The following is a 72,089-nucleotide window of genomic DNA, read 5'->3' as shown; positions in this document are numbered from 1 at the left end:
TAAAATATGCTTGCTTTTTGACATAGTAATTCCACTTTTGGGAATTGTTCCCAAGGACATAACTGAGGATGTGGGAAAAAATTGAGCTCCAAGAATATCTACTGGAGCATTCTTAGAAAAAGCAAAAGTTGGAAATCACCTGACACTCAGTTGGTTCAGCAAATTATAGTGCTTTCAAACAATGGACCACTGTGCTGTAGAAAAAAAAAAAAGCATTTATTGACATGGAAAAGTGATTATAATAGATTGGTAAATGAAAAAAGCACCTTCAAAAGCATCAGGAATTAATTTGCACATTGTGTGATAGGGAAGGAAACTTAAGGGGTTTTGCACCAAGATGTTAGTTTTGAATAAACTAGATTGGATGTGATTTTAATTTTTCTTTTGCTTGATTTCTTTTTTTATACACTTTTTTATATCATTTTTCACTTTTGTACAATATATGCATTTTCATCTTGATTATAGTCCCCATACAATTCCCACCCCCCTTGTTATGATCCTATTCCCTTCTCCCCCTGCTGCAGTATGTCCCTGGTATATAGTTGCTTGTTGATTTTGATTTTTACTTTATTATAACTAGGTTTTTTTCCTGGTCCCTTATTTAGGTTTTCTAAATTCCTGCTATGAGTGAGACCATCCAGTATTTTTCTTTTTCATTTTGGCTTATTTCGCTGAACATGATCCCTTCCAGCTCCATCCATGTTGCTGCAAATTGCATGAGTTTATCTCTTTTGAATGCTGAGTAATATTCCATTGTGTATATGTACCACATCTTCTTGATCCAGTCATCTATTCTTGGGCATTTGGGTTATTTCCATAGCTTAGCTATTGTAAATAGTGCTGCTATAAACATAGGGGTGCAGGTGCCCCTTTGAATTAATGTTTCTGTGTTCTTTGGGTAAATACCTAGGAGTGGAATTGCTGGATCATATGGAAGCTCTATCTTTAGCAGGTTGAGGCATCTCCACACAGCTTTCCATAGTGGTTGGACCAGTTTGCACTCCCACCAACAGTGCAGGAGAGTTCCTTTTTCTCCACATCCTTGCCAGCATTTGTTGTTAGAAAAATGTACAAAGAGCTGATGAGACTCAACAAAAACAAAGTAAATAATCCAGTCAAAAAAATGGGCAGAAGAGCTAAAAATTAACTTTTCCAAAGAGGAAATGCAACTGGCCAACAGGCATATAAAAAAATGTTCAACATCACTTGTAATCAGAGAAATGCCAGTCTTTTGTTTGATTTCTAATAGTAGACAAGAGTTGCTTTTTAAGTTTTAACTAACCTGTCAAATGAAAAATGAAATGTTTTGAGTCCAAATCTTACATTGTATGGCTCCCAGAGACCTAGTTACTGCCTGCCTTCTGCAGCTGACTGTGAATGACTTGTAATGTATGATTACAAGAAACCCAGGTGTTCATTTTCTCATTTATGAAATAGATAACAATTTTGATAAAACTTCCTCCATGAGGTTATGTGGATCAGATAAAATACTGAATTTGAAAGTGATTTGAAGCTTGTTCAAATGTCATTAAGAATTTATTATTAATTTACAAGAATAACTCACTTAATGCTGATGAACAGAGGGATAAATTACCATTGAGCGATCAAGATACATGGTTCATTTTAATATATAGTGTAGAGAATTAGTGTTACCAAGCATACTCAGATCAACACTTTGTCACCTTGTGAGGTAGATACTGAAAAGAAAATTGGTTAACAAACTGCCAATGTTGACTAACAAATTAGTGAAAATTTAGAATTCCTGATAGAAAATGATCAGTGTGAGGTAATGGTCAAGTTAGGATTTTCTAGCCCATATCTGTCAGCTCACTCATAGTAGAAATAAACATGCCATAAGGAAAATACTCATTTCACTAAAACCTCATACATGCCTTGACATGACGCTAATTACCTTATGAAAGAAAACTGGTTTATGTCAGGAAATATTAGAGATGGTACAAAAGATGATTCATTTTAAGAACTCTAAAATGTCATATATGTTTTTGCATGAAGAATAAGCAGAGGGTAAGAGATGGGAGGAACTAGTAGGGCAGGTTGATTGGATTGTGATGGAGTGTGACTAGAATTCTGATGGTGGTTGTGGCATTGTATATATAGTTCATGAAGGTGTGAAACTGTACTGCTCAAACTTATACAATGTTGTAAACCAATGGCAATCTCAATAAAAATAAATGAGTAAGTAAATTTCAAAAAAGACCTGTGGAGACTGGGTGGGGGAAGAATAAGTTAAAAAGCTTCAAATGAATAGCTAAAACACATTACTGCTTGTTTACTATTTCCCAAGAATTATGCTAAGTAACTTGCTTACATTATCTTTGTCAGTAGTTCTAAAAATCTGGGTTCCAGATCAGTCTCACTGGTATCATCTGGCAGCTTGCTAGAGATCACATCCTTGGGTTCTCTAACAGAATTTTTGCAGATTAAAAACTCTATAGATGGAGCTCATCAATCCACGGTTCAACTATCCCACCAGCTGATTCTTTTGTGTTCAGTTTGACAGCAGTTGATTTAAATTAGCTCTCCTTATAACTGTGAGGCTATTATCAACTATACTGATTGCATAACCAAGGAAACTAAAACTTATGGATTTTAGGCACGTGTCCAGGGGCACATCTTAAGTACCTGATCCAGGATACAGGGCATGAAACCATGTCTCTCAGTTTACAAAATCAGTAGATACTACCAATATTTAAGCTGAAAATTGATTGTTCTCCATTCTCTTCTCTTTCATCACCAACTTAAGTGGCAGCATGAGTTGTGTTGAAATGGAAAAGACTTAGAAAGGACAGGGCTCCAGAATTCCAAACATCATCCGGCCTTCATGGTCACTCTTGTTTCCTTCCACAAGCAATTCCTGAGTAAGAAACAGGCCCAGGTGTCTAGACCAGGTAAGGAGTGCTGACTTTGGCTCCATATACCACAGTCATTCTTTAGCTGAAGAACTGGCCTAAATTAATAGCTTGTGGCATCCTGAGTATCACAGCTAAAATTGGGCAGGAGTTGGAGGCAATCTCTTTATCCCATTTCCTTCTAAGTCCTCACTCAGAGTCTAGCTCCCACTCTTAATTGAAAGAGAAGACTGGTTGAAGGAAAAGGATATTTATTTTGAGAAAGTTCCCTGAGTGACTTGTACATATTTTCATATAATCATCATCTAGTGAGAAATATTAACTAAAGAAGAAATATTCAATTAATCTATAAGATTCTCCACATTTCTACGCTTTTATGCTGGACCATAAGAAATACCTTTTTTATACAATAATCTAGAAATAATTATATATAAAATTTTCCTGCCCCAATCAATTTCCTTTATAGAACTATGAAATTCACAAATCTCCCCATATTTGGCTATACAAATATACTTTGTATAGTTACTGTCTTCAAGAATTTCTAGGATTCTTTAAGAGACTCAAACATGTTTTTACAAATTCAATGCTTTTGGGCCTCCCTAGTGGTGCGGGGGATTGAGCACAGCACTATGAAGCTATCCACAGTGGGTTCAATCCCCAGCCCACCAGGGAGCTGCCCACATGGCACAGTATACCTCTCCTGTCTCGCCTGCTGCTCCCCTCAGCACTGTATTTCAGACAGTCTGCCTGTTCTGTTTCCCACTCTCCCTGGTGAATCCTTCCACCCCTGTACCTCTGGCCTGTACCCCAGTTCTTACATGCATAAAAAAATAAATCTCTAGAAAAAAAGCAAATTCAGTTTTTTTGCTGCTTGCTGAGGCACCTCATGAGTCAGACCCCCACAGTCAATGATTCAATGGGAATGTTTTTGCTGTGATGAACTGGAGTTTGTTCCCACAAACCTGGCTACTTTTTATTTGCCAGAGCATCATTGTGTTCCCATCCTGCTCTCAATCTTTAAGCTTTCAGAAATGTAGACGTTTCCTCCCTTTATATTATGCTGTGTTTTGGTCACTAAGTGAGGAGTGCAGTGAGAGTACTTTCAGTTCATATGCACAGCCCTTCCTCTCATGAGTACCTCTGGAATTGTTGCCTGGACATTTAACTGGGACTTGCAGGACTTGGTTGGGTTGCGGGAACCATGTTTCTTTCTCCTTTAAAACAAGTTATCCTTCAAAGCTCTCATGGTCCAAGTCTGTAGTCTGGTATGGTTCAGCTCCTCTTGGCCCTTTAAACAGACTAATACATCTGAATATAGGTGCTGTTTGTGGAAGATTTTTTCCCTCCTCCAGAAGGTTTTTTTTTTTTTCTTAAATAAAATATTTATTTATTTATGTATTTATGTATTTATGTATTTATGTATTTATGTATTTATTTATTTATTTATTTATTTATTTATTTATTTATTTATTTATTTATTTATACAAGAACTGGAGTACAGGGCAGATACGAGGGAGGGTGAGAGGATTCACCAGAGACAGAGTGGGGAGCAGAATAGGCAGACTGATGAAATACACTGCTGAGGGGAGAGTGGACACAACAGGATAGGTCTGCTGTGCCATGTGGGACCCTCGCTCGCCAGATGAAACTGGCGTGGCAGAGGCTGCGGACAGCTTCATAGCTGTCCAACTGCCTGTCCCAGAATATTTTTTAACCTCCAATACACAACAACTCCAATGCAGACCCAACTGAAAAGGTGTAGAATGAGCATGTGTAGCTTGGTGTGTCCAATGCCATTCCATCTGTGCTCTGCTAAGACATCACACTCGCATTTGTAGAGTTAAGAACTGTTTGTCTATTAACTATACAATGTTGTAAAGATTCATGTAAAATTTTCCTTAAGATAGGAGTATTTTTTTGTTTTTTCTTTTAGCAAGCATTTACTGAATGTCTTTTTGCAAGGTAATATCACTGAGTTACAAGCCAGTTATCAAAAGATGAATAAGGCATGGACCTTATTCTCAAAAAATTCAGAGACAATTAGAAAACTGTTTGGAAGACACCATGATAAGGCACTGGAATGTGTATTTAGTATTGCCTGGACACTCATTTTTTTGGAAGAACTTCTGTAGTTCAGAGCTCAGCTCAATTGTCATTTCTTGGGTGGAGCTCTAGACAAAGCCTGCTACCACTATCCCTTAACCTCTACTGTATCCTCCTGAGTTATTAGTTCTCAGTTATAGCTTGTATTCAAAGTCTATTATTTTTCTCATAGCATCTGAATTTATCATCCCCAGGTATTTGTATTATAAACTCTAGGAGGGAAGATGCTGTCATTCTTATGTACTGGTGAATACTGAGTGTTTATAAATGTGTTTTTCAGTAAAATCATGAGTGAAATAACATAGCCTCTTCAAGAAATTATAAAAGTTATACTCAATCTGGAGATGACTGTGCTACATTTTTAAATACTGAAGTGGGAAAAAAAGGGAGTAGGAGGGCACTTACGAGGGCATGTACACAGATAGAGCACCATGCAAATTTCTCCAGGAACTGCAGAGTTCCAGCATTTGGGGAGTGATGGGAAGGCTAGTTAGGCATCCAGAGTCATATTGTCATAGAGTAAGAGCTTTTGCAGGGACCGAAGTAGCTGCATTTATATTTCAGGAAAATCTAAAGTTATTTCTCAAACTGGGATTTGAAGCATATATTTTCTAGTGTATATCCACCACACAAAGCTGGAATTGCTTCCTGAGCTTGTAAGGAATGTAATAAAAATTTGACTCTAAGGGCCATTTTGGTCTTAAGGCACGTCTGCATCCAATATGACATTTGTGGATGTGTATTTCATCATGAGGTTTTCTTTTCTTTCTCCTCCTTCACAATGCATTAGTTCCACCTTTAGAGATGGACTTGTTATCACCTCTCACAATGTGAAATTTTCACAAGGGCATACTGCTGCTTGCTCTCCTCTTGAGGAACACAAATGGGGGTCAAGGTTAGGGGAGGAGTTCATTTTTCTTGAGAAAATGAAAACACACCACCAACTGAAGTTTTCCACACCTTGGTTTTTTTGAATTTGAATTATCTTCTTTACTTCTTCTAAGCTCAAAGAGTACAGGGCCATGCCATATTCATCTTTGTCTCGCCAGTTCCTAAAAGAGTGCTTTGCAAACTGGAACTCAATAAAAATATGTAAATGTCATTGCAGAGTTAAATTTTGCTTGTGGTAAATTTCTGTACCTGTATTCTTCCTGGTTCTGGCTAGTTTAATTGGCCTTTGATTGTGATAATGATCATAGTTTTATTGGCTCTGTGTAAACTGCCTCATCTTTAAAGTGAAATATATATATGTATATATATACATATATGTGTATATATAAATCTTGAGTGGCATTTAATTTACTTTGGAAAATCTCTCTTAGTTTTTCTACCCTGCACTGGGCAGCAGAAGTAGCATTACTTTCAAAAACAGCTGATCATAGTGTTTAATCATGGTTCTGTCATATACCAGTGATAAAAAATGGTAAATATTTGCATTACTTTGAGCCTTAGTTACCTCCTCTATAAAATGCAGACAATTATGCTGTTTTATTGATAGGGTTGCTGTGAATAGTAAAAGGAGTTAATAGATGAAGAAAGCTTCCATGGCATTCATGAGTGCTAGTTTCCAAATACAACTTTTTCTCCATAACCAAGAAAGCAAAACATCACCTGTGAGTGGTGTGTCAGACTTCATCCTGTGGTAACTGAAATTTGTGGATTTCTTGCTGACTTTCTGAAGTAATTTTGCTAAATTGTCCTAAAAAAGTTATCTCGATTATTTGCTTCATTCAACACTTCAGGGAAATATAAGCACACAAAATGTCAATGTTGGTAAGAAGGATAATGGTCCATAGAGAATGTAGCTCTCTCTGACTTGTAAGGACCAAGTGTGAGTTATTGCTTCCCAGTGGGTCAGAGAGAAAAACAAGCATTTTGCTTAGTCCTGAAGAAGTTGCAGTGTTTGTTTAATGATTACTACAGCTTGCTTTGTAATTATGATTGCATGGGCAATCCTGCACAATCCAGGGAACTTTCAGAAAGTAATGACAGTAATTTACAGCCATGTGGTTTTCTCTGGATGCTTAAGTACTTGGTCTGTGGCCTGTTTGCATGCTCCATTGCCTGCCTGATGGACCCATTCCCCACCTGCATTATTTTTCTCACTGTTGATGGGACGCTGTAGAATAAATACTGAGATTGTGTGAAAAACAAAGGAAAGAGAATATGTTGTGAGAGGGAGATTGAATCTAAGAAATCATGTCCACTGTGTTTTTAAATTTTCAAATCAAAGTAAATCATAATTTTCTTTTTTTTTTTGAAAAAGACAATGAAAATTAAAGTCAGCACAAAATAGATGTTTGGTTGATAGCTAAGGTTTTAAAATAATTTGGAAAATGACCTTGTGCTTTGGGTAAACTGTTTCCTTTTAAATGTACATTTTTAGGTAATTAAAAACTAATTTAAGTAACTTTCTGTGGTTTATGGCTAATTATTAGAGTGGTTTATTCATGATGACAAGCTCCTTTGTTAAAAAAATAAAAGCACATGCTTAAATAAAATTCAGATTTTTTTTTTTTTTGCAAGACAGGAATGATAAAGTAAAGGGAACACAGTAACTGAGCATTCAGTTTCTCACTATTGCTTTTGAAAGCGTGCCACATCCTGAAAGGAAATTCTGCTTAAGTGTGCCACGGTCTCCAAAAATAAAATGAAGATGTTGGTTAAATTCTTCAATAAGCCAGTCCCAAAGAATTTCCTTTGAAGTTGTTTTATATGCTTCTCTACTGAAAAATTTTAAGATAAGTTATAACTCTGCTTTGTGCTTTGAAAATAAATTCAGCACATTAATTGTATTTATGGGAGAAAGTAGTAAATGTCCCAGAATGAAAACACAGCCATAATTTACTTGGAGGGAACTGCTACTGCCCATAAACTTCTACTCGCCTCTCTTGGTTTATGATATCAGCCAGCCTCACAAATGAATCACTGCTCTATGCACCATCAGGTCCCTGTTCTATGTAAATCTCCACTGAATACTTATCAAATAGGATTATTACTTATTGCATATTTTCTTTGCTAATTTCCCAGAAGATTAAATATAGACTACATTTTACAGGAAGGGCCTTGATTTATACGAGCTACATCTCCTCTTGGATTCAGAAATAGTTGGGTGCCACTAGCAAAGTATGGAGTGGACATTATGTATCTCTTAGCATGAAGACTTGAGAGGTTAAATTAGGGAATCTTCAATCTGTGGGGAGAAAGAATAGGTACATGGCTTTAGTTCAGTACATGGCCATGTTTTTGCTACTAGATGTCTGTAACGCAAGAGGTGTATGTGATGCTTTGCCAGTGGTCCTGCTGAGTTCTAGGGGGGGAATAAGAAAGACAAAAAAAAAAAAAAGCTAACTTCATATACAAAATCTCTGTGACATGTTGGGGTAGCTTTTCTTTGAGGTCAGGATAATAGACACAATGGTAAAAGTGGAGGAAGGTAAACTCACTTTGACAAAAGGCATTTCTGGTTTGGATGAACTGAGGCACTAGACACTCCTGGGAAGGTGAACGGAGGTGCAGTGATAGCAGAGACTCTCAGCCTTGTCTCACCAGTACCGCAAGAAAGCTGGGATGTGAAGGGGTGGAGAGCCACAGTCTTGGGCCTCACCTCTGAGCCTTCCTTCTTCCTAGAGCACACGAAGCTTTTCCATGCAACACAGAATAGCTGAGGTGTCTGATCCTTACAAACTTGGAAAAAAATGTGATGTGACTGTAATAACTGAAAGTTTCCCTCACATTCCTTGGAGAGAAAACTCTGAGAGTATTTTCCCTTCAGGCAGGTGAGAACTGAGGAAATGGAGGTAATTTCTTTGTTTTCTTTAAAGTATTTCCCCTCTAATTTACACTTGCTGTCAAGATGAGTATACTACCTGTGAGTATACACCTATGTCAAAAGTATTCACTTTCCTAATGTCTTCAATGCTACCAGGCCTAGGAGATATGATAATACATACGATTACATGGGTTTTCACATCCAAAGAGAAAATAATACCTACAAAAATATTGAAAAGTACAATTGTATTCATATCTGTTTGGAGAGGGTGGAAGATAGAATAAGGACAGTGATATATTTAAAATGCTTTAAATATGCTAATATTTATTTCTGGTTTTTAAATAACTATGCAATTTGATTTCTCATGAAGTCATCTTAATTTTTCAGACACAGCCATGGGAATGAAGTTTTGTTTTTTTGCCCTCTATCCATTGTTTGCATCCAGTGGTGGTGAGAAACACTTGCCTCTAACTCACACTTTTATTTTTAAGTACTTGAGTAATTTTCACAATAGTTTGAATAGGTTAAAAATGTCAATCAATAAAAATTAAACCAAAAGCCTAAACCATGTAAATTATCTTTTGAAAGTGAGTAACAAAGAAGCATGCATACACACATGTATACACGTGTGCACAGCTAACATCTAACTCTGCTAACAAGTATTTGTCCCATTAACATGGTTCTCTAGTTAAAAAAAAAATGACAGTAAAGGAAGATTGACCTGTAAGAGGTGGTCAAAGGAAACTATAGAGATTTTAGAGCCTTAGGAACACTTTTTATGAAAATTAATGAAATATGCTCAACTCAGGAAGTTGTAGCCAAAGTTAATTTAAGAAAAGTAGAAAAAGTATCAAATATAAAGGTTGAAGTTCAAGAGAAAACTGTCAAAAAGATGTCTAAAGTCAGAATATGGTGATTTGAAAATAATTATGAAAATATAACTTTTGATAAGTTTGATAGGAAAATTTGAGAACACACAATGAAAATATAATTTAAGAAATGGAAGCAATTAAAAACTATTCATTAATTCTATGGAAGCTTTATGCAAGCAATTTAAAACCTATGTTAGATAATTTTTTTAAAGTTAACATAACTAAAGGAGAGCAAAATATCAGGATAGATTGATGGTATTTAAAGCCTTGAAATAGGGTTTGAAATCACTTCTTATTATTGGCACTAATGCAAATTAATATTACAGGGAAGACTTAATAACCTAAAGAACCACATAAGATAAAATATTCCTGATAATTAAAAAAAAAAAAGAAAAATCTCCAAACTCTGTCAGTGACCTTAGAGTGATCCTGATGTCAAATCTAATAAAAATATAAAATGTAAAAATGATACTATAGATATTGAAATTCTATTTATTGCTGATTTCATTTGTACTTGACAATCAATTGCCTCATTTATAAAATGTTATTGAAAGCTAAGCTTAATTAGTATATTTAAAATATAATTGAGATTTCAAAAATTTTCCAATATATACCTAATTGCAAAAAGTTTTACTCAAGTAAAATTACAAGTCAGAAAGGGATAGTTTATTGTTTAATTTTCTTACATCATTGTTCATTTTTGTACAGTAATTAGTTTCTTCCCTCAGGTGTAGTCTTGGTAATTCTCCCACCACCATGAACCATCATCATGGTCTCTGTGCTCTTCCTGCCCCTGTGTTGTCCCTTTGCTCTCCTCCTCCCTGCCGTATTCCTCAGATCCAAGGTCAGCTCGTACATTTTGTCTTTTTCTTGACCTTTTGTACCATTTCTCTATATTCCATATGTAAGTGAAACCATCTTATATTTATCTTTTTATTTCTGACTTATTTTGTTTAGCATTATCCCTTCCAGCTCCATCCATGTTGCTGCAAATGGCATGATTTTGTCTTTTCTGATCACTGAGTACTATTCTATTGTGTATATGTGCTACATCTTCTTGATCCACTCATCTCTTTTGGGGCATTTGGGTTGTTTCCATATCTTTTTTAAAACAATTTATTTATGAATACAAGAACTGGGGTACAGGCCAGAGGTATGGGGGTGAGAGGAATCACCAGAGACAGAGTGGGGAACAGAACAGGCAGAAGACCGAAACACATTGCTGAGGGGCACAAAGGGCGAGACAGGAGAGGTCTCATGGTGTCAGGTCTTGTAGCCATTTGAGTTGATTTTTGTGTATGGTATTAGATAGTAGTTTAAATTCATTGCACATTGAATTGCAGTCCAGTTTCCCCAACACCATTTACTGAACAGGCTATTCTTGTTGCAATGTATATTCTTTGTTCCTTTGTTGTAGATTAGTTGACCATATGTGTGTGATTTTATTTCTGGGCTTTGAATTCAATTTCCTTGGTCTGTGTGTCTGTTTTTGCTCTACTATCATGCTGTTCATCTTCAAATAATTAATTTTACTTCTTCTTTCTCTACTTGGATTCCTTGTGCATCTTTCTCTTGTCTAATTGCTCTAAGTAGGACTTACAGTACTATATTGAAAAACAGTGATGAGAGTGGACATCCTTGTCTTGTTTTAGTTCATAATGGGGAGGCCTTTAATTTTTCACCATTAAGAATGATATTATCTGTGAGTTTGTCATATATGACTTTTATTATGATTAGATATGTCTATTCTAATGAATTTTTGGAAAGCATTCGTCATAAATGGATATTGAACTTTATCAAATGCTTTATCTATTGATATGATCAAATGGTTTTTATCTTTCTTTTTGTTGGTCTGGTGAATTACATTAATTGATCTTCAAATATTGAACCATCCTTGTGTCCTTGGGATAAATCCCACTTGGTTGTGGTGTATCATCCTTTTGAAGTATCACTTTATCAATTTGCTAAGGTTTTATCAAGGATTTTTGCATCTGGGTTCATTAGGGAGATTGGTCTGTGGTTCTCTTTTTTGTGTTGTCCTTGTTTGATTTTGGTATTAGTGTAATGTTGGCCTTGTAAAATATATTTGGTAGTGTTCCTTCTTTCCTGATTTTTTCAAAGAGATTTTGTAGAATAGGCATTAGTTCATCTTTGAACATTTGATGGAACTCGTTTGTGAAACCATCTGGGGCTTTTGTTTTTTGGCAAGACTTTGATTACTGTTTGAATTTCATTGCTTCTTATTGGTTTAAGTTTTCCATTTCTTCTTTGTTCAGCTTTTGGGCGATTGTATAATTTTAAGAATTTTTCCATCTCATCTAGATTGTTGAACTTGTTTGCATATAAATGTTCATGGTAATCTCTAATTATGCTCTGGATTTCTACAGTGTCCATTGTAATTTCTTCTCTTTCATTTATGTACTGTTTATTTGAGTTTTCTCCCTTTTTTCCTTTATGAGCATAGCTAGAGATTTGTTCATTTTTTTAAGAACCAGTTAGAGGTTTGTCTATTTATTTTTTTGAAGAACAAACTTTTTTTTTAAGTTTATTTATTTATGCATACAAGAACTGGGGTATAGGCCAGAGGTGTAGGGGTGAGAGGATTCACCAGAGACAGAGTGGGGAACAGAAAAGGAGGAATAACTGAAATACACTGCTGAGGGGAACAGCAGGCAAGTCAGGAGAGGTCTGCTTACCATGTGGGTAGCTCCCTGGCTGGAGATCAAACTCATGCTGCAGTAGCTGCAATAGCCTCATAGGTTGTGTCCTAACCCCTTGCGCCACCAGGGAGGCCCCAAAACAAGCTTTTTTGATTCATTGATCTTTTGGATTGTCTTTTCTATTTCTTTTTCACTTATTTCTGCTTTAGTTTTTATTAGTTTCTTTCTTCTACTGACTTTTGGATCTATTGATGTTCATTTTCTAGTTTCTCAAAATGGGAGATTAGGTTGTTTCTTTGGGTTCTTCCTTTTTTCTTTTATTAAGAAATATTTAATTATTAATTTTTATTTATTTATGCATGCAAAAACTTTTGTGTAGGCCAGAGATGCCAGGAATGAGAGGACCCACGAGAGACAGGGTGGGGTACAGAACTGGCAGATCTACTGAAAAACACTGCTGAGGGGAGCAGTGGGCAAGACTGGAGAGGTCTGTTGTAGCATCGAACTCATGCCACAGTGGTTGGTGATAGCTTGATACCACTGAGACTTTAACACCTGTGTCACCAGGGAGGTCCCTCTTTCTTGTTTCTTGATATGGGTCTGTATTGTTATATATTTTCCTCTTAATACTGCTTTTGCTGTGCCCCATATATCCTGGAAGGTTGTGCCCTCATTGTCATTCATTTCAAGACATTTTTAATTTCTTTGATTTCTTCATTAATTCAATGATCTTTCAGTTGCATGTTGTTCAATTCTCATGTTATGGGGTAACTCCTTGTTTTTTTTTAAAGTTGATTTCTAATTTGATGCCTTTATGGTCAGAGAACATACTTGGTACAATTTCAGTATTCACATACTTGTTGATGTTTGTCTTATGATGCGTGGTAGATCCTGTGATGTTTGTCTTATGATGTGTGGTAGATCCTGAAGAATTATCTGTACTTGAGAAAAATATTCATTTGGTTTTTTGGGGGGGTGCAGTTTCCTATAGATATCTGTTAGTTCCAGGTGGTCTAGATCTTCATTTAGGGCTATTGTTTCCTTATTACTTTTTTTCTTATTGATCTGTCCATTCATGAGAATGGGGTGTTGAAATCTCCTACCACATCTGTATTTTCTCCAATGTCTGTTTTCAGAGATGATAGTAATTGTCTAATATATTTTGGTGCTCCCGAGGGAGGCCGTTTAAAAGCAAGCAAGGATTGAGTTAAAAATGGCCATACTGTGCAAGTATATTTCATGAAATTATGAAGATTTAAAAAAAAAAAAAACATAAGCACAGGAAAAAAAGAGCGTAACAGATGGAAGACATAAATTTCTGAATGAGAGATAACAGACAGAACCAATTCAATTGACTAAAATATATGAGACAAAACTATAGCCAGAACACATAGAAGAATATTGTTATGGCAAAAGAATAATTTCTATGAGCTAAAATCCAAGAACAAAGGGACTGAAAAATGCAAGAGAATCAGCTGTTAAATTTTTACATATTTAATAGCATACATCTAAAGTTGTGATTCTTTTTCTCTTGGTAATATATATCATTTAAACCAACGTTGCCTTAATTAAAAATAAAGAAAAATAACATACATTTGCCAGATCCATGTGGGCATATTAAACCAATCTAATGGGACACATATTTGCCAACAGTGTTAGAAGATGGCTGTGCACACACGTGTGTGTGTGCACCTTTTGTTTTTTTATTTTCAAATGTAGCTTATTTTCCTATATAACCATCATAAAAATTTAAAGCTACAATAAAATAAGTGATACCACAGAGAAACAAAATAACACAAATTAAAATTCTGAAATACCAAGAGATAAATCTTATGTAATATATATTTTTATTAAGGTAACATTGGTTTAAAATACCATATATAATGAGGGTTAACCTTCTTGGTTACTTTGGTACTCTCAGTTTTGTGGCCAGATTACTAAGGTTTGTTATGGTTTGGATTTTTTCTGTTCTTTTTCTTTTGTTTTTTTCTTTATATTCCACGTGAGAGTGAAATCATGCAGTATTTTTGTTTTCACCTTCTGATTAATTTCACTCAACATAATCCCCTTCAGTATCATCCATGCTAATGCAAATGGGAAAAATTCATCTCTTTTTATATCTGAGTGGTATTCTATTGTGCAAATATACCACATATTCTTTATATTCTTTATCTGCTCATCTGACTGTGGGTATTTATGTTGTTTTTATAACTCTCTAATTTAATTAGTGCTGCAGTGAACATAGGAATGCATATATTCCTTTGAATTAGTGTTTTGTACTTTTCAGATAGATACCTAGGAGTGAAATTGCTAGATTATATGGTAAATCATTTTAAATATTTTTATAAACCTCCACGCTGCTTTCCATAGGATCTGGACCAGACTATGTTGCCAAAAACATTGTATAAATATTCTTTTTCTCCAAATCTTTACCAGCACTTGTGTTTCTGGTATTTTTTGATATGAGACATTCTCAGACATGTGAGGTGTATATATATATATATATTTTTTTTTAAGATTTATTTTATTTATACAAGAACTGTGGCACAGGCCAGATGTGCAGGAGGCTAAGAAGATTCATCAGAGACAGAGCAGGGAACAGAACAGGCAGACTGACTAAATACATTGCTGTGGGGAGCAGCGGATGAGACAGGAGAGGTCTGCTCACGATGTGGGTTGCTCCAAGGCTGGTGGGGATCAAACAGGCACTGCAGAGACTGCGGACAGCTTCACAACGCTGAGCTAAACTGCTTGCACCACCAGGTGAGGCCCTGTGAGGTATATTTTTAATTTGCATTTCCCTGATGATAAAGATGGTGAGCATTATTTTTTTTCTTGTGTTTACTAACTATTTGTATGTCTTCTTTGGAGAAGTGTCTAGCTCTTCTACTCTTTTTTTGAATGGGTGTTTGTTTTCTTTTCGTTGAATTGTATGAGTTTTATGTAGCTCTTGGGTACAGCCTCTTGTAGGATACATGGTGTGCAAATATTTTCTTCTATTCATTTCAGTGTCTTCATTTTAATGTTTTTTTTGATGGTGCAGAAATCTTAAGGTTTGATATAATTCCATTTGTTTATTCTTTGCATTTCCTTTGCCATTGCAATTGAGTCCCCAAAGATATTACTGAAGAAAATGTATCAGAGTTTTTCTATGTATTTTTCTGTGTATTTTATGGTTTCAGGTCTTATATCTAAGTCTTTAATCAATATACAGATTCAATGCAATCTGTATTAAACTTTCAATGATATTCTTCATAAAACAGAATACACACTACTGAAAGTTATATGGAACGACAAATTCCTCTAGCAATGTATGTAATCCTGACAAAAATAAGAATGGTGATATCACACTCCCAGATTTCAAATGATATAAAAAACTATGATAACCAAAACAGCATGTTAGTAGTTTAAAAATAGACACAAAGATATATGAATAGAATTGAAAGCCCAGAAATAAACGCACAAAAATATGGACAGTCGACTTATGACAAAGGAGTCAAGAATATACAATAGAGAAAGGAAAGCCTCTTCAACAAATGGTATTGGGAAGAAAGCACATGACAGCCATGTGTAATAGAATGAAACTAGTCCACTTTCTTACTGTACACAAAATTTGACTCAAAATGAATAAAGAAATAAATCTCAAAATTTAAGAAATTTTTGAGAAGTATATAAACCTTTACTGAGAGACTAATGAGCAAAGCATACATTAAAAAGTTAAGGTAAGTGGGGCCTCCCTGGTTATGCAAGGGATTAAGCACCATACTATAAAGCAATCTGCAGCCTCTGCAGCATGAGTTCGATCCCCAACCAGCCAGAGAGAAACCCACATGGCGAGGCAGACCTCTCCTGTCTCATCTGCTGCGCCCCTCCACAGTGTATTTCAATCTGCCTGTTCTGTTCCCCACTGTCTCTGGTGGATCCTCTCACCCCCCCCCCCGTATCTTTGGCCTGTACCCCAGCTCTTGTATGTATAAATAAATAGATCTTTAAAAAAAAAAGTTAAGGTAAGAGACACATGGGCCTGATAAGGCCACCCCTGGTAAAAATGGAGAGCAAAGCCTAACCCATCCTGGAAACTCTGATGCCCCAAGAAAGCAGCAGAGGTACATGGACCTAGTTATGCCAACTTTGGACCAGTGTAGGGTAAGAGCCATGTCCATTGGAAGCCCTTACCCAAAGTAGCAAGAACCCCAAATGCAAAAAATAATGGGGAGATGAATAAGATAATAAATACACACACAAGACACAATAAAAACACAAATGAGTCCTCAGGGGAATACCAACCACAGAAAGAACAAATCTGAAAAACCCAATCACAAAAGTGTGGAAGAGCTAGTCTTTGATAGGCTACATCTATGTATTTTATCAAATAGAGTTCAAAATGGCCATGATAGAAAAACTCAAAGAAATAGGAGAAAACCCAGGAAAGCTGATGAAGAATGTACAACAAAACACACACACACACACACATATACACACATACAGGTGAATGTCCTTAAAAGCAAATTTAATAAACAAAAGATCAAAATGGGAACTCTAGCTAGGAAAACAATAGAAATGCAATTAACAAAAGATCAATGGAGAAGATGAAAGATTCCAGAGAAAGATATGGAAATAGAATGAACTAAATGGAAGACAGAATAAGTGACTTTGAAAACACAAATGCACAATTAAATCAGGTAGAAAATGAGAAATATAAATAAAAAAATGAAGAAACACTTTGAAATTATCATAATCCATGAGGAAAGGCCATATAATGGATATGCAATATAATGGATATTCCAAAGTGGCTGGAGAGAGAAAAGGGAACAGAGAAACTTTTTAAAGAAATAATTATGGAGAAGTTCCAGAAACTGGAGAAGGAAATAAACATATAAATTTGTGATGCTCAAAGACCACAATAATACCTGAACAAAATAAGAACTGCACTAAGAGACACAGTAGTAGTGAAATTTCCGAGGTTCAAAACAGAAAGAATACTGAAGTGGCTAGGGAGAAAATGTAGACATTTACAGGGCAATACACTTCAAAAAGGCTGAATACATATTTTTAGCAAGTGTATATGTAACATTCCCCAGGATCAACCGCATACTGCACGTATCAAAAAATTCATAAAGGTTGAAATAATATTAAGAATCTTCTTTAACCATAAGAATATCAAAGCTAGAAATCAATCAAAAAGAAAAGAGAGAAAAACTTTTACTTTGTGGAGACCGAAAAAAGCACTACTGAATGAATATAGGGGTTAATGAGGAAATCAAAGAAGAAATTTTAAAAAATGCTTGAAACAAAGGACAGTGAAGACAAAATATTGTAGAACTTAAGGAAAAGAACAGAATAAACACAAAGAGGAAAGTGTATAGCAATACAGACCAACATCAAGATAGAGGTGAAATAAATACTTTTATCTCTCACTCAAGGAATCAGAAAAAGAAGAATAAACTAAACCAAAAGCCTATAGAGAATGAAAATAATAAATATTAGAGCAGATATAAATGAAATAGAAAAATGACTGACCAACAGATTAACAAAGGTTAATTAAACCAAAGATCCGTTCTTTGGGGAAAAAAAAGAAATAGACAAGCATCTAGCTAGGATTACAAAGAAAAAATGGCAGAAAACTCAAATAATTAGGATCAGAAATCAAAGAAGGAAATTACAACAGACATAACAGAAATTCATGGGCAAAAAGAAATTACTATATACATTTATATGCTCATAAATTCTTTAACTTAGAAGAAAAGGACAAATTTTTAAAACCATACAATCATACAACACTGAATGGGAAGAAATAGAAAACCTGAATATACCAATCATAAGCATGGAAATTGAGGCCTCCCTGGTGGCCTATGGTTTAAGTCTCAGCACTATCACCTCTATGGTCTGAATTCAATCCCTGCCCAAGGAGCTAATCCACATATGGTGAAGCAGACCTCTCCTGTCTTGATGCTCCCTTAGCAGTGTATTTCAGTAAATCTGTCTGTTCTGCCCCTCACTCTTTCTCTGGTGAATCCTCCCATCCCCCCACCCCTTCTTGTATTTCTGGCCTACACTTCAGTTCTTCTAAATGCAAAAAGATGAAAAAAAATGAAATAAGCAAGGAAATTGAAACAGTGATCAAGTCTCCCAATAAACAGAGGGCCAGGACCAGACTACTTCACAAGTGATTCTACCAAGCCTTTGAATATGTGCTGATACTTATGCTACTCAAAATCTTTCAAAAATTCAAGAAAGAGGAAATACTTCTAAACACATTTATGAGGACAACATTACTCTAAGGACAAAATCAGACAATATACATAAATAGTAAATAAAAATATATCCCTATGCTTTGCTAAAAAGTACTGTGGGCTGCTGTGATGAAAGTTCCTGAAACTGATACATAGCCTGTGATTAGTTCATATATTGACAGTTATTACAATGCCCCATCCACGTAATCTAGTTGGCGGCAATAAATATAAGAATATTAAATCATAAAGAATTTGTATTTTAATAGGAAGACAGGGAGGACTCATTATAAAGTGATTTGATCACATAGTGGACCAATGGTAAAGTGATAATCAACTGCACAATAAAATTTTGATTCTTGTTATAGACTGATTGGAATTGTCACCCCAAATTCATTTGTGGAAGACCTAACCTGAGATACCTTAGGATGTGACTATATTTGGAGATTGGGCAGTAAAGAGGTAATTAAGTTGAAATTAGGTTATTAAGTTTGGGCTCCTAGCCAATCCGACTAATGTCCTCATAAGAAGAGACCAGAACATAAAAGAGTGGCACCAAGATGGTACTCAGAGAGGAAGGACCGTGAGAGGACACAGTGAGGTCACCATTTACAAGTCCAGGATGTAGACTTCAGAAGAAACCAAACTTGAAGATCTTTTGATTTCTGTCTTCTAGCTTCCAAAACTGTGAGAAAATCAATTTCTGTTACTTAAGCCATCTAGCTTATAGTTTTTGTTATGTCAATCCCAGCAAAACACTGTAATTTATAACTCAAAAAAAGGTCACAGACATAAATATACAACATATAATATAAATTTCTAGGAGGAAATAACAGAGAAAACATTTATGATCCAGAGTTAGGCACAGATTTCTTATATAAAATACTAAAAGCAAAATTCATGGAAGAAAAATTGACCTTATGGACTTTATCAAAATGAAGAATCTTAAAGACACTATTCAGAGAGCACAAAGGCCATAAGGGAAGAAAATACACTTATTTAATAAAGAAATTGGATCTAGACTAGACACATACCTCAAAACAATAATTAGAAAGCACCCAAACACAAATGGGTACATTTTGAAATGATACTTTATAGCATAGATGAATGACAAGCACATGAAAAGATGCTTAACAACAATAGTCCTGGGGGAAATGCAGTTAAAATAAATGTATATCATTATATATTTATTACAATGACTAAAGATGCAAAAGAATTCTAAACCTCAATAATACCAAGGATGCAAAGCAACTGGAATTTTCGTACATCGCTAGTGAGATCGTAAACATACAATCTTTTTGAAAAATAGTTCAATAATTTATTTTGAACCAAACATACATGGATCACATGGTTTAACATTCCCACTCCCAGGTATCAGTTTAAGATAATTAAAAACTTATGCTTATCCAAAAATCTCATGGTATTTACAGTAGTTTTATTATAATTCAAACTGAAAACTACTCAAATGCCCTTTTACCACAATGTTGTAAAATAAGATGTATATATCTGTGTGACTGAATACCACACAGCAATAAAAAAGATTCCTTCATCTAGTCAATACATGAGATGACTCTCAAGACATTATGCCAAGTGAAGGATTCTAGATTCAAAATTCTACATAGTATATGAGTATATTTACATTATTTTATGTAAGAGACAAAGCTATGAGTATAGAAAAAAGCTCTGCAGTTGCCAGAGTATTTAAGCCATGGATTGGCAAAAGGGATATGAGGGAATTTTGGGGGGCAAAATGAACTGTTTTGTATCTTGATTCTGCTAGTGGTATCATGACTTCATGTAATTATCAAAACTTGTGCACTAAAAACAAAATGTATTTTATTGCCTGAAAATAATATCACAATGAACCTGGCAGGATTTGAAGAAAGAACAGGATAATAATTAGATTTGCTTGGGGGACAAGGAACTTCTTTCTAAGCAATATACAAAGACTGCAGGTTTGAATACATAAAAATTTAAATTTTTGTACAACAAAATAATCAAATATAAATTCAAAACAATTTCATTACTTTGGAAGAATATTTGCATCTTATTTAACTGACAATAGGTGTGCTCTACGATATCTAAACTATTTCTACAAGAGCGAGAAAAATACGATTTACGTATTTGAAAACTGTCTTTAAACATGAATTTTAGTTCAGTATATAGTACAAGTTAAACAGGCTAACCTATACTGTTAGTCAGAAAACAATTAACAAGTGAGAGATTTTCAGAGTGTTAAATCAACACTCTTGAGGTTGACAAGCAAGTGTGCTCACTCCATGGGGGACGTGTTCAATGAGGGAATCTGTAGGGAAGCAATTTACAGTACCTATCAACAGTTTAAATACGCATATGATTGGCTTAGCAAGTCTACTGCTAAAATTCTATCTTACCAATATATTTTTAAAGGATAGTACCATACTTTTAATAAAAAAAATGTCAATTATCCAAATAACTGTCAAGAGAAAGGAATGTAAAAAAGAATAACATATGCAGCCAACTTAGAGATAAGATAAAGCAATATGTATTTACATGGAAATCTCTGCAAGCCACATTGTCAAGGGGAAATTAAACTACATTAATATATAAACTTTCATTTATGCAAAAACTTTAAAATGTGTGCATGCATTATCATATAAATTAAGTGAGGCTTGTCAGACTCAATTAGAGGTTCCCACTATCAATGGGGTTGAGGTGAATGAAGAGACTTGAGGTTTTACCGTATATGTTTTTACATTTTAATTGTTACATTGAAAAATAATTATAAATTATATAATTTGAACAAAGGGAACAGAAAATGGAAAATAAATTGTAAGGATATAGTGTGCAATGCTGCATAATGCCTGTATTTTGTAATGCTTTGCTTACAAAAACACATAATTCTTCAAATATTTTGATTTGTAATGATTCAGTTGTATCACTTAGAGCATCCCAAGTTATCACTAACATTGTCTGCTTCCAACATGGCATTATTTACAAACTTGAATAAGAAATTGCTTGCTTCTACAGAAATTGTTTCTGCTCCTTTCTCTTGAGACTTTTTATGAGCTAACGCAGGCATTCACGTTGGTATATGTGATAAATATAATATTATGTAACTAATGTTTGATAATGTCTGTATTACTCCAGGGGAAATTTAAAGCTATATTTGAGCTTGTGGGTTTTCTTTTTCCACCAGCGTGAAATAGAAGGGAATATGACATCCTCATATATAATAACTCCTTACAATATAGACAGCCCATCTTATAGAATTTGAAGCACTTCGCATGTCAGTATTTTTCTTCTTTAGTGTCAGTCACCCAGCAGTGCAAGCTTCCATCTGATGGGAAGATTTCACTATTAATCTCAACCACCTCCTTACTCTGCTCAGAAATGTTCCGCTGTCAATCAGCCATTACATCTTCTTATTTTCTTAAAGGATGATGTTATTAAACAACCTGCCTTAGGCCACAGAAGATATCAGTTTTAAACCCTAGATAGAACTACCAATTCCTAGTTCAGTACTTGTGTCAGCAAGTCTTGCTACCTTAAAAGAATCTTTTTCTTTTGCAGATCAAGTTCAGATTTGCTACTGAAAGTATGATGCTTTAAAGTTTTAGAGAAAGTTCTTACTTACCTGTTTTATAAGAGTTATTGAGTTAGGGTTTTTCTTTTTCTTTTTTCTTTTCTTTCTTTCTTTTTTTTTTTTTTCCCCAGCCTAGGAGTCAAAAGAACTAGGTACTAAACCCAGAATATTGAGCTCAAGAGTGGTACCTAGCTTACTGGGGCTGTTCACAAATTTCATTCACAAATTTTGACTCTCTCTCCTCCTCTCCAAGCATGCAGAGGGATTGCTTGACTGCACCCAATTGCGTTATGCTTTAGTCTCTGACATGTGAAGAAAATCATGTGTTATCTCCAGGGAGCAGCGTTAAGAGCTAGGGGGCACCTTGCTGTGTCTTTCCCCATTAGACTGACGGGCACTTTAACAGATAGCGGCTGTCCCAGCACCCTAGGTTTCTTAGTAAAAATAACATGAGGCAGAGCCTTGCATGTGATAATGTAAGAGATAGGCAGGGGGGGGGGGGGAACAAACTTATGTTGTAAGCCTTTGAAATTTGGGGGTTGTATGTAACTACAGCATACACTAGAGAGAACTAATGACATTTACCTAATGACATAAATTTCCCCCAGTCCAAACTTAAAGTTTCATTGTGGGCATTCTAAGCTAAAAAAATTATATCATTGCCATTAATAATGTTTGACTTATATACTGTGTAGTAGTATGTTGGTGTTTTTAGAAAATGTATTACAATCTCCAATTTTAGGTAACATTTCACATGTCAATTTCCTGATTATATTTAAGTGCTCTAACAAGGAATTTTTCATCAAAAAATAAAATTAGTATATATGTCTTTTAAAGTTACGACTTGTGGGCCTCCCCGGTGGCGCAGCAGTTGAGCGTTGGGTTGCAAAGCTGCAAGCAGCCTCTGCAGCGCAGGTTCGCTCCCCTGCTGCTCCCCGGCCACTGAAGGAGGGTCCCCCATTGTGTGCAGACCTCTCCTGCCGCCCGCTGCTCCCCTCAACAGTGTACTTCGGTCCTTCTGCCTGCTCTGCTCCCTGCTCTGGCTCTGGTGAATTCTCTCACCCTCCCGCTTCTGACTCTACCCAGTGCTTGTATAAATAATAAATAAATCAATCTTAAAAAAAATAAAGTTATGACGTGTGAGTTTTTATTTTTTATGCATTCCTAGGAAAAGCTGACTGGGAATCACTATAGTTATCTTCTTTATTAACCCTTATTGGGAGTTCTGACACATTTTTGCTTATATCATGACTTTCCTGACAACCCAATAATTGTCATTTTACCAGGATATTATGTTTGCTATTACTAGTTATAGTAGCTACTATTCATTGAATGTCTGTGCTCCAAGCTTAATGCGTGGTTCTTTTTTTTTTTTTTTTTAAAGATTTATTTATTTATTTGTTTGTTCATACAAGCACTGGGTACAGTCAGAAGCACTGGAGGGTGAGAGAATTCACCAGAGCCAGAGCGGAGAGCAGAACAAACACTACTGAGGGGAGCAGGGGGCACGGCAGGAGAGGTCTGTCGCACCATCTCGGACCCTCGCTGGTGGCCGGGGATTGAACTAGCGCTGTAGAGGCTGTGGGCAGCTTCGCAGCCAAGTGCTCAACAGCTGTGCCACCAGGGAGGCCCTTGCTTGGTTCTTTTTTTTTTTTTTTTTTTTTTTTTTTTTATAGAGACATGTTTATTTATTTGTTTGTTTGTTTGTTTGTTTTTTGTTTATACATGCACTGGGTACAGTCAGAAGCGCGGGAGGGTGAGAGAATTCACCAGAGCCAGAGCGGGGAGCAGAGCAGGCAGAGGGACCGAAGTACACTGCTGAGGGGAGCAGCGGGCGGCAGGAGAGGTCTGCGCGCCATGTGGAACCCTCCTCCGGTGGCCGGGGAGCAGCCGGGGATCGAACCGGCGCTGCAGAGGCTGCGGGCAGGTTCGCAACCCAGCGCTCAACCGCTGCGCCACCGGGGAGGCTTCTTGCTTGGTTCTTGATATAGGTTATTTCATTGAATTCTCATAGCAACTCTTCAACACGGATGATAAACTGAGGGCCAGAGAGGTTAAATTTTGCATTATTTCAGAGGTGTTCAAAAAAGACTCCCAGCTAAAAAAAACTGAAAAGAAATCGGAATCCAAGAGAATGATGACCTGGAATCCAATTGAGGGAAATCATTTTAGGAAGATGAGTTTAACTGTGGAAAATGTTGCTAGTTCAAATAAAATAAGGATTAAAAATTGACCATTAAATTTGGCAAGACAGAGGTCATTGTAACCTTGGCAAGAGAATTGTTAGGGTGGTGGTTTGACAAATTTCATTGAAATGGATAAGAGGCAATGGTGGAGGCAATGAATCAGAGACAACAAATGTGAACAGGGTTTTGCTGTAGTTAGAAACAGAGAATTATTAGCTGGAGGCAGAGGTGATACAGGTTTTTTTTTTTTTTTCTTCTTCTTCTTCTTCTAATTTAAACAGTTTACCATTGGAGAAATAATAGAATGAGATTGTACTTAGGAATAAGCCAGTAAAAACAGGGAGATTGCTATTGCAGGTGACAGAGGAGAAATTGCTAGTACAATTATCCTTGGGTATATGAGAGGAGGTGGCATGATGTATGATGGACTGCAGTATCAAGTAGTTTAGGGTGCAGGGTTTCAGGGAAGAGATCTACACTGGGAATAGGAGCATTAAAAGTTTAGACTTAATGGGCACAACCAGGAATAAAGAGGGATAGAAAAAGGCTTGCAGAATCCTAAACGCTTTGTGCTTCTTTGCCTATAGAAATAGGAAGTAGGGTCTCCCCAGTGTCGCAAGGGGTTAAGACAAAACCTATGAAGCTATCCATAGCCACTTCAGCACGAGTTCGATCCCCAGCCAGGAATCAACCCACATGGTGCAGCAGACCTCTCCTGACTTGCCCGCTACTCCCCTCAGCAGTGTACTTCAGTCAATCTGCCTGTTCTGTTCCCTACTCTGTCTCTGATGAATCCTCTCACCCCACTCCCACACCTCTGCCCTGTACCCCAGTTCTTGTGTGCATAATAACTAAATCTTTTATTAAGGTTTATTTATGTATTTATTTATACAAGCACTGGGAACAGTCAGAAGCGTGGGAAGTTGAGAGAATCCACCAGAGACAGAGCGGGGAGCAGAACAGGCAGGCTGATGAAACACACTGCTGAGGGGAGCAGCGGGTGGCAGAAGAGGTTTGCGTGCCATGTGGGCCCCTCGCCCTGACAGGGGATCGAACTAGTGCTGTAGAGGCTGCGGGCAGCTTCGCAGCCCAGCGCTCAACTGCTGCGCCACCAGGGGAGACCCTATAACTAAATCTTTAAAAAAAAGTAGGAAGTAGATCTTGGCAAGCCATTTAGTGCATGGGACTCATTCAGGACCTTGAGAACAGACAGACCTCACACTTATAAATCAGAGACACTGCAGGGGAGGAGGAGGGAGAGGGATAGAGAGAGGGAGGGAAGAGCACAGGGGACTGAGGTGATGGTGCATGGGTGCATTTGTGAAGGGAACTCTATGGAGACTATACCTGAGGGGTGGGGGGGTAGCAAATATTGTTTAAAAATGAACAATGATGTACAAACATAAATAAATAATTAATAAAAAATAAGCATTCTTGAAATGGAAACCCAAAGGATTAAGTATGTGAAGAAGTTTTTAACTCCATGTTTCAGAGATATTAAATCATATAATGAATTCCTTTGTATCTGATCAGATTTGCAAGCTTTAGAAGTTATATAATAACAGATGTTTAAGATAATGGGAAGAAGTGAGACATGCCATGCGCCAGTGGTAGAATGGGAAATTGCTGCCACTATAAAAAGCAGTCTGGCAGTATTGCAGTTTTTAATATGCTATACCCTGCCCTGGCACTTCTGTTTCAGGTGTATCTGTCAATGAAGAACTTCCACTCAGCCCTGAGGGCCTATGTAGGAAAAAGGTCACTATAGTGTTGCTTATAGGAGCAAAAGTTTGAGGCAACCAGACATAGTCACTAGGGGTGTGGGCTAAAAAATGTACCATATGCACAAGATGGAATTTGAAGTGGCCCTGTCAGTACAAATAGCATGAATTAGACACATCCCGTGGATACTTTGAAGAAAAACATAGCTTCAATGTGGGAAGAAAGAACCGTGTGGAAATTTACAGTATAATTTAATCCATAAAGTAAATATCACACATAAGGATACATATACATATGTAATAAGGAGGTGAATTGAAGGTGTCACAGTGGATGATCAAAAGGGAGAAGAGTTTAGATATGAGAATAAAGGGGATACAACAAAATAAACTAGGAGAGGAGTTTGCAATGATAACAGACAGAAAGAAAGGAGACTGATTAACTCAATTTTGCACACCTGAAGTTTTTTAAAAAGGAGAAATAGTAAATTTCTTATGATTCACTTTTTGTTAAACTTTATTTTGTGTTTTGGTCTGCCTTTGTGCAAAGATAAAGACTAAATCAAGTACTGCAAGGGTTTCAGGCATTGTATACCTATTAACTCAATAGATTTAAATAAAGAGCAAAGAAAAAATAAATTGGTGGAATCTAAGTATTTCTTTTACTTCCCTATGTCCCTTTAAGATAATTTTGTATTAACTGTTTATACCAATTAAAAAAATATAAGCTATTACCTTCTATAAGATGGTGAACAACTCAAGAATGAGGATAGGATTATTATCTGGTCACTAGTGCTAACCAAGGCAAATTCTTAATAAATGTTTGCTGAACAAAAGTGGATTTTACAAATCAAGGGAATAAGTCACCAGTAACATTTTCAGTTGCCAAAGAATTAAATCCTTTGTTTGATGTTACATATTTTGTTGGTGGCTGCCAGACAGCATAAGCCAATTATTGTCTCTTAAAATTGCTAGCTTCCTATACAAGAATGTGACTCATAAGCTCATATTTCTAATTAACACCACACAGTCTTGTATCTGCAATGCGAACAACTTGCAAAACTTGCATATGTTCTGTTTAGTAATTTAATATTTAATCTATGGATCATAACAAATGGACTGTTGGTGCAGTTGCCAGATCTGAAAGCCGTGACTATTTGGGCTGTATGACCTAAAACATTTATAGATTATACATTTTAGGCACAGTGATATGTCAACACAATGATTTTCTGATATCTTTTCCTTATGGGACTGCAATATAATACTATTCCAACCATTCACCTTTTTTTTTTTAAAGATTTATTTATTTATTTTATTTATTTATACAAGCACTGGGTACAGTCAGAAGCGCTGGAGGGTGAGAGAATTCACCAGAGCCAGAGCGGGGAGCAGAACAGGTAGACTAATGAAGTACACTGCTGAGGGGAGCAGTGGGTGGCAGGAGAGGTCTGCGCGCCATGCGGGACCCTCCTCCAGTGGCCGGGGAGCATCTGGGGATGGAACCGGTGCTGCAGAGGCTGCAGGCAGCTTCGCAACCCAGCGCTCAACTGTTGCGCCACCGGGGAGGCCCCCATTCACATTTTTTTATGGCATTGTGTCTTTTTCTTATGTGTAAACCTTACATTGGCTAAGATGCAAAAGTAATACACTACTGACCCCTCCCAGGGACTTGTGAGGAGTCAGGAGAAATGCTGGGAAGCCAGGCAGACTGGATACACATAAGACCCACAACTGTGGAAGGCCAGAAAAGCTGAAGCCACTTTTCTGTTTAAGAGAGACTTTCACTTTAAGCAGAAATTAAAATACAGAAAAGCCTGATTGCCCTTGTCTAGTAAAGGAGAAATTTGACCAGCTGGCCCCTCAGGAGGATAGCATGTCGTTTTATTGGGGGTCAAGATTTCAGGTGACACTAGAAATGAAAAGAAATCAAGTATTACAGAAATCTCTGTCTTGGATCCACATACTCACATATCACCAACTCAAAAGTTAACGAATATTAACAGCTTGATGTGTAGCTTTCTAAATAGTTTATATATGTATACTTGTGTAGGTGTGATTTTTTTTCATCTTTTTATTCTGTAAAATATAATCATATCATAATAATGAAAGGCATACGTATCTTGGGAACCTAATATGGTAAAAAAACACTATACTATTCAGAAATCATCCTTGTCAAAGTTGCTCTGTTACTTCATTTATCTTTAACATTTTATATTCCAGAATGTCTAACAATTTGCAATTAATAATGAAAATAATAGCCCTTTAGAATTAAATGCTATGAAGTTATTATCTTCAACACCATTTTAATGGTTATTTTATGTAAACATGTTTTTAGTGCAATCCTCCATGTTACACATTTTTTTGATCCTATGATCATATTAAGTAACAAGGCAACAGGAACATTTGTGTCTTACTACTGCTTTTAATGGGGAGACCTCTAGTCTTCATTAACATTGAGAACAATGAAATAACTCCATTAGTTGGTATGTTATTGAGTGGTCTTAGATGTTCATTACCATGCTCCATAATTACTTTCCTATGTTCTTGATGTCTAGTTTGTTAAAAGGTTTAGTGAAGAATTTTAATGTTGTTTCTGTTTCTGTTGAATTGATAAATTGCTTATTTTTAAAATAATGTTGAATTTAATATTCTCTCCAATTTTGAACCTACTTATATTTGAAAATCATATTATGTCCATTTTTTTTTTAAGTTCAACACATCATCTGAATAATTAAAGTACCTCTAGATACTGGTAAACTTAAAAAAAATAGCCATTGGGGTAAAATGGTGAACATAGGTATTAGAATTCATACCTGAACTCCTACTGTGCTAGCGTGGGTTCCCCTCCCAGCACTGTCTGCCAGATAGCACTTTCAGGTACAAATCTAGAATGACTGTAGAAATCATCTCTCTTTTTTTTTTTTTTTTCTACCAGGGACAACAGTCCTGTCTTGTATGTTGTGTTGTCCAATATCTATAAAGCACTATTTTGAATAGCTTGTTTAAATTTTCCACTATGTTTGTTGGAAAAGCAAGTTAGTCAAATTACTAAATGATGGCCAGAAGTGCAAACCTAGAAGGTATAATCCTAAAACAAAATGCAGACAACAAAGTATATGTCTCAATGCTATTCCTTTTGCATGGATGTCTCTTCCATTTTGAATAATTATTGGATGAGTAGGGGCATGTTTCACAATAGATTATACAAGAAAAGACTTTCTCATGGTTGTAAGCTAATCATTTTACTACCTCTAAACAGGTTCTTAAGATATAGACTGTTAGGCACTGAGGTTTGTCCAGGCATGAGAGTAGTCAGTCACAAACATATTAAACAAAAATCATTTGGCTTTAAAAAAAAATCACAACTTTCCAACATGCCTGTCCCGTTGAGGTAAAAATTTTGTTGTGGAAATAATATCATCTAAAAATATTTATCATCAGTAAAACATTTTGATAAATCTATCCATTTGGATAGCATTTTGAAAATCTAACTTTAAATAAATTTTAACTTTGTTTCTAGTCTTTTTATTTTATTTTATATAATTCTTGCATCATTTTTTCATTTTTGCACAATATATGCATTCTATTTTGGTTATTTTCCCCATAAAACTGCACCCCCCACTTAAGGTTTTCCTGCCAAGCTGAAACTACTTTCTGTTTACTTCCTACGATGATACTTAATACTTTTTTTTAAAAAAAAATAATTTTATATATTTTTTACATTATTTTTCATTTTTGCACAATGTATGCATTTTCATCTTAGTTATAGTCTCCCTACAATTCCCATCACCCTTGTTTTGATCCTACTCCCTTCTTCCTCCACCCCCCAGGGTGTCTCTGGTTTACAGTTAGTTGCTTGTTGATTTTGATTTTTACTTTATTATAATTAGTCTTTTTCCTTGTCCCTTATTTAGGTTTTCTAAATTCCTGCTATGAGTGAGACCATCCAGGATTTTTCTTTTTCTTTCTGCCTTGTTTCACTGAGCATGATCCACCTGTTCTGCTCCCCACTCTGTCTCTGGTGAATCCTCTCACCACTACTCTTCACCCCCTATGTTCTGGCCTCATCCCAGTTCTTCTATGCATAAATAAATAAAAATAAATCTTTTAAAAAAAGAAATTTCACTGATTACCTATTTAAGAAGAATCCATTGTTTTAAAAAATAGTGATATAAAATAATTCAAAACTCTTTATATGATATTTTCATATTGGCATAGGGTTGACATATGTTAACAAAATTTTATAAACAAAATTTTCCCCACAACCTTAATATATGACATTGAATTTGTAATGAGATTATTAATAAAAATAATAGTAAACTTCTCTTTAAGCTGTCAAATATCTTAGCATAAGTTTCAATGTAGGAAGAAAAGTGATGACCAAATTTTTTTTTTTTAAACATTTTTTTAAAGATTTATTTATTTATTTATGCAAGTACTGGGTACAGTCAGAAGCATGGGAGGGTGAGAGAATTCACCAGAGCCTGAGGGGAGAGCAGAGCGGGCAGACTGACGAAGTACACTGCTGAGGGGAGCAGCGGGCGGTAGGAGAGGTCTGCCCGCCATGTGGGACCCTCGCCCAGCGGCTGGGGATCGAACTGGTGCTGCAGAGGCTGCGGGCAGCTTCGCAACCCAGCGCTCAATCACTGCGCCACCAGGGAGGCCCATGATGACCAAATTTTTAAAATAGAAAAAAATCCAACACTAAGCCTACTAACTGAAAATATATTCTTCAGATTGTATTGTTTTTCTTGGTTTTGCTACAAGAGTACAGAACTTTGCTACCTACTTGTCATATTTTTTTACAGCTATTTTATACAGCTTGCCAATAACATTACAATGTAACAGCTACTTTCACTAGGTAGTCCTATGCAATCTATTAAATTTTTAAAGTAAAACAACAACAACAACAACAACAACCACCCACAGCTTTTACAGTGAAATTCTTCTCTTCATGTTAGAAGACACAAGTGATGGAGTGTTAACTAAGAACCTGTCCAAAATCCATAAGAAAAATAGTTCTCCAACTGCCATCTGTATTGTAGCAGCACTACTTGCATGTGAGAAGAAACGAGGTTGTTCACAAATGACAAGTGTTGACTAATAACTAAGCCAAGGAGGTTTCATTTTAACTGACAAATCAGACTATTTACACCGCAGTTACTTATGAGAGTTTAATCATAAACTGACAATAATCTTGCCTCAGTCAACATTACCTAAGGAAACTGGAGCTTAAGAGATTCTAACAGACATGTTCACATTTTCACTATTAAAAATGGAACTTGTGAGAATTATGTTGATGGAAGCTTAGAGTACAAAATATGGGATGCAGTCTTCAAAGGCCAGAAACTAGAGGTTGAGGTAGAAATGCTTAGTATTATCACTAACCAGCTATGATAATGAAAAATCCTTAGGTGTGAACTGGAGGTGGGGACATGGAGAAAGAATCACCATTCCTTATAGATTAATCTATTCAGATATTAAAGATTTATTTATTTATGCATACCAGAGCTGGGGTACAGACAGAGCTGGGGTACAGATGCAGGGGGGTGAGAGGATTCACCAGAGACAGAGTGGGGAACAGAACAGGCAGACTAACTGAAATACACTGCTGAGGGGAGCAGCGGGTGAGAGAGGAGAGGTCTGCTGCGCCATGTGGTTTTTCTCTGGCCGGCTGGGGATTGAACTGGTGCTGCAGAGGCTGTGGCATGCTTCACAGTGCGGTGCTTAACCCCTTGTGCCACCAGGGAAGCCCCCATTCAGACATTAGAAGTGATTTTACAATAGATAAAATTCCACAAAGGAATGAGTCCATTCCCCACCCACCCCGCAAAAATATATTATTTAAGAACAACTGCCCTGGCAAAATGCAGCTCTGTGTTAAGACCTGTGTCTATGCAGTTGTCTCTTTTGTTTCCCCCTTCTCTCTTTTTTAATAAACCGGTCCTTATAGGGGCCTCCCTGGTCGCACCAGGGTCAAAGTCAGTTCTATCAAGCTATCAGCAGCTACTGCAGCATGAGTTCAATCCCTGGGCAGGGAGCTGACCCACATGGCACAGCAGACCTCTCCTGACTCATCTGCTGCTCCCCTCAGCAGTGTATTTCAGTAGATCTGCCTGTTCTGCTCCTGACTCTGTCTCTGGTTAATTCTCTCATCCCCCAAGCCTCTGGCCTACACCCCAGTTCTTGTATGCATAAATAAAAATAAATCTTTAAAGAAAAATAAACCCGTCCTTATAAATACAACATTTTCCTCATTGAGCGTATGCATAGTCTTTTCCATAGTAAACTCTTCCTGTACTTCTGAATCCTATACAATGTGGTAAACCAATGTTACCTCCATAAAAAAATAAAAATGAATCCTCTTCTTAATTTAGGTCCTGAGGATGTGAGGTTCTGTCTACCTTCTCTTAACTTCCCTCCCAAATGTTTTCATTAAATTCTAATCAAACATTACTGTTTTTCCAAAGGTGATCTAAATGGAATATTTATAATCACATAATTGATGTGATATGTTACTTGATGTGTCTCCTACAAGATTTCATGTCATAAATTTCTGCTTATGTTTCATTCCAGGAAGTAACACAGACTTCAGAGACAAATGTGTATACTTTTGTTTGTCAGATAATGAAAAGAATGTAGTTCAACATGTTCCCCTTTGTGTTTCAACTGGCAGGAAACTTGGAGCTCAATTCGGCATTCAATCTAAACTGCCACTTATGCCAAGCAAAGGATATCTACTTGCCTTTTGGTTCATGCATATGGTTAAACTTGTTTTAGTTTTAATTGCTCTATTTTGTATTATGTTTATCTTCTAAGACAGCTTAAATGCTGTAGAAAGAATATGATGCATCCTAAATTTAACAGTGAGCACAAGAAGAGAGAGGTGTCTACAGTGAGTAGTCTGGATTGATCACAGGCTACCAAGAGAAGATTATGAGAGAAAATATTTTAGGAATAATGGAATATTCATAAACATTGCATTTAGCAAAAACCAAAACCAAAACAAAACAAAAAATGTGAAACTTTAAAGAACTGAGTAGAAACCTTGAGATTTGATCACTTTACTGGATCTGTGGATTAATGAAAAGGTTACCACATTTCGGGAGTTTGAGAAATTAGATGCTAGGTATGCTGTTCAGAGAAATATGATGTCTTTTAGATCCAAAAACATGTAATTTGTCAGAATGGAGGGCGTGAAATACTGTAGGTAGGTCATTTCCAAGTTAGGATTCTGATTTAGAACAAAGGAAAAACCTACAATTTTGTATTTTGCTTCAATTTCCCTCTTGTCCTGTGCTAAACATGCTGTGTTCTGTGACATAAAAGCGTGTGTTCTCTTTTCATTTAAAATTTTTATACTCAAGCTATTAAGATATAATTATATATCTATATATATATATGTATATTCATTTTGGATGGTAACTTATTTTCATATGCTTTGGTATAATTAAGGAGTCTTCTAGAAATGTGTAACTTGCTATTATTTTTTAGGCTTTTCATGTGTATAATCACATTTTGTTACAGAAATGCATTTTTTAAAAATACTGAGTAGGCTTGGTAGGCAGCAGCAGGCAAATCACAAAAAGGGTGTCACATGGAGAGTGTCACAAAGGCAGAGCCTATGTATACCAGGTCTGTCCCAGTATCTGCTATGAGACCTAGCTCAATAGACATTGTGGAATGAGTGTGATGGACTCTTCTCTAGTCAAATGTCTATGTGAATGAATAGCTCTATAGCCATAAGCTGTGGCCCAGAGAACAAGTGATATCTGAAGTAGTAGCATCTAAGCACCTCTGAAGTACAGGGATCATTATTTCTTTAATGTGCTGATGACGTCCGTTGTAAGCATCATCCTGTTTCATGATCATCCTGCTATTTGGGACTGGTGACCATAGTCATTTGTGCCTCTGACACTGGGCACAGTATTTCATTACAAGCAGGGCAAACTTGGGGGTGTGTCCTCTGTATGTTTTAATTAATGCCTTAGGCTCTCCCTAGAATAGCTCACGTTCAGAAGCTGACACAGCACCTGTCATGATTAGACTTGATGTCACTTATTTGCTGCTTGTGTAATAAGCAAATGGTTGGTGTCCCTACATCAGGAGACAGAGTCCCAGCCGCAGATCTGTTTCATGATCAGCTGAGTGCCAGTTTCTCCAGCTGTCTGAGCTTTAGCATGCTCTTCAACTAAGATAAGGAACTTGAGTTCTAAAGTCTTTCCAGCTCCAGAGTTTGATGATTCTATTTAAGGAGCCAGGCCTGCAGTAATCCAGATACTCACCAGTACAGTATCTACTCATTTTTGCTGAACTGAGAAACCACCTATTATTAGTTCCTTTCTTGTTGGAGAATTAGGTCAAATCAGTTTGTCTTTTGTCTTTATTCTAGGGCAAAGGTTCTCAGAAAATTTCTAGTGTTTTGACTGTAGAGCTGAGCCTTCCATTCAGAGCCTGCTAGTTTTAGGAAGTTCCTAACGTCGTTTACTGAGATAAGTGCATAGCAGAATTGTCACATACTTGTTTATGAGCACACTGTGTCTGCCAGCTAGGTACAGAATGAGGAGGTGATAACTACATTTTACCACCTCGGCAAAACAGGATGTACTTTTGTTGTTTTTCAGTTTTCTCGGTTCTGGCATACAACTCTGAGATAGAGAAAATGTTATGCATATATATGCATATAGCTGAATCCAAATATCAATTATAAAAAGAATGGTTTCTCTCCTCTTGATAATTCTTAACAGATACAGTGTTATATACTTGGGAAAAATGAAGAAAAGCTTTTGTGCTTGTTTTTGTTTTGTTTTTACTGGTGTCTGATAACATTATTTTTTGAGATATTCGTAAAGTAAAAAAAAAATGGATTTAAACTGAAAGAACAAATTTGCACAGCAACTGTATTTCTATTCTCCCTCTCTGATATCTGCCTCCGCTCTCATCTTTCCATCCCTTTTCTGTTTTCCTCTTCAAAAGAATAAAAAGATAAAACCTTCTGGGCAGAGGATTGGAGAATGCCAGATTGCCTTGGGGGCAATCGTTCAGCCCACTGGGAGGAGGCTGTGGTTGTTAACCCATCAGTGGTGATGACAATCAGAATGAAGAAAGGATACATGAGAATAGGAGGGAGACAGTTTTGAGAAAAATCAACTTTTTCAAGGGGCAAGTCTAAACTGAGTGACCATAAATCCAGAAAGAATTTTACCTTTTGTTTTCAAGACTGCTGGATGGTGGTAATGCCAACCATCTAGAGAGGCATGGGGAAAGATGAGGTCTTAGGAAAATGTGTGGTTTAAATTACCTAAATTCTCTTCAGGTGGCGAAGTCTAAGAGATAGTTGAATATGTAGGTCTTTGATTGAAGAGAGATTTGCAGGACTGTGAGCTTTGTATTATTGCTTTTATTTTTAAAACCAGGACACGGTGCCCAAAAGGTTAATCCAGTTAGCAAAGTACATTTACAAAAGATGGCAGATTGGGCACTCGAAGGCCTGTGCATTTTGTCCTTCTTGCTTTGAACAGCTGGAGTGAGTCTTTAAACCAAGGTGGTGGGGAATCTTCTGAGTCAGCAAAGGTTTTTCTCTGAAAATATTTATCTTACAGTGTCTTCCTGTCATCAAAAGAAACCACTTATGAGAAAAATGAGAGTCTAAGAGAAATTTCAATGCTAATGTGGTGTAACCTTTCACCTGCCTCTCTACCTATTTTCTTTCAAAATGTGTACTCACTGCCCCAGAGTCAACACCCACACAACAAACGTGAACTTTGGATGGGATCTGAGAGCTCCACAAACCCAATGGCTCTGGCCTTTACTGACTCTATTTTCTATCAAATAAACCACTTTCATTTGATGATGTGGCTCCCGTGGTTACCCGTCAGGTAGGGGGTGAAGAGAGTTTACAAGCAAAGCAACTGAACTCTTGTTCTTTCCTAGCACTGTTGGCAGCCAGATGGTCTCACTCTGCTTTGATTTTTTTAAATCTAGACTTTCCTCTCTCCAGTCTTATTTTTTTTTAAAGATTTATTTACTTATGCATAGAAGAGCTGGGGTGTAGGCCAGAGATGTAGGGAGGGGGTGAGAAAGTTCACCAGAGACAGAGCAGGGAACAGAACAGGCAGGCTGACGAAATACACTGCTGAGGGGAGTAGCAGGTGAGGCAGGAGAGGTCTGCTGCGCCATGTGGGTTGGCATTGAACTCAGTTCGTAGTGGTGATCACACTGAGACTTAATCCCTAGGCCACCAGGGAGGTCTTCTCTCTCTTTCCAGTCTTTTTATTGCTCTCCACTCAACACAAAGTTTACCCTAACTCTGATGTCTTAGCATCTGTAATTGCAAGCTTTCTTCCTGTCTACTGTTTGTTCCAGTGTACCCTAGAGAAAGTGGCAACTCCTGCGCTAGGTAATGTTAATCTTGACCAGGAAGCTATCAGGCCACTTATAAGCAGAGCAGGTCCTGCAAAGATTCCTTATGTCACTCTGAGAAAAATCCTAGACCCTTTCCTACTTCTACACCGACATGTTGCAGTCCTGGCTATATAATAGAACAACCAGTTGCAGCCACTACATATAAAGAGATGGTTATAATAACTTAAAAAATATTCCTTTGGTGATTTTTTTAATTGAAATGGCATTGAATTATAACATCATGTTTAAGGTATGTATGATTATAAATCAACATCTATATACTATGTTTTTATATTAATTTTTTATTTTTTACCTCGTTGTTCATTTTTTAACAATATTTGCTTCCCCCCACCCCCTCAGGTGTAGTCCCCATAGAGTTTCCTTCCCCAATGCACCCGTGCACCATCACCTCAGTCCCCTGTGCTCCTCCCTCCCTGCCTCCCTCAGATCCCTCTCCCACCACCTCCCCTGCAGGATGTCTCTGATTTATAATTGTCTGGTTTTGCTTTGCTGTGTTTTGTACTGTTATTATTTTTTCATACCAATGTCTTATTTGATTTCCCTATATTCCTGTAAGTGAAACCATCCAATGTTTTTCTTTTTCCTCTATCTTATTTCACTGAACATAATTCCTTCCAGTTCCATCCACATTGCTGCAAATGGCATGAGTTTATGAGTTTATCTTTTTTGATTGCTGAATAATATTCCATTGTGTACATATTCCACATCTTCTTGATACAGTCATCTATTTTTTTGGGCATTTGGGTTGTTTCCAGGTTTTACCTATTGTAAATAGTGCTGCAATAAACATAGGGGTACAGGTGTTTCTTTGTTTTTGTTTTTTTCCCCTTTTTTTTAGATTTATTTATTTATTTATACAAGCACTGGGTACAGTCAGAAGCATGGGAGGGCGAGAGAATTCACCAGATTCAGAGCTGAGAGCAGAGCAGGCAGACTGATGAAGTACACTGCTGAGGGGAGCAGCGGGTGGCAGGAGAGGTGTGCACGCCATGTGGGACCCTCACCAGTGGCCGGGCATGGAACTGGTGCTGCAAAGGCTGCGGGCAGCTTCGCAACCCAGCACTCAACCGCTGAGCTACCGGGGAGGCACACAGGTGTTCCTCTGAATCAATGTTTTTGTGTCCTTTGGGTAGATCTGAAAGCCTAGTTCTATCCTTTGTCATACAATTGAGTCCTTACTTCCCAACACATTTTCCTTTGATTCTTAGGTTTTTTTGCTCTAAATTATCATTGTGCCACCTGCATAATCTCAATAACTTTTCTCATCTTAATAATTTTATTACATTGCCTACACTTTAATGCTTTGAAACTGCACAACAATGTCATAGAATAATGTTTTAACATACCACAAAAGTAATGGGATATAATGTATCTTACAATATCAGACTGCCTCACTCTGCAGTTTCATTTATTTATTATTTTTTTAAATTTTTTATTTAATTATTTTATTTTATATGTTGTTTACATCATTTTTTCATTTTTGCACAATGTATGCATTTTCATCTTGGTTATAGTGCCCACCATACAATTCCCACTCCCCTTGTTTTGACCCTAATCCCTCCTCCCCCACAATGCGCCCCCAGCCTCCCTCTGGTTTATAGTTGCTCAGCAATCAAAAAAGATAAACTGATGCAATTTGCAGCAACATGGATGGAGCTGGAAGGGATCATGCTCAGCGAAATAAGCCAGAAAGAAAAAGAAAAATCCCGGATGGTCTCACACATAGCAGGAATTTACAAAACCTAAAGTTGGGCCTCCCCTGGTGGTGCAGGCGGTTGAGTGCAGCACTGTGCAGCCTCTGCAGCGCCGGTTCGATCCTTGCCTGCTGGTGAGATTCCCACATGGCGAAGCATACCTCTCCTGTCTCTCCCGCTGCTCCCCTCAGCAGTGTATTTCATCAGTCTGCCTGTTCTGTTCTCCGCTCTGTCTCTGGTGAATCCTCTCACCCTCCCGCGCATGTGGCCTATACCCTGGTTCTTATATAAATAAATAAATCTTCAAAAAAAAAAAAAAACCTAAATAAGGCACCAGGAAGAGACTAACTATAATAAATTAAAAATCAAAATCAACAAGCAATTATTATTTATTTTTTAAAGCTTTATTTTTATTTATGCATACAAGAACTGGGGTACAGGCCAGAGGTACGGGGTTGAGAGGATTCACCAGAGACGGAATGGGGAGAAGAATAAGCAAATCTACTGAGATACATTGCTGAGAGGAGCTGTGGGCAAGACCAGAGAGGTCTGCTGCGCCAGTGGGTTAATCAAACTCAGGCTGGGTGAACTGAACTCATGCTGCAATGGCTGCTGATAATTTGATCATGCTGACTTTAACCCCTGTGCCACCAGGGAGGACCACTCTGTAGTTTCAGATCTCCTTAAACCCGATGATCTCATGAGGCTGAGTATGCAATAAACGTAGCCTGATTTGAAATTGTAATTGCCCATGCTGGCATTTCTCATTAGCAAGGGTTACTAAAACTTTATGAAATGGGAGGCCCACTAATGCATGAAATAAGTTAAAAATGTCCATTTTCAATGATGAATATAAAGTAGATCTTAGCATTGGAAAATCTGAAAGAGCATGGTATTGGTTAATGTGGATAGAGATAAGCTTTGCACCATTAAAAAGGACAATGCAAGAATTGTTGGGTTGGAAATGAGTGAGGCAAGGCATGGAGAACATTCAGTAAAATGTCCTTCCAGCCGAATGTCTTTTTTTCCAAGATGACTTCTCAGTCTTACTTGCCTTTAAAAAATTTTACTTCTACATATTAAATGTTCTGTTTGAATAGGATCAACTGGGCTTTAACAACAATGTCCTTTTGTGACATGGGTGAAATAACTAACAGGAGCTATGGTGATAGGAAGGTCCTATCTAGGACATCTCATTCCCAGTTTATTGTGTAATTAATTCATCAATGACATTTACTCTTCACTTAACAGATACTGCTCTGTATTGTTCTAATCTTATTTATTTCATTGGACCAATATATCCATCATTTTGTGAAAGTCATGCATGCCATGAAAATGTTTAACTGTGATAAAAAAATGAATAGCCTTTCCTTTGCTATAAATTGATATCTTTATTATAAACAATTTACAAATACCAGATTTAAAAACTATTTACATAGGTCTGTCCTAGTCTCCTGACCTTTGTTCATATCTCCCATTCCTTTTTGATTCAGAAAGACAGTGTAAATTGGAATAAAATGTGAGTAGGATGCTGAGAAAACTTTCCTTTAATTTGATGATTCTCACAATTTACATATAACAGGGCCTCTCTGGCGCCACAAGGGATTAAGCACAGCACTGTGAAGCTATCTGCAGCCTCTGCAGCATGAGTTCGATCCCCAGAGGGCCAGGAAGCTACTCACATGGCACAGCAGACCTCTCCTGTCTCACCCGCTGCTCCCCTCAGCAGTGTACTTCAGTCAGTCTGCAGGTTCTGCTTCCTGCTCTGTCTCTGGTGAATCCTCTCAGCCCTTGCACCTTTGGCTTTTACCCCTTGCATGCATAAATAAATAAATCTTTTGAAAAAGCAATTTACATATGACAGAATCACCTAGAAACTTGCTTAAACACAGACTGTTGCCACCTCCACCTTCCTCTTGCTAGAACTCTAATCCATTAGTCTGGAGTGAGGCTGAGAAATTGCACTTCTATCAAATTCCCAGGTAGCTCCAATTGCAGGTCTAGAGAAAGATCACACTCCAGAAACTACCGCTCCAAGTGAAATGAAGTTTTGGACTGAAATTCATCTCTTAATCCCTTGCTTTTCTACTCCATGCATTTTATCTTTTTCTATCGACTCATCTGAGTAGTAATCAGATACTGCTATCTGATTAAATGTATGGTGTCATCCTTGTTTTTGAATACCAGGAAATCATCAAAATGCACTCATCCTTAGTCATTATTGCCTCAGCCTTTTAGATTTTTTCTTGATCTCCTCAACATGTACTCACCTACCCCCTGTGGGTGCCATGGCTGGGCTTGTGTGTTTCTCATCCTTTTGATGAGTCCTTTCAGAAGAACTGTCCCATTGACTTAGGAATGTGCCCAACATCAAAATGCAAACAACACTCTTTTATCTTACACAAGATTGTGGATAAGAGAGATCTGGACTTTTCCCTTTTCCTCCTTTTGACTATAGCACCTTGATTGGAATTGATGAACAGGCTGATCCCTTGAAATGAAACTAACCCACTTCATTCTCAGGGGAGGAGTATTGAGTTCTTGATCTATAGCTTTAGTTTCTTTTGCTTGCTGCTATACCCTGAATACAGGTGATATTAATCAAATAGTTGAATAGAAAAGCAAGATTACAGAAATAAAATTAAGCAAATCTATTACCCAGTTGTAATTATCTTTCTGACCCTCTAGGTTCGTTTTCCATATCATATAGTTTTCATTGACCACAAAACCTTCAGAACATATAGTAAATGGCAAAATGGATAATATGACTTTTTTCATTGACTGTATAATTAATAAATAACAGGAGTAGACTAATGTCTTCCCATGCCTTTTTCCTTAAACCTCACAATACTATAGGAGGTATCACTATATTTTTTCACTGGGAGAAATAAATGTTAGAAATGTAAATTATTTGCTCAAGATCCAGTATTTAGGATAGCTGGCATTTGTGCTCAGATATATCTCAATTCAAAATCCATCATGTTCTCAAATACCTCATGTATAGGTCACTAGGATACTTTGAAGAATATAATTACTTTGAGAGGAAAAATTATTTTGCTGTAGGAAGCCAGCTACAACTAATAATATAATAGTAATAATAAACATCAATGGTATTTATTGTGTGATAATTATATGCTGGTTGTGTGCTTTACATGGTTATTCTCATTTAATCTTCAGAGCAACAGTATGATGCAGGTAAAATTAATTACTATCTCCACCTTATAGATGTGAACAATGAAACTCTAAAAGATTAAATGAATTTGCCCAGGGTTTTAACATCCCCTTATATTAATATCTAAGTGAATCACAGTAGCAGGCAACTCCAAGCACTTATTGTGAGAAAGTAACAAACAGAAGCTCTGAAGGTGTGCCAATGAGAAATGCTAGTTCTAGCACCAATGTTAAAACTAGCATTTGTAGGTGCTTTATAGTTTTAATGACTTTATGTTGATTTCAATTTAATTAGCTTACTTTTCTGTTCCTATCCAACTTTCATAAACTTCTTAGGCTTATCTGTAAAATAAGATGGTTAGATAAGGAGTAATTTTCATGCTACCAGCTCTAACATTCTCTATTTTTGTGAATCAGAGTTAGTCTTATGAATATTGTCCACAATTCCAAATTCTTGTTTTTCTTGTTTCTAAATTGAAATAGAGACATTTTATTGTTGTTTTATAATAATCTTTTACACATTTATTTTGTGTGTTTTTAAATAGAAAATAAAACATGCTCATAAAAAGTGAACAGAACAGAATTCTGCAGCATGAGTTCGATAAAAAATTATCTTTTTATCTCCAGTCTCATTCTCCCCTCAGTTCTGCAGTCACATTTCCAGGATTTGTTTTGGTTTAGTTTTGTCTGTTCCTTTGCTTTGTTTCTTTATATTCTAAATACAAGTGAAGTCATCCAGTATTTGTCTTTCTCCTTTTAGCTTATTTCATTTAGCATCATTCCCCCCAGCTCTGTGTTGAAGTCAATAGCAAGAGTTCATCTTTTTTTTTTTTAGAACCTAATAGTATGCCTTTATGTATATATATCACATCTTCTGTTTTGTTTTTGTTTTTTTTTTTAAGATTCATTTATTTTTTTATACAAGATCTGGGATACAGGCCAGATGTGCGGGAGGGTGAGAGGATTCACCAGAGACAGAGCAGGGAGCAGAACAGGTAGACTGACGAAATACACTGCTGAGGGGAGCAGCGGGCAAGACGGGAGAGGTCTTGTGGGACCCTCCCCGGCTGGCCAGGATCGACCCCAAGCTGCAGAGTCTGCGGACAGCTTCAGAGTGTGGTACTTAACCACCTGAGCCACCAGGGAGGCCCATCACATCTTCTTAATCCACTCAACGTATCTATTTTTGGACACTTAGGTTGTGTCCATAGCTTGGCTAATATAAATAGTGCTGAAGTTAAGAGTGCATATATCCCTTCCCTTCCAATTAGTGTTTTTGTTTGTTGGTTTGTTTTTAATTCTTGGGCTAGATACTGTGGCGTGGAATTGCTGGATGATCTGGCAGATATATGTTTAATAATATGAAGAAACTCCAACAATTTTCCATTTGACTGGACCATTCTACATCCCCACCAATATTATAAGAGGATTCCTTTTCCTCCATACCTTGAGCAACACTATCGTCTTTGGACTTCTTGATGTGAACTGTTCTCACAAATGTGAATTGGTATCTCATGCAGTTTTGATTTGCATTTCCCTGATGATAAATGATGAGAATATTTTTCTTGTATCTGTTTGTCATCTATATGTCTTCTTTGAAAAAGCATTCATTTAGCTCTTGTGCTCATTACTTTGAATGGGTTATTTGTTTTCATTTTCTTTATTTTTTGAATACTATGGGTTTTTTTTGTAGATCATAAATATCAACACACTATCATTTTTGTAATGTACAAATACCTTCTCCCATTTGGTAGTTTTTTTTTTTTTTCATTTTAATGATAGTTTCTTTCACTGTGGAAAAACTTTTTGATAGTCCAGTTTTTTTTTGTTTTTTTTTTTAGTTTTGCTTTTGTTGGAGACTAGTCCCCAATGAAATCTCAAAGTCAATGATGTAGAGTATTTTACTTATTCCTTTTTTTATGTATTTCAAAATTTCTGGTCTTACATTTAAATTTATAGTCCATGTTGAGTTAATTTTTGTGTATGATGTGAGAGAGTGGTTCCTCCCTCCCTTTCTCTCTCTTTCTCTTTCCCTTCCTTCCTTCCTTCCTTCCTTCCTTCCTTCCTTCCTTCCTTCCCTTCCTTCCTTCCTTCCTTCCTTCCTTCCTTCCTTCCTTCCTTCCTTCCTCCTTCCTTCCTTCCTTCCTTCCTTCCTTCCTTCCTTCCTTCCTTCCTTCTTCCTTCCTTTCCTTCCTTCCTTCCTTCCTTCCTTCTTTCCTTCCTTCCTTCTTTCTTTTTTCCTTCCTTCCTTCCTTCCTTCCTTCCTTCCTTCCTTCCTTCCTTCCTTCCTTCCTTCCTTCCTTCCTTCCTTCCTTCCTTCCTTCCTTCCTTCCTTCCTTCCTTCCTTTCTTTTTTTGTGACCATTCAGTTTTTCCAATAGCATTTGTTGAGAAGATTTTAATTTTTCCATTGTATACTCTTGACTCCTTTGTTGTGGATTAACTGTCTATGTAATAGTGTGATTTAATTCTGGATTCTGAACTGATCTTGCATTTCTTTTTATCCCACTACCATACTGCTTTGTACTCTATCTTTGTAGTATAATCTGAAGTCTGGGAGCATAATACCTCCATTTCTCTTCTGTTTTTTTGGTCACAATTGACTTTACTAATGGGGTCTTCTGTGATTCCATATAAATGTCAATAATATTTGTTCTTCTTTGAAAATTCCACTGGAACTTTGATAGGGATTGTATTTTTTTTTTGATATGATGGTCATTTTAACAATGTTAATTCTTTCAATCCATGAGCATGGCATATTTTTTTCATTTAATTGTGTCTTCTTCCATTTCTTATAACAATGTCTTACAATTTTCATTGAGGGCCTCCCTAGTGGCGCAGGCAGTTGAGCTCAGTGCTGTGGAGCTGTCCATAGCCTCTGCAGCGCCGGTTCTATCCCGGCCTGCCTGCCTACGAGGGTCCCACATGGTGCAGCAGACCTCTCCTGTCTCTCCAGCTGCTCCCCTCAAGCAGTATATTTTATCAGTCTGCCTGTTCTGTTCCCCACTCTGTCTCTGGTGGATCCTTTCACCCTCCTGTGCATATGGCCTATACCCCAGTTCTTGTATAAACAAAACAAATCTTAAAAAAAAAAAAAAACAAACCAATTTTCATTGAATGGCTCTTTCACCTCCTCTGTTAGGTTCATTTGTAGTTGTTTGGTACTTTTTGATAATGTAATCAATGTATTGCTTTATTATTCCTTTCCCTTCTAATTTTTTATTTTCCTATAGGAATGCAGCTGTCGCATCTATTAATTTTGTAGTCTAGCACCTTACTGCTCTGATTTATTTTTTTAATAGTTTCTTCGTGGAATCTTTAGGTATTTCAATGTATGCTGTCCTATTATGAGCAAGTAGTGAATATTTTATTTCTTTTTAATTTGTGTCCACTTTATATCTTTCTCTTGCCTCATTGCTTTAGCTAGCACTTCCAATACTATGTTGACCAGTAGTAGTTATAGTGGACGTCCTTGCTGTGTACCTGATATTAAAAGAAAAAAAAAAATCAGGTTTTCATCATTGAGTATGATACTAGCTATGAGTTTGGCATATATGGCCTTTTTTCTTTTTATGTTGAAGCATGTTCCTTCTATCCTCATCTTACTAAGTGTCTTTATTGTAAATCTTGCCAAATACCATCTCTGCATCTTCTGATATGATCATATGGTTTTTATTCTTCCTTTTGTTGATACTGTGAGTTCCATTGATTGATTTGTATATCTTGAACCTTCCTTGCAACCCCTTGGTTAATCCCTCTTGGACATGATCTATGATCATTTCAATGTACAGTTGAGTTCAGTTTACTGGGTAACAGAATCAATTTCCAAACTTTCTCTCGCATACAAGCCTAGACATTTTTATATTTCAAGGCTAAGTAAAACTAAAACATTCTGGAATTGTCATAGGCATATGTATTTTTTGGTTATGTATCGTGCTCATATTTGTAGGAAAAACAAAAACAACAAAACCTAATTAAGCCTTATCACTGGGAACATGTTGAATCTGGCAAAAAAAAAAAAAAAGCTTTAATGTCTTCTACCCATTTATGGGGTGCACTAATCTCTATTTTTTTCTTCTGTTCCCCCGTTTATAAAGTTGTTATGAGTAGTAAGTAAATTGGTATTTGTCAATAACTTCAAACATCATCTAGATTATGGTAAATACAATATAAGGTTCTATTAAATAGAATCTCCTTTTAAAATCATTTCCAAGAGATGATTTTTTCCCACAGTTGTTACTGAATGTTTAATATAGAACTTAAATAAAATTTACTTGCTCAATTAAAGTTTTTTTCAACATTATACTTGAGTATTTCCAGAGTTAGGAATTGTAGCCTTATGAATTAAACTATCTCTGAGTTGCATAGCTTTAGATATAGAAAATATGTTCCTTTATTAAGTCAAAAACTGCTTCTTACAATTTTTACCCATTATTCATAGTTCTAAATTTTTCAGCAACTCTTGACTCCCATAGCTTTGAATTGGTAGCATCTCTTCAAATAATTTTTTTGAATTTTTTTGGCATCCCCAGTTTGTTAGCTAGTGATCTTTATATCCCACCCAGTAAAGCATCCTCTGATTATGACCCAATCTTCTGGGTCCAGCACACTTTCACTGTGCAATTCTGTTGCCTGTATATGACCCATTCTTAAAGACAAATTTCTATGATGTTTTAATGGATTACTTCAAGTTATTTATGCTTCATAGGTGTTAATTTGGAATTTAGACATAAACTGAATAAATAATTACAAAAACACATTGGTTTTTGGTTTGTTTGTATTTTGTTTTCTATGTGCTACAATTGGTAAGCAAGACATAGAGTAAAAATTTATGAGACGTTGGAACCAAGAAAACAATTTTTATCCCAGCCTGTGTTATTATGGAAAGTGTGTTATTTGAACTTCAAAAGGCATTTAGAAGAATTGCAGGTAGTAATATATTTGAGAGGACTTGCTACACAGTAGGACATGGCTCCACTATATCTTTCAATGTGTCTCTAGTTATTTTCCTTCAACAGACCTTAGGTAAGGTCTCACTTTTTACCTATATTGTGTTTATTTCACTCCCTCTAATCTTTTCTTTTCATTGCTAGCAGAATTATATTTCTAAAATATAAGTTCTATCATCTTACTGCCTTTAGAAACCTCTGCTGCCATCTATTATTTGAAGAAGAAAGCCATTTTTGCATAACCAAATAAATGATTAGCTTTTCAACCTATCTTTCTGGCTTCAGATTTGACTATATTTCTTCTTTTTATGCATCCTCTAGTGAATCAGAGAGTTTGACAAGACTCCCATATAAAAGATGCTTTGAATCTTTGGATCTTTTCATGTGCAGTATCTTTAATCTAGTATATCTTCCATTCTCTGCTTTATCATAACCACTTACCTTATGAAGTCATTCCAATTCATCGGTGTTTGAGTCAAATGGCTCTTCCTCTATGAAGCCATGTAGGAGTCTTCCAGAACAGAATTCACCATTTGCTTTCATTGCATTGACTAGTACACGTCTCTCTTTAGACATATATATCATGGTATTTTAGTCCTTTGTTAATGTATAATTGTAATTGCATTTCATTTAGTATTTTATAGTTATGAAATATTTCTACCTGCATGTGATTTTCACAATCATTCTGCAAATCAGAACACCCATTTTATATGATGTTACTTATAGTACCACCTCAATAAATAATTTAAATAACATTTCTTTAGTCTTAACATTCTTTAGTCTAATTATTATTAGAAGTGCCTTGCCTGTATTATCTCAATTACTTCCTTACCATAGTCCCATAATGCGGGTACTAGTTCTATAGTTAGCTTTTGCTGGACATCAATACTCCTCCAAATATAATGGCTTAAAATAATTAATATTTATTCCTGCTCATGAGCCTACAGAGTGGTTTTGCTGATCTGAGTAGTCTCAGGTGGTATCAGAGAAGATTGCTTGTGTATCTGTGGCCAGCTGTTAAGTAGCCCAGGGGCTGGGTGACCTAGCATAAGCTTGGTTCAGATGAATTGATCCTATTCCACATGGATCCTCAGCTCTCTAGAAGTTTGGCAGGGATTTATTTTCCTGGAAATGGTGGAGTTCAGGAGCAGGTGGAAGTGTGCAAGCCCTCTTGAACCTAGATTTGCAATATGCACACGTTCATGGCTATCAGACAGTGTTGACCCAAACAAGTCACAAGGCTAGCAGAGATTCAAGTATTGGGGCAATAGAGTTCTTGGTAGAAGGAGGTGAAAAATCATGTTACAATAGATGTGGATTCAGAGAAAAGAATAATTGATGCATATTGGCAATCTCCCAACACAACATCTGTAAAAATGGTCTAAAAATCAAAGCTGTCTGACAATGACTTCAGCCTGGATTTTTAATCAAAATCTTTCAGAGATAATTTGTGTTTGCCTCTCCCAGTTACCTGTAGCCTGTCTAACTTAAGGCCTCTTTCAATCAAGTTCCTTTTTGAGTTTTTTTTAGACCATACTGACAGTATGAATTCTAATTCTTCAACTACTTGGAGAAGTCAGTGGTTGTTATAACATAGGACATATTTCCATCATCCCTACCCACCTCTCACCCCATACTCCCTTTCCCTGTGTGCCAAGGGGGAGGCATGCATGTTTCTTGATATTCTTTCTGTGTTAGGTCTTTTTCTCTTTTGTCCTCACACAGGGCTATATCTAGTGTATATATCTACTTTATACTGGGTCTTTTCAACTTCCTGCTTTGGGTCATTTTTATTTTGTAATAGTAAGTAATGGTGTGTCTAATAATCAAATGTATCTTATATAAAATATGGCACATTTCTATTCCAAGATGAAGAATTTGATATATGATGAGTTTAAATTTCTAAAGATCTATCAGAAATGGCTATTAAGTAGGAGAAGAAGGAATTTAACCAAGGTTTTCTGACTATAGAACCCCCATATTAAATTTATGAAACAGGATATTTAATTTTTAAAATTCGATTTGATTTAGGTATTTTTTTAACTGTGCCTTATTACCAATTATCTTAAAAATTCTTTCTTAATATTGGTGTATTGTATGACAAGTAATTTAATATGTACAGGCATGTATAGAAGATCAAAAATAAATAATATGTTTCATTTTTCAGGCAGTAAACAAAATTTCATTAGTGGCAACTTTATGAGGTTAATAATATATGTGATTCATGGCATGACAGACATCTCCTGCCACGCCCACTGCTCCCCTCAGCAGTGTATTTCATCAGTCTGCCTGTTCTGTTCCCCACTCTGGCTCTGGTGAATTTTCTTACCCTCCCGTGCTTCTGACTGTACCCAGTGCTTGTATAAATAAATAAATAAATCTTAAAAAAATAATATATGTGATTCAAAATACATAGTAAGTCCATTAAGAGATTTTCTGGGAGTTTTTTAAATTTTTCTACAATCAACCTATTATAATTATCTCTGTCTCCGTCCTCACGTAATAATGAATCCCCCAAGACAATAAAGACTATCACTGTATCTTTTGTCCAATAACTGTCATTTTTTATTAAATTGCTCACTGTTCAGAACAGAGACCACATAATTAGTGACTGTTCCACACTCCTTAATTCAAATGATTCATGTGGAAGCAATAAATATTAATTAGCATATAATCAATTAAAACTCCAACAAGAACATTTTTACCTAGCTGTGAAAAATCCATGATTTTGAAATTTTAATATTTGTTTTCTTAATTTTGCAAAGAAAAAAATTACCTTGTTGCCACAAGCTGTTGTCTTTTCACCTAGCTTTACAATTTAGAAATATTAAACATTCCTTAAAATTCTATACAAGTTCAAATAAGCTCTGAAATATTTGCCAATAAAGAACCATACATTTTTTCTCAAGCTACAAAGCAGCAGTGGGATATTAAATATTTAAAAACCCTGCCAACCCTTACTAAAGAAATGTATTAAAAGAATTCCCCCCAGTAGCCATAAGATCCCCACATTTCATGAATAAAGGTAATACATTTTCCTCTATGCTGTAAATAAATCTAAAACTTCTTTCTAAAACTCCTAAAAGTAAACATATGATGCTTTTTCTCATCAGGATAAAAGGAGGCCCCGAATAGATTTTCACCACCTACAAATAACCAAGGGTTTGGTTATTGGAAAGTGCCATATGTTTTTCAGTCTGGCACCTTAGTAAGTGGGTTTTGAGTTTTCCAGTTGGAGATGTGCAGTGTTAGACTGTAATACTAATAACTAAGACAAATAGTTCAGAATCTTTTAAATATCTTAAGTAGAATTCTGAGCATATTTAATTAAACAGATTTGGGAGTTGACATATGTTATATCCATATTTCATTTTGGATAAATAAAACAGTGATCTTCTAATGAATAAACATTCTTCAATTATTTTTTGACACTAAGAGTCTCTCTGAAATACCACATTTTACTAATTGTGGCCTCACTTATTTTTCTGTTAGTCTTTTACTTGATATTTCTTTCTTCTTTTCATCTTTTATTTTTACATTACATTATGTTAGCTCAGGGTTTTTTTTTTTCCTTTAGTCTCATTATCCTTGATAATTATTCGGTGGCTATCATAATATGCTTATTTCTCTTTTAAAGTAAATTTTCATGAAAATGTTGCTTTCAAAGATTCAATTTTGAGTTTAATTTTATTTATTTTCAGTGCAAATATTTGAAAACCATTTCTGTTCAACAATTTATTAGTGGGTATAGCAACCCTAAAAAAGTACAGTAACTAACATTTTATATAGTAATGGCTCAATGCTTTATTTTTCTCAAAATTTAACCAAAGAAACTAAATTAAGAATCTACTTAACACACAGAAGAAAAACATTACACAAAGAGTAGGTTTGTTGGGCTGATTTGACATTTATAGAACTATCATAGTATAGAGCAATTTCTAATTTTTTTAACATGCTCAGAAGTGGAATGACATTAAGTCTCCGTGGTAGCTAATTCTTTTGTATAGTTTTGTTTTGTTTTTTGGTTTGTTTGTTTTGTTTTTTGGTTTGTTTTTTATGCATGTGTGCCACTGTCCTGTACAAAGGTAGTATAATTCTTCTGTTTGAATCTGGGCTGGCTCTGTAACTGCTCTCACATAAGAATGTGACATAGTTGTCATTGTGGGTCTTTGGAGACCAGCTCTTAAGAGGTCTGTTGGCTTGTTATTTCCTCTTTTTCAGAAACCAGTCACCCTGCTGTGAGGAAATCCAGTAGCCCCATGGATATGTCCACCTCAAGGAGAAATGGGGGTTTAAGTGTCAGCCCCAACTCAGTTCCCAGCTGGTTGTCAGCACCCATTTTTCAGTTGTATGAATAAAACCTTTTTGACTTTGCAGCACGCCAACCTATTTCATGAAAATCTCAGAACACACTCAATGTTACACATGGGTAAGTGTAAGTACCTGGGTGTTAGCATGAATTTTGTGCCAGGATGAAAAAATAGGTCTAGTTTTAATAATCAGAAAGAAATCAGGGAAACCAGAATCCCAGGGAGTACAAAGCAAGTTGGGCATACTAAAGTCTAAACTGTTTATTTTCTATTGGTGAATCTGTGGTCATTTTGCCAGGATTCTATAAGTAATGTCCTTAAGACTAAATACAGAGAAGGACTAGCTTATTATCTAAAAAGTCTGTCTTACTTTTAGCCAGTCAATACACAGAGAAGCCAATCAATGTGCAGAGGCTCTTCTTAATCAGTAATTAAAATTCATCCAAAGTACATCTGGCCTGGGTCAGGGGTCAGGTCTTCCCCATTTTCAGCTTGCTCCACCGATTTCTCAGAGAACATCGATCTTGTCCTCTTTCCTCCATAAGCACTAATTCTGTCTTATCAGTCATATCTGCTTCTCATTCTTACTGATCTAGAGAGATGAGCCTCTCACTCAGAGAAAGAGAATGAGGCAGTTGCCCTTCAGGTCTAGAACCTCAAGGTCAGCTGTTTCCAAAACAGCCCTACATTTTACTGCCAGTTTTAATGCCAGTTTCACTTAGCAATATAGGCGTTGTTATGTTAAAATATTTAGTCTCTTTTTTCTATTCTCAATTGCCTTACAAAATGCAGCCTTATTTTTCTTTGAATTGTATGTTCTGTATCCTAGGCAACCTTTCCTCATCCCCTCACCTCAAAACCTGTCACAAAAAGACTGTCTCAGATTTCAAATCATAGGCCTTTTTATTGATTTTTCTCAGAATATCTCTAGACCTTCAACTTTTCTGATGAAATCAGTCTCCCTATATGGACAGAAACAGTTTTTGTCTCCAGCAAAGGAAAAATGCTTTCATTTCTTTGGCTGAGATACCAACAAAGCTTTCTTAAATTACTTCTCGTGAAGCTCACAATAACTCCTCTCTTTCACAACGTCTTATACAAACTTTGTTGGATTGATGAAATTTTTCCTTTATTAAAATTTTACCACAAATTTTCAAAACTCTGAAGCATATGAAAGAGAATATGTAGCAGCCGGAGACTGGGTATGAAGATATTCTCTCCAGGCCATGGAAAACCCCTCCATATATGGCTGTTCTGGATATATTTTCCTGACCTTGATCTCTCTTAGCTTCTCAAGGTCTTTGAAGTTGTTGCTTTTGGTTGTTGTTGCTAACTGCTTATACTCTGTGCTTTACATTTCAATAATTTGGTTAAGTGTGTTTGCCCCCAAAGCTACTAGCCGCAGGAATTGATTTTCAAGAATTTTAAAGTTGATTTGAACATCCACAGAGGCACGAATTAAAGACAAAAAATAAAAATAAGGTTATTATAACAAGAAGGAAACATTTTTTGTGTGTGTGCAAAACCAACATGAAATCAGTATTTGAAACTGAAGTTCATTAATTTATCACAAAGCATCCATGAGTTATTGGTATGAGGCAACAATTCAGACAGTTATTGGCAGGCATTGAGGCCAATACAATATCTCCAGAATCAATTTTTATTGTATGAAAGATTTTATATATTGAGTATAATAGCTACTGTCAACTATTAAAAAAAATTAAACACATTATAAAATTATACAATCTGGGGCCTCCCCTGGTGGCGCAGTGGTTGAGCGCTGGGCTGCAGGGCTGCCTGCAGCCTCTGCAGTGCCAGTTCGTTCCCTGGCCACCGGCGAGGGTCCCACACACACACACAAAAATATATATACAATCTGAAATAACCAATTATGACTTTTAAAATTATAATGAATTTTCTTAGATGGAGTACTTAGAAATAGAGGTGTTATATAAAAGTAGTTGCTTGCAATTGCACAGAAACTGTGCAGTAGCTGTCCTTTCTTACAGAAAATGAGAATAAAATGATCTACCAAACATTAAAAATAGAAACAAAACTGACAAATAAAAATTTTGGTCAAATTAAACATAGACTAAATCAGCCTCTTGGTTAATATGATAAAAAGTTCAGCTCTCAAGAATGGAGAGAAGCCTATTTGCAGAACTAGGGCCCTTGGGTATAGAAAGGTCATTTTTGTATTAAAGAGGGCAATATGTTATTTGCAAAATGCCACTCTATCTACATGTTTGTGATGATTTTCTTGAAAATTAATGATAGTCTTCAGAAATAGCTGCTGTCATTCCCTGTAGATTCTGGAAATGGAGACCTTGCTGTATTCTTTAGTAGGAAGATTAAAAAATATGTCTGCAGGACAAAAACGCTGATGGCAGATGCAGTACCTCTGAATTATCATGCACCAATGGGGTGAAAAAGACATCTTATTTATAAAACACAATGGAGGATGGTGTGAAAAACAATTTAGTAAAAATCCAAATGTCCTTAGTTGCAAGCAGTTTTAAATTCAGAAAATTTCATTTTGTTTTCACATTATTTAATAAGTTGACTTTCTCTCTGGTATGCTCTTTCAAATACTTTGAAAGTATTTCTAAATCCTCAAAAAAAATTTTCAGGAATTAGAAGGGTGTTGTTTTTGTTTTTATTAAGTTCTAATCGTGCAGCTAGAGGTAGCACATATAGTTCCTTTAGGTTAACCAAATAATTTAGTAACTTAAATACTTCATTCTTTCCTCACTACAAATAATGAGTGGTAGTATTCACAAAAACCACATGTCAGGGCCTCCCTGGTGGTGCAGGGGTTAAAAACAACTCGATCAAGCTATGGCGAGCCACTGCAGCCCCAGTACGATCCCTGGCAGGCCAGTGAGATGACCCACATGGCACAGCAGACCTCTTCTACCTCACCTGCTGCTCCCCTCAGCAGTGCATTTCAGTCAATCTGCCTGTTCTGCTCCCCAGTCTCTCTGCTGAATCCTCTCATCCCCTGCACCTCTGGCTTACACCCCAGTTCTTGTATGCATAAATAAATAAATATTAAAAAAACACTTCAACATTAAATTCCTTCTACTATGAGAACCTATGTTAAATTTAAGGGGGTAGAGACAGTGAAATATATGTTTGGGGAAAAGGCCCCATGTGTATAAGATGGGTACAGACGTGAAGCAATAGGGTCATAGATAAGAGATTTGGGTGTGAAGGTGTTTTGACAATAATCACCACCTGTCATGTTTATTTATCATTTTTCATATAATCAGTGTGTTCAATACTCAATATGAATGAGGCAATGTTAAGTTCTATTATTGAACAGGAAAAAATTTATGTCTATTTCATGGTTAAGTACAATGAGTAGTGGAGGAGCTGAATGATTTGCCCCATAATTTGAACACCTACTGAATCCAAATACTAAACTCTCAAATTAGGAAGGCACAATATAGCAAGGCAGGACAGGTAAACGTGATTGCAAGCAGAGGTTCTCAAGCAGTTGGTGAACAATGAGCGAATCTGTGTCTCCAAATAAATCCAGTAAGAGCTCTTATGTAAATACCTGAGATACTGTACAAATTTACTCTTTAAATTTATGTTCTTCTTTTTCTGCTTTATTTCTTTTATGTAAATTAAGGCATGGATTTGAAATTCAATTCACTTAGAACTAACATGGCCTTGACCTGAATCCAAGGATGACTGGGTAAAGTTTTGTTATGAGAAGATTCTCTTCATCTCTGTTTTCCATTTTCTTTCATGTTTTTCTCTCTGACTCCCATTTTTTTCTATGACCTCACATTTACTCTGGGATTTCTAAAATTTCTGTTTCCAACCATGGCTTAGCTACTGACCCTCTTCCTATTACTATGGCCAAGATAAGTAGTTAACAAATAGGAAATTTGTAGGTAAGCTATTGCAGAACTTTTTTGAAGGGTATCATAGATTTTGGATAGGTAAATTTGTACCAGGGTATTTGAGCATAGAAATGTCCAAATAATATTAAGTATATATAGCGATTTATGACTTAAAATATTATTGGATATTTTTATTAAGAGCTTTGGCAGTGTCACCACATCCACAATCACCACCATTGCTCTGAAAGGTTCTTAACTTTTAAAATTTATTCTAATAAATGCCCTTCCAATTTCATAATGGAAGAGACAGTCTAAATTTGAGGCTTTCTACAATATTACATTTCAACAGCTGCCACAGACCAGCTCAGCAGTGGCGGGAGATCGAGACAGTCTCAGGGTTGAGTGAGAACGAGCAAAAGGTGGTCGAAGGAATTAGGGCGGGGGACAAGAAAGAATGACACACAGACACACTCAAGGGAGAGTGAAAATCTGAGTGTAATTTGCTCAAATCATTACGCATATTTATACATTTTCAAAAGGCATTAGGTCACACAAAATCTATTTTCCCAGCATAACAATGTTTCTTGTTACCTAGGCATAGAATACAATTTTCTAGCTAATAGTTTACAAGTTGCTAAGCATATGTGGTTACATTTCCTGAAACTGATTTTTACATATATAGAAAAAGTCAGGTAAGAAAATTAATTATGGACAAGTTGCTAAGTTACTACTTATTCAGAAACAATGATTAACTGGTTAATGGTTAAACTGCTTTGTAGGTAATTCCATCAGGCTTGTTTGTAGGCAACGCTCTCAGCAGCCTTGTTTTCAAGCAAAGAAGGGGTTTTTTACTGCAGGCTTATTGCCTAGATTGGGCTTATAGGCTTGTAGGCCTTGTTTGATCTGAACGCCAAAGTTTATTATGATGAAGCCCCTCAGGGACTGCGTCTGTCTTAGGTCATCAGGAGTCACAGACATGAGGCTGGCCAGTGCCTTCTTTAGTCTGCCCCCAATCTTACCCGTCATTGACTGTCCAGTCCAGCACACAGGGGAAGAGGGTCTTACGTACTCTATTTGTGAGCATCCACAGTACAGCCACTCTTTATTTCATCCAATTACTGGCGAGCAATGGTGGCAACAGTGGCATTGCCAACCATGGAGGCAGGAGCTGCCACAAACAGCCTTGCAAGTATAGTATGGTACTTGGGCAGAATTGAGTTTTCTGGTGCTAATAAGTTATACAAATTTAATAGCAATAATAATGGTGATAGGTAATATGTTTTGAGTCATTGTTGTATGCTTCTGAAACTGTGCTTTATAGATATTTTTGTATTTATTATCTCATTTAATCTTCACAACAGTACTAAGAAGTAGTGTTCCTATGAGCCCTCTCTTACTGGTGAGGCTTACAGATTTTATATAACATGCTATGCTTTATAGTTATTAATAGAGTCTAGTCAAGATCTACAGTCTGGTTCGAGGTTCATTGTTCTTGTCAGTTTCTAAGTACAAGGCAAAAATCTAAGCATTTACCTGGTTTGGAAACTACCTAATAGCTAATGATCAATCATATTTCATGGTCTCTGATTTTTTTTGGGTAAAATTAAAAAAAAAATAAGGGCCTCCCTGGTGGCACAAGGGGTTAAGATGCAACCTATGAAGTTATCCACAGCCACTGCATCATGAATTCAATCCCCGTCCAGGGAACTACCCACATGGCACAGCAGACCTCTCCTGACTCACCTGCTGCTCCCTTCAGCAGTGTATTTCAGTCAATCTGCCTGTTCTGTTCCCCACTCTGACTCTGGTGAATCCTCTTATCCCCACACCTCTGGTTTTACCCCGGTTCTTATATGAATAAATAAATAAATCTTTAAAAAATTTAAAAATAAGATAAAACAATGATTGCAAAGTATTTTTTTTTTCAATTTTGGAGCTATATTCTCTAGTTTTACCCATGCCCAGTCACAGAAACTGGATTGTTCATTGTTTATAAAGAGATGGCAGAGGTAAAAAGAAATATACTGAGTGTGCCTTTGGAAAAAAAAATTATGGGAGTATGAATCTAACTTTAAAACAACTGAAAAAATAGTCTGGAATAGTGCACTTCAGAATGCATTCAGAAGAAGACACATTTTATCAGATGCCCTATATCAGAAGTTTCCTTATTAATACATTTGGTAAATTGTGCACACTATTTTTTGAAGAGTCACAGCGTGAACCTACTAAAAAACCTATAAAGACTCATGGAAAAGGTACTGTTTAATCAGTTTTTTAACAAATATTTATAAATATTACCCCAAATTGGAATTCTTTAATCCCAATAAGTGTATATTACACAAAATGCTTTTGGTGAGCCAAACTTTGTCTATGACTTTGTAGGGATGATTGAAAAGAGAACAAATGGTAAGTTAAGTATGAGCAAAAGCCTATAGGAAAATCAAGAGAGTAAAATCAAGTTACAAGAAATTATGGAGAAAATAAAAGATGCAGTAACATGCAAAGGAAGAATAGAAGATAGAAGGTCAATTAAAAAATAGAGGAGATGTATGTCATACTAAACCACACCACAGCAGGAAAATATCACACTAAGTCATCAGAAAACAGATCAAAGTATCATACATCTGGCACCAGCTTATCATTTGAGGACAACTGATCTTTTAGAATCTGTTTTATTGGCAGTAGAAAACCAAATAAATGGTGATCTTGGCAGTTTCTAGAAAGAAGACAGAAATGCAAGCAAAACAAAGTCTGAGTGCACAGTATAGGTGCCTCTGCTTCTGCACCCACCATAAGTTGAAACAAAATGGGGACTAGGCAGAAGGTCCAGATTTTGGGAGACACATATCTCTAGAATTTCTACATAGAGGGAGGAGGACCACTCCATAGCCCACTATCCACAAGCTGGAAGAAGTGCTCAAACTTTGAATTGCTATGAATTTTCACTACCTGAGTGGCAGATGGAGACTGCTCTCCCCACCTCTAGAAAAAGTAAGAAGCCTGTTGCCAGCTGCCCAGTCTCAACCTTTACCAGCTAAAAGACATACCCTATATCCCTCAGTTTTTAACCCATCATAGTTAGGTGAGCTGTGCTTACTATTAGGAAAACTAACAGCTGAGCAAACATCAACCTGATTTATCTGGATTTGCTGGAACCTTGCTAGCTGGGCATCTCAGAAAGTCCTGCCATTCCCTGACTCCCCGACCTAAAGTTTGGGGGCTTCCCTGTGTTTCTCACCTACCAAAGACAAACAGTGCAACCTACTATGAAGAACACTGACTGCCTTGCTGGAGTTGAGGAGCACTCCTAGAGAAGCTGGCAGCTCACTTAGCAGTCCAAAAAAAAAAAAAAAAAAAAAAAACCACACATACACACACACACACACACACACACAAAAACACCTGCCTTCTCCCTACATGGATCCTCTGACATTCCCTCTGCTCCTTGTCTACAGCAGACCAATGATCGCTGCCTATCTGCCTCCTCAAAAGAACACTGCCCCAAGGTTGATATAAAAGGATCTGTTGATAACTAGTTGGATCATCTTTATGACACCTCTTCCAAACTACCTGACTCCTGGCGCTTCCCTGAGCTCCTAGAGCACCTTATTCAGGCAATTGCCACCTATGATAAGAAGCACTGACTGCTAGCTGTTGGTTAGCTCATATCACCTGAGGCTGCAAGTGGCTAAGTTGACAGCCTCAGGAGACAACGACTTTTCTCCTGCTTGGGGTTACTGGGTACTTGGACAGCCAAACTAATACATAATCTGAAACTTTGCAGAGAACCTGTCTGTGTCTCAAGTCCATAAATGCTGGCCATTCTTCATGAATTAGTGTCTCAGGGAAAATTACTTTTCTAGCAAAACTTGCTGTAATGAGAACTAGGGAGCAGCTCAAGGTTCAGCTGAAGTTTGTGGATCCTGGAAGAATACAACCAGCATTGTCCCTTACTCAATCTTGACCAGAGAGTGATTGCAGATACATTCCTTGGCTCAAACTTCTGAAGAACTGAGGAAGACTTTTGGCCTTGGCAATCTACTACAGTAACCTCATGTTCCCCACATGTTGCCACACTCTATAGGCTGGGTTCATGATGCAAAATTCTGTAATGGATTTCAAGTTTCAGTCATCATGATTAGTGGTAACATTTCAACCATTATAACAAAAATAAGTACAACATCCAAGACCGACACTTATAATTTTAAAGAAAGACTGTCATAACAAGACTAAGAAGGAATAAAGTCTAGGTTAATCCACAGAAAAATTTCAGAGCATCATAAGTATGTAAAAGCAAAGGGATTGACACCAATCAATGGATGATGACAAGACCTTGGGAAACAGAGCAAATAGTACCAAAATTTGTATGGAATCACAAAAGGCCCTGAATAGTAGCCAAAGAAATTCTGAGGGAAAATAGTGGTTTTATGCTCCCATATTTCAAATTATATGAGAAAGCTATAGTAATCAAAATGGTATGCTACTGGGCTAAAAAGAAACACAGTGGAATAGAATTGAGAACTCAGAAATAAACAACCCTTATGTGATCATTCACTGTATAACATACCAGCTAAGAACATGCATTGGAGAAAACAAAGGTTATTTAATGTGATTTAAGTGGTGTTGGCAGAATTGCATAGCCACATGCAATAAAATCAACCTAGACCACTATCTGACAGGATATACAAAAGTGACTCAAGTGGTTCAAGGACTTAGAAATAAGACCAGAAGCCATAAAACATGTAAAGGAAAGCATAGGTAAAACATTCCACATCATAGGATTCAGAGATATCTTTGGGGACTTAACTACAGGAGCAAGGAAAACAAAAGCAAAAATAAAACAATGAGACTATATAAATTAAATAAAAAAACTTTTGCACAGTGAAAGAAACTATTATTAGGATAAAAATGCTTAATACCAAATGGGAGAAAATTTTTTCACATCATACCTCCTAAAGGGGTCTAATATCCAAAATCTACAAAGGACTCAACAAAAAGAAAATGAGAGATCCGATCAAAAAATGAAGGCAGAAGACAGAAATAGATACTTTCCCAAAGAAACATATAGAGGACTACAGGCACATGAAGAAATGTTCATCATTATTCATATCAGGAAAATGCAAATCAAATCCATAATGAGATTCCACCTTATACATTTGAGACTAGGGTATATCAATAAGACCAAAAACAAATGTTGAAGAGCTTTTGGAGAAAAAGGAACTCTCACATACTGTTTATGGGTATGTAGGCTGGCCAACCTCTGTAGAAAACAGTATATATATTCCCAAATATATTAAAAATAGATCTACCATATGATCCAGCATTTCCGCTCTTAGGTATCTACCTCAAGATTACAAAAACACTAATTCATAGTGGTGGCTGCTTATAATAACCAATATTTGGAAACAACCTAAATGACTAACAACAGATGAGTAAACAAGGAATGCATGGTATATGTACACAATAGGAACACTACTCCATTTTTTAAAAAGATATGAAAACAAGGATGGAACTGGAGGGGATTACGTTAAGTGAAATAGGTCAGATGGAGAAATTCAAATACTGGATGATTTCACTCATGTGAAATATAAAAGGAAAACAAAAGAAAAGCAAAAAAAAAAACAAACTAAAACAAATCTTAGAAATCAGATTGCAGAACTAAGGTTACCACAGGGGAAGGTAGGGTGGGTGGGAGCAAATAGTGGAGCATATTTAATGGACTATGGTGGAAGATATTTGGTGCTTTGGTCCATGGGCATGGTATAATAACTTACTTTTGTAGCGATATAAACACAGACCACTAAAATACATACAGTATTATAGATCAACATTTCATCAATATATATAGCGACCAACCAAATAAATAAACAGATTTAAAAAGGTAAACAAAATGCAATAACGAATAGATTAATTAGAGCATGAATAAGCTGACAAGCATCATCCCTAAGACCTGAAGTTCTTTTTACTTACATAATCACATACTAAAAATGTAATAAGTAATTATGTATTTAAGATACTGTGTAAAACACCAAAAATACCCAAGTGAATCAAATTGACCTGTTAATAGACTAGAAAAGATATATAAATTTATGTTTACATTTTAGATAAAGGAAGATTTAGATATAGGAAGATAAGTGTTTAACTGATACTTAAATAGTGCAGGATCACAGTGGCAATTCAATATTCTATGTGGTTAAGCTTCATCCTGAAGAAATGGGATGGACAATAGTCAATTTTTTCCCAAATTATGTTTATTGAGGTAAGGTAGTTTTATATCTTTGTATATGCTTTTGGGATTACAGGTTTAGGCCTCTACAAGTGTATATGTTCACCACCTGCTCACCGCTGCTCTCCCAATTATCCTTCACCATATTCCAGTGGACCCTTCCCTCCTCCACTTTCACCCAGCTACCCTTCCCATCTGGTTGACTCAATTTTGTAGTCTGATATTAAGAGTTCATTTTGACTTGGTTTTGACTGACACTCTATGTTTCTCTATATTCTACATATAAGTGAGACCATCAGTGGTTTTATTTCTCCTTCTTACTTGTTTTGTTTAGCATTATATTTTCCAGTTCTTTTCATGTTGTTGCAAATAGCAGGAGTTCATGCTTTTTATAGTTGAGTGGCAGTCCAATAGCAGCAGTCCAACTTAAAGGCACTTGTGTACCTAAGGTAAGAAGGTTGACTTTGGTGATGCAGTCTTAAAATTGTCTGATAAGTTCTCTGGGGGTTATCTTTTAATGTTAAATGTCAGAATATGAACATTAAATCTCTTAAAATAAAATCTTTATTTTTCTGTTTTTATCTCCTTTCTATGTTATACTAGATAGAATCTTAACACATGAAGAGTGAAATCCCTTGCTCTTTTGAATTCCTAATGACTTGGGATATGAATTCTTAATGATTTGGGATCTGGTATTATGAGGCCATCAATTCCGACTGTTATAGACTAGAGAAAATGGAAGAAAGAACATTCACAGAAAAATTAAAAAAAAATATTTTCTGAACAGATGTCATAGAAGGAGGGGTAAACCGGGCATATTCTGGGGCAAGATTCTGAGGTAGAAAAAGGTTCAAAAGGAACTAGTTGGATGACAATGCCCCTGAGGGGCATTGCTTAAATTCTGGAGAGCACAGTGGGACTCTCTGGAGGCATAAACTTTAGATTTCCTAACTCTCACCAATGTAAACACCTCCCACAGTTTGGGCCCTCAGCCATCTGAGCTTTCTTTCTATTATTGTTCATATGGACTTAACTCTTAAGAATCCAGCATTTTATTTGCTGACTTCCCAGCAGGAAGGGTTCTTATCCATGTCATATTAGTTAGCAATAATGTTGCATAATAATTTACTTTCAAACTTTGTAATTGAAAACAATCACCACTTATTATTTCCCATGAATTTATAGAATGGCTGGATTTGAGTATTCAAGGCACTTGCCATGAGTTGGCGTGTCAATTAAGGGATGGCTAACCTAGAATGGCCTCAGCTGGCATGAATCAGCAACTTTCATGTGATTTTTCACCTTCCTGAAGGCTAGCTCACACTTGTTATGATGGTGTCAGGAATCAGAGATAGAGATTGGAAGTACATAAGACCCAAGCTTCCACTGGGCACACTATTAGTCTGCCACATTCTATTGTCCAAAGCAACACAGAATGCCTGCTGAGATTTAAAGGTGGGAAAACAGATTTCACAGGTGGAAAGGAAGGGTTGCAAAATCAAGATACATTAGGTTGGGGAAGTATTGGGGACATTTTCATAAATATCTACTATATATTCCTGAAGATCTGGCCTTCTTCCTTTCTGGTGACCCGGAGCAGATTCCAGGGCACCAACAAATCCAAGAATGGGTGGGGTGGAGATCTGACCTCATATATAAAGTAGAAATGGGGCATCCTTCCATCCTACATTTATGGGGAGATGAATGAACTCAGTTCAGACTTCCTCACTCTGGAATTTAATTGATGATACTTTTATTTTAAACTTCAAAGCAGTTGCAGTTATTAAAATGTAGGGCAAAATAAAGTGCAATGTACAGTACACAGAAGACAGAAATTTCGTACAAAATGATGGATATATTTGTAGGAAATTAAATTTAAAGCCAAAGGCAGAATTTGAAGACAGGACAGAATAACATAGAGCATAACCTAAAAGAGAATCAGACACATTACCCCGTAGGCAGAAGCAAATTAAAAATTTGGTTGAAAACTAGATGAAGCTTGTTACAGAGTTTGTGCTGCATTCTATGACTGGGAATGGTGCTCTGAGACAGTGCTTGTACTTTCAACAGAAACCAATACTAGATTCCATGAATGTTCCTTGTCCTGCCAGTGCTACAGTCCTTTTTTCATTTCTGAAGTCCTTAAAGAGTCCATACAGAATATTAAAATGCTTTGTGGTTATGTAAACTCACTATGGAATATAACAAGTCTGCTCATCATTATTAATCAGAATAAACAACATATGGTTCATCTTCATTTAATCAAAATATGCATGCTTTAGAGAGATTACCAAGCTTTTTAATTTTTTTTATAATGGTCAGGGAACCAGAAAATCTTTTTCTAATTTTGGATTAGGCAAATTATAAAGTCAGTAGAATATTAAATTAGGAGAAAAGCCTAAAGATACTGGAATAACAAACTACAAAGCACAAGATTCTTGCATTATTCAAGAATGAGAGAGCTTGTTATATAGAAGTTAATAATCATTTGAAATGTGACAGAAGTGAGACCATTAGAAAGTGGATAAAAACTGTAATATTAAGGAATCTAGCTGTATACAGGGAAGATTCTCTTAGTGGAGAGAAGTAAAAAAGCTACTCTGAATGTCTTTGCATGTCAAGCATAGTGAATCACCATCTTTAAAGAAATTTGAGATTTTGTTTTACTGGTTCAGTTCTGTATTCATATTTCACCCAATATAAAAATGTGTTACAAAATGCTTGCCTTCTGTAGAGTCTCACTGCTTACACATTTATTACATACATATTTTTTTACATAAGTTTTTTCCACGATGCTCCTATAAAATGGGAGACAGGCATTATCATTTTTGGTGTTTGTGTTGAAGATGTAGAAATTTGAACACTGGCATCTTATTTAACTGTCTTGTCTGAGGTCAAACAGATAGTATTAAATTTGATACTTTTTAAATGAAAAAATTTTTCCTAAGATTTATTTATTTATGCATACAAGAACTGGGATACAGGTCAGAGGTGTGGGGGTGAGAAGACTCACCAGAGACAGAGTGGGGAACAGAGCAGGCAGATCAACTGAAATACACTGCTGAGAGGAGCAGCGGGTAAGTCAGGAGAGGTCTGCCGCTCCATGTGGGTAGCTCCCTGGCCAGGGATAGAACTTGTGCTGCAGTGGCTGCAGATAGCCTCAGAGGTTGTGTCTTAACCCCTTGAGCCACCAGGGAGGCCCTTAAATGAAAAGTTTGATGCAATTTGATATTCACCTATAAAATAGACTTGCAATAAGAGTGTATTTTTTTTTTTAATAATAAATTTTATTTTTATATTCCCCATACAATTTCAACCCCCCCATTTTGACCTAAATCCCTCCCCTCCCACCACCCACCTCCCAAAAGTGTCTCTGGTTCATAGATTTTTGTTGATTTTGATTTTCACTTTCTTATAGTTATTCATTTTCCTGGTCTTTTATTTAAGTTTTCTAGATTCCTGCTATGAGTGAGACCTTCCGGTATTTTTCTTTTTCTTTCTGGCTTATTTCGCTGAGCATGATCCCTTCCAGCGCCATCCATGTTGCTGCAAATTGCATGTGTTTATCTTTTTTGAATGCTGAGTAATATTCCATGGTGTATATGTACCACATCTTCTTGATCCAGTCATCTATTTTTGGGCATTTGGGCTGTTTCCAAAGCTTAGCTATTGTAAATAGTGCTGCTATAAACATAGGGGTGCAGGTGCTCTTTGGAATGGATGTTTCTGTGTCCTTTGGGTAAATACCTAGGAGTGGAATTGCTGGATCATATGGAAGCTCTATGTTTAGTAGGTCCAGAAATCTCCACACAGCTCTCCATAGTGGTTGGACCAGTTTGCACTCCCACCGACAGTGCAGAAGAGTTCCTTTTTCTCCACAACCTCGCCAACATTTGTTGTTGCTAGTTTTTTTAATATGTGCCATTCTCACTGGTGTAAGATGGTATCTCATGGTAGTTTTGATTTGCATTTCCCTGATGACAAGTGATGTTGAACATTTTTTCATATGCCTGTTGGCCATTTGCATTTCCTCTTCAGAGAAATTTCTTTTTAGCTCTTCTGCCCATTTTTTGACTGGATTATTTTCTTTGTTGTTGTTGAGTCTCATCAGCTCTTTGCAGATTTTTGTGATCAATCCTTTATCATTAGTATTGTGTGCAAAAATGTTCTCCCAGTTGGTGGGGTTTCTCTTTGTTTTTATTATTTGTTTTTATTCATGGTTATTTGGAGGATTTTGTAGCATCCTCTTAGGATAATATCACCTTCCTGCACAATATGTTCAGTCCCTCCGGGTGCCTACCAAATTCTGTACTCACAGCCTTGGTTTCAAGTACTATAGGTTTTGCCCTTTTCTCCCATCCCCAGCCTTCCATTATATCAACCCCTGACATCACTGGGGCATTCCCTTCCCTAACCCCGTAACCATTCTGCGTAAAGGGAGGCAACATGGAATATGAGGAGTGGGGCATTCTTATGTGAGCTACCTGTATTCAGTGTTAGAAGGAATCTGCAACAGAAAGGGAAATTAACCTTACTCATTTATATATATATTTTTTTAAGATTTATTTATTTATTTATACAAGCACTGCGTACAGTCAGAAGCGTGGGAAGGTGAGAGAATTCACCAGAGTCAGAGAGGTGAGCAAAACAGGCAGACTGATGAAGTACACTGCTGAGGGGAGCAGCGGGCAGCAGGAGAGGTCTGCGCGCCATGTGGGACGCTCACCCGGCACACCAGAGATCAAACCGGCGCTGAAGAGGCTACGAGCAGCTTCGCAGCCCAGCACTCAACAGCTGAGCCACTTGGGAGGCCCACTCATGTATATCTTTGGAAGGGACACTGATTTGGAAATACCAGGAAGATCTTTTTAATATAGGAAGTTCCCCAAGCAGCTGATGTTGCTCTCCTAGAGGGTGTTCATTGACTGGATGCTGGGATCCATGTGTTGTTTTGTCTAGGCATGACTCTTGGAGCAGGAGATGAAAGAACCTAGCTAGTTTCCTTTCACATACAGAAAGGATGGCAGAAACTAGTATTTTTATCTTCTAATTTTTGTACGGCTTCTTGATTTTAAAAGTCTGCTCTGCTTTATAGCTAACTCTTTTTGATTAGAGAGGGAAAATAATACTAGATTTAGGGTTAGACATACCTGGAGATAAGTATCACGTCTATCATCTGCCAGATGGACAGTCTTGGGCAAGTCAGATTGCCTTTCCTAAAGTCAGTTTCTTTGCTATCCAAAAGACTGTAGTCATTTATCTAACCAACCATTATTGTTAGGATTAAATAAGATCCACTATTTACAGATAAACATCTCCACAGTATTTTCCTACACATATTAGATATTCAAAGCATACAAAGTACTCAAAGTGAAAATTCCCTTTCAATTGTGGCAAAATAGCTTCATTTTTGTAAGTGCTCATTTATCTCCATTTCTACTTGTACCTGGCTTGTCCATATTAGTGTATACTAGAGCGTTTTTGGTATATGACTTCAGCATTCAGTAAAGTCAGACTCTAAAAAGTGAGGCTAGTCTAAGAAGACATGATGGATGCAAGGTGATTTCATTTGTAGCTTTTGAGACTAGAAGGATGAATTGGATGTGGTGTAGGTTCAAGATCAAAGTGATGAAATGAGATTTTTTTTTGGTCATGTGTAGAGTAAAATGGGCAAGAAAAGGAAAGCTTATTTAGTATCTTTAAATTCATGTTGTGATGGTATTCTGTACCTAGTTTTTCTAGAGGACAGATAAGAAGACCTGTAAATTAGGGAAGAGTGGTAGTGGGAATGCAACTGTGGAGAATTTTAGGCAAATTATTAACAGAGGGAGGAGAAAAGGTCATTTACATAACAATGAAACTCTGGATACATTGGGGCGAGGATCCATGTTTTAGGAAGATCATGAGTTAAATTTTGAGAATGCTAAATTAGTGGAAGGACACCCACAAGAAAATGTGCTTTAGGCACTTGAAGATACTGAAATCAATATGAGTTTAAAGAAGCTCTGTCTTGAACCTGAGCTGAAACCCTGATGTTTAGCTTCAACTCTAATTCTAACCCTTGTACCAATTTCATTTATAAATGACGACAAGAAACAACTGGCAAAAGGATAAGAAAAAGGACAAAGCCTGAATCTTAAGCTGAAGTGATTGATTTAATTCCCTAATTGCTTCTAGGCAGCCCTTTCACTAATGGAGTAGGTAATGACCAATAATTATGGTCTCTTTGGTGACTTCCATTCAGACATATACTGAGCAATGATATTTCTTTGGGAAGTCCTGAGTTTTGTAGGATTGATGCTTCCCCAGTCTTTCATAAACCATAAATTTAAAATGAGCACATCTTTCCAGTTTCTGGTTCACTGAGCCACTGAATGGAAAAATCCATGTTGTGTCAAGATTCACTCTCTCCTCTTATACTAACTGAATTGGATAAATTGAGTAGTCGACTTTGTAAAAATCCAATAAAATGCACCCTTATTCTATTCTAATCTTCCCTGTATGAGGTTATCTGGCCTATTCTAAATGAATTCAAGGTAAAGCGATTTTGTAATTTTGTATTGCCTTCAGAAGTATTCCACATACTTATGTATTCTTTATAACACTTCTAGCTAGCTACACATATCAAGTAATCTGGTTTCCACCTTCATCTTCTTAACAGGTATTCAGAAGTGTGACTTCATCACATCTTAGTCTTCTTTCAATAGATGATATTTTAGACTCTCCAACAAGTTCTACCTAGTGACCACAAATGTGATTTTGAATATTGGCTTGATTTTCTTAAATCCAACTCTTTTAAAACCCAGAAGTGTCTTTCGAGGGATAACATCTATGGATTTCTGCTAATGATGAGGCATGTTGACGGAAATGTGGAAGGGCACACACCACAGTGGATCCTGTCACTTTCCCATGCTCTTGACTTCCTCCATTAGTATGCACACCCTAAAAGCACTGCATATTGTGTCTAATTTTCAATTAGAAAATGATGAAACTTGCTTTCGGTCACTGGCCTAAACAATGGTGTGGTGGGTGAAGTGGTCACCAGATAAATTTCCAAGTACATTTCACAAGAAAAGATGTAATTTTTCTTTTAGTAACTTACAAAGTCTCCTAGCTAACCTTCCTTTGTCCTTCGTTACTGGAAGCAGAGGTACAATGAGGAAGCTTTTATGCAGCCCCCAGACAAGGAAGCATTATAATATGGTGACTCAGTATTTTCCTACTATTCCAAACCTGCTCGGTTTATTATTTCTAGAAAACCATATGCAAAGATTGCTTCTATTTAAGAATGGTTGATGGTTTCTGCTGCCTCATATGCTATATTTCTCTTTCTGATTGATGGCAGTGGAATAATTCCAGGATGAATATGATATAAGGCTAAGAGATCAACATTATTTCCTTGGAGAATTGATTACTTTCCTCTGAATTTATAGTTCCTACCAGGACTGCAAATTAATATGGTTGATGCATTTAGTTATTTTGATTGTGCTTTACATTTAAATGCAAGCAGCTCAGACATAAAATGTTGCAAGTTTATAACTCATAATCAAATGGTAGCTTCTGTGAACAAGAGGGAGGTATTTGTATCATGTCTAAATAGAAAATGTTTTTTGAAATAGTGGTGGATCTCTGTGTTGGATGCTGTATTCTGTGACATGAAATATATATCTGGCAACCATCTATTATTCATTATATCAACATGTATTCAATCTCAATATGACTCTAGGTTCATAGTTAGAAGAAATGGACACATACAGCAAGAGTGTGGATGGTTATTTATAGTGTACACACACATAAATAATGAATTCCACATGCATGTATGTGAAATAACTCTATAAGATTAATGTGATTTTTAAATTGTACTTAACTAAATTAGTTTAAATATAAAGAAAGGTTTTGTTGTTTAAGATGTATTGTCCTTCTATTCCTGAAATTGAGTTACTGAGAGAGAGGAAATTACCTTTGGAATTTTTGAAGGGATAGTTGTTGCAACTTTTTCAAATTGTAGCAAAACTTAACATCCTTTTTGCCCAACTATAAGATTTTAAAAATGAAAAGACTTTTGAAATGACCTTCCTCCCCTCTTAATAATTCAGGTCAGTAAATGAAGATCCCAAGCATCAAATGACACAAGTTGGTCAGGCCACTCTTGATAGCAGGGCTGGCATCTGACTCAGTTTGCTGTTCTTGCTACTTATGTTTGTAGTTCCTTTAACCAAATTGTTCTGCAAAGAAGAATTTCTTTCCTACTTTCTTTGGCTATTGTCATTATGGCTATCTTGAGGAATTTCCTAGGAAAAGCTAAAATAATTTAAAAAGATGCTAGGGGGTCTCCCTGGTGGCACAAGGAGTTAAGACACAACCTATGAAGCTAGCCTCAGCCACTGCAATACCAGTTCAATCCCCAGCCAGCGACCTATCCACATGGCACAGCAGACCTCTCCTGACTTGCCCATTGCTCCCCTCAGCAGTGTATTTCAGTCTATCTGCCTGTTCTGTTCCCCACTTTGTCTCTGGTGAATTCTCTCACCCCCCACAACTCTACCCTGTACCCCAGTTCTGTATGTATAAATAAATAAATCTTTGAAAAAATAAAATAAAAAGATGCTAGATTCTATATTTTTTATTCTGAATTGTGACCACCATACAAAAACAGAAGAAGATATTAAAAATATTAAGGAAAAAATGTGTTTCTCTTAAGTCTATAGACACAGCTATGAACAAATGTTGGGTTAAATATGTATTTTTCTTTCACTATTGATCAACAAGATGATGAGAGGAAATCTGACAGTAACACTTTTCATTGGTATTAAGCAGGTTTTCTCAGATGTGGTATCAGGGCACACTGAAATCAGGTTAATAAGTTTTCCTTTTAAATAACTGATATCTGAATGTTATCCTGGGACATCTTTTTTTAATTTAATATATGTGTACATACACACATTATGTATATATATATGTATATTAATACATACATATATTAATGAACATCATTATTTTGCATCATTTTTTGTTTTCTTACAGTGTAGGATTTCTCTACTCTGGTGTGGTCACCATAGTTTTCCCATCACCAGAACACCCATAGTGCTCTACCGTAGTTCATTGCTCTCCTCCCCTGCCCTGCAACCACTTTCTCCCCTCCCCTCTCCTACCAAATACCTTAGATCTATTATCCTGGAGCATCTTGAATACATTTGGGGATTTGTTAAAGGCATAATTTACTCTGTATTTTTTTTTGGCAGCGGTTATGAAAAAAATGACCTTTAACTCGAGATAATCGATATCATCAAGGTAAATATAATTCCAATAGAAATCTATGTGCATATATTTAGATAAAACTTGACTTGCAACTTGAACAGCTCTGTAGTTGCAGGCTAGAACGGATCAATTTCATATAACCTTGTTTGATAACAAATGCAAAGAAACTGCTAGATACTAGGTATATATCTTTTCTTAAATTGTTGAATAGCTGATCTTTAAATGATTTGTGTACTCATTTTTCTAAGCTATAAAGCTAGTTGTATTAATATAAGGAGTTGGCCCTTGAACACAATTATAAATTGAGCAAGTGGCAACATCCATTGGTTTCCAAAATTATAAGCAGTGGCTATTAATCTTCAGTGTTCCAATAATCTTATAAATTATTTTGTATTGAGCTTCCCTGGTGATGCAAGGGGTTAAGACACACCTTTGAAGCTATCGGCAGCCACTGCAGCACGAGTTCAATCCCCAGCCAGGGAGCCACCAACGTGGTACAGCAGACCTCTCCTGACTCACGCACTGCTCCCCTCAGCAGTGTATTTCAGTTAATCTGCCTGTTCTGTTCCCCACTCTGTCTCTTATGAGCAGCCCAGCATTCAACGGCTACGCCACCAGGGGAGCCCTTGCTTGCTTTTCTTTTTCTTTTTTTCTTAATTTTTACTCATAAAGCTACAGAATATCTCCTTTTGCAATGGAGTAATGTGAATCAAAGTCATGTGAAATTTTATCCCCAAAATGTATCTCCAAAGAACAAGATATTTTTCTTAAAATAGGAAGAAATGATGTTCATTCCTTTGCGTTTTCTGATTTAACCTTCTTGCTCCCTTTATTCTCTGTGCTATTCTTAGGGAACTGCAGTTTAAAACAAGTAGATTGTTGCTCCTCATCAGTCACTGTAGAGCTAAATATTGGCAGGGTTCCCTCTGTTGCCCTCAGCAATGTCAGTCTTATAGAATAGTGAATCTTCAATTCCTAAATTTCTGCTTTTTCTGGCACTGGTCTTCAGTATCTTGAGGGCAATAAAAGGAAGAGGTGGGGCCTCCCCGGTGGCGCAGCGGTTGAGCGCTGGGTTGCGAAACTGCCCGCAGCCTCTACAGCGTCGGTTCGATCCCCGGCTGCTCCCCGGCCACCGGAGGAGGGTCCCACATGGCGCGCAGACCTCTCCTGCCGCCCGCTGCTCCCCTCAGCAGTGTCCTTCGGTCCTTCTGCCTGCTCTGCTCCCCGCTCTGGCTCTGGTGAATTCTCTCACCCTCCCGCGCTTCTGACTGTACCCAGTGCTTGTATAAATAAATAAAAATAAATCTTTAAAAAAAAAAAATAAAATAAAAGGAAGAGGTGAAGGGCTTCTCTTGCAGTCCAGAACTCTGAGTGCTTGCCTGGCTTGGGACCCAGAAGCTTGCTGAGAGCGCTGTTAGCTGAAAGCAAAAGTCTATGGCTGGTAAAAGCTGCTGCACTTGGCTCTTTCTCTTACGAATTGAGAGTCATCTGTGCCGCTTGCCTTCTCACGCCACTGGCCAGAAATGAGCAGGAGCTGTGTACAGCAGAAGCAGCAGCAGTAGCAGCAAACACTGTTCTTCATTTTCTTCTTCAAATCTCAAGTTCAAAGTTTCAGTTAATCATATTGGAGCTTTCTAAGATGGCCCAGCATGTCTTCTCCCTATATCTAGTTTAGTCTAGGAAAGTGCTATATATTAGAGTGCTACATTTCTGTAAGACTTGAACATGCATATAAACGGAAACTTTAGTAGTAATTATTCACATGAAAAGAGGATTTTGAAGTATACACGTTATATTATATTTAGTACAAAAAATGCTATGTAGTAAGCATTATTATTTTTGCCTCAATTATAAAATCTAAATAATTTACTACCCTTCCCCAATTCCACAGAAGGAAAGTGAGTTTAGAACTTGGTCATATCATGATCTTGAATCTATGTAGACCTCAAACTTCAGATTTTATTCCAGGGATTATAATCACTATTATGTGAACTGTAAACCATGTTTAATATGAAGTTATTACACTTAACTGCTTTACAGAATATCAATAAATTATCTATCACTACTTTTATTGAAGTAAGTTTCTTAAAATTTTTGGACAATGTTTAAAGGTTATATTTAGATTCTGTATTTATTATATTTAATGAAAGTGTGTTCTAACAAACTTCATTTATTACTTTGTAGTTATACATTTTATTTCACTTGAATTTCTGTATTTGGGATGTTA

This window comes from Talpa occidentalis, unplaced genomic scaffold (assembly GCF_014898055.3).
Source record: "Talpa occidentalis isolate TD23 unplaced genomic scaffold, MPIMG_talOcc4v2.1 talOcc4.4, whole genome shotgun sequence".
NCBI lineage: Eukaryota > Metazoa > Chordata > Mammalia > Eulipotyphla > Talpidae > Talpa > Talpa occidentalis.
The sequence above is the reverse complement of the archived record's forward strand: the minus strand, read 5'-3'. Positions refer to the sequence as shown.